A 72,089-nucleotide genomic window follows, 5' to 3' on the forward strand; every position below is an offset into this window, starting at 1 on the left:
GACAAGACTGACTCCGCACAGGCGACAAAAGAAGAAAAAAGCGTGTCAAAGGTGCTAGAACTTTGCAAGTGGTTCAAGCGCGTGACACTTGGTTGACATTACGCACAAGGGGAGCAGAAGAAGAGTACACGCGTAGCGCTGAGGCCATCCTTGTTAACGAAGCTTGTTAGCGCGACACTGGTGCTCCAATCTTCGTGAATACTGAAAACAAAAAGAAAGCTAACAAGCTTGAGAGGCGCAGTCAACGGCTAATGCTACACTTTATGCGTTGTTCCCATTTAATCTGTACACAGTCGTTCATTAGAATGTTCAGATTCTTTGAACTAGCAACGCTGTGATGCGGTCGTGTTGTTAACGTTAAATTTTCTTGTGCGTCGCTCTAAGGAAGCGGATGACATTCTGGCGGAACTGTTTGGGCCATTTTACTCTCGCCGGAGAGAAATCTTGGGTGCGTAGGCACCATCTTGGCTTTAAGAGATGACGTTGCTGGCGCTGGAAGAAGCTTCCACTTTTCTGGTTTTTTAAAGGGAAGGTTTATTTGCCTCTTCCTTCGACTTTTCCACTGCTGCTGCTGCTGCTGCTGCTGCTGCTGCTGTCTTGCACGCCGCGTCGGGGGGTGGTTCAGAGTGTGTATATACATGGAAGGAGCGTGGCAGAGATTAAAGGCGACGCGAGAAACGCGTTTAGACCTTTACATCGCTTCGCAGGTGCACAATGCCCTCTGGAACTGCCTAGACGTCGCCACATTAGGCAGCTGTAATTATCCGTCACCACCCGCAAAAGCATTGCAGAAAATGCTGCACACCTTTCCATGAACCACAGGGAAGGCAGTGTCCAGAGGGGAGGTAGGTACAATGGAAGAGAGGACGAGAGAGAGTAGGCAGAGAATGGGTAGAGCCGACTCAGCCTTGCCGCCCTCCGCTTGCAGTTCCCATACAGGGGGACAGGGCGGAGAAGGAAAATGTGACGTGAAATTTAGGTGCACGTTAAAGAACCCTGAAATGTTAAAATTAGACAGCTTTAGTCTAACGTTAGCGTAATCGTAAGATTAGGGGAAATAGCGTTAGCATTCCACAAACGATCTTTGCAGAAAGCGAGTTTTAGTATAGTGTGATAGCGTAGTTTACGTACCGGACGCTATTCCATCACTCTTTAATTTGACTACATAGTGCACCTAAGTGATTCTATTTATTCGCCAAGATTCGTGTGTGCGTCCGGAAAGTGCGAGAGGCAGCGCAATGGAAGCGGGAGCGCGTTGCATTTGTACTTTTCATCTCCACCGATCCGCGGCGAAATCGGTATAAGCAGTACAGGCTGTCGACAATAGCCTCCGAGATCTTCCGATCTGAGAGGCCATATGCCGTCGCGCCTATTTCCCGACCTCGCCGATAGGAGGCGCTGGCACCTTTGAGGTTTCTCTCATTAGGCCTCGACGCGTTCGAAACGAGGAGCGATCTCGAAAACTCCATAAGGTTATCCATAATACTCTGTCGTTGATGCAGCCTGAGGCTAAAGGCGCGCATATAGTCCCACGTAGCGTGAGCACGCGCACACACACACACGCTACGTCACGTTGGAGAGAAAAAACGCCTATAGACAAGAACGGCACCGAGAGCGGCGCTGCTGCGCCGGCGTTGAGAGCGCCGCATGCGAAGCAAAATTCTATTAGCGGGTGGTACCCCTCTCCCATCTCTCGTTCGTGCCGCCTTGATTGCATCCTGCACTGCGCGTGTTTTGGCACGTTTCGCGCCGCGCGCGGTGTGTGCCTACGTGTGTGCGCGTGGAGATTTCGTTCGAAGGGCGGTGTACAGTCTGTTTCACATTCAGGGGAAAACTTGCAGCGCATTGCATCGCGATGCGGCGAGCGCTTGAGTCAGGCGGCGGCAGCAGCTCGCGCAGGTGCTCGAGGGGCGGGATCTTGAACGGCGTCGTCTGCTACGGCGGCGCGCGCTGGCCGCATTGTCGGGAAACGTTCTACTATCAGTTGCAGGGCGCCGATCTCATCGCTACGGCTTGAAATGAGCCGGTATTCTTTACTATGCGTTGTGCGGCGCCAACTGATACGCCTCGAAGGTAAGTTCATCGCTGCAGGGCAGTCATAGACGACGTACTGATTCCATACATTCTTGACGGCCCGTTTCTGGAAGGCGACTATATATTCTAACGCGATAGGTCGCCGATCCACACTGCTCGTGTGGTGCAACAACTGCTAGAAGAGCGCGCAGTCACTCTCTTGGAGTGGCCGCCTCAATCCCCGGGCGCCAACATCATATAAAATGTCTGGGGCCCGTTGAAAGTATCGCTGGCGCACCGTCCCCTCTATCAGTCGCCCGAGGATAGGCTTCGATCCACCATCGTCAGTGACTGAGACGTGCTGCAAATGAACACATCCCTGATCAAGTCATTCTGCACTTCACTGCCTCCCAGGATGAGCGCTGTCATCGCTGCCGCTGGGGACATGACGAGATACTAACTGAAGCTCCGAGCGTGACGTGTCCAATTCCCCGCCGGCGGGCAGAGTCTGTCTGGTGTAGCGAATGATTGTCGAGAAAAACCATTTCCAGCTCATTGTCTGAACCTAAAACATTCATTTAATCGTATCCGTTTGTTTCATCGTGTTAGACTCCCATAGTTATCATTGTTGAGTGCTTTGTTTTCCTTTCGAGTCAAACAAAGACTGAACACGTTGCGCGCACATCTTGGTGCGTCTTGTCGCTGCTTATTACGGTAGCACACACAGTGAAGAAATATACGTACACTGCCCCTGACAGTAGCACGCTTCCCGACAATGCGGCCAGCGCGGGCCGCCGTAGCAGACCACGCAGATCACGACTCCGCCCCTCGAGCGTCTGCGCCTGCTCGAGCTGCTGCCACCGCACGACTGCATTGCTTGCCGCATCGCGATGCAATACGTTCCCAGTTTTCCCCTAAGTGTGAAACAGACTGTACACGCTTCTATTTTCCTTTAAGAAGATCGGTAGGCTTGACGATTATTTTTATGGCTGCAATGCGGCGAAAGGGCAGCGTCTGCTTAACCATGTAAGTGACGCTGAGCAGGTGATTGGAAACGACATCGTATGTACCGCCGGAAAAATCGTCAGCACATACGATGCGGCACATAAATGCGGCACATACGAGCTAAAGTCATTTTTGCAGTTTCTCACAATATGTTTGCTACAAATCCGTGTTGTCTCTGATGGCGACAACGGTCTTCCATCGACACTGTGCGGAAATAAACAAAATATATCGCTGCATAGCACAAGTACGACATGCGCACACAACTTTAACTAGTGCGTCCCCTACAATATGGAATAGAAGCAGCAATGTAGACAGCTTGGCCATTTTTTAACAGTGCTCAAGAGACGGAAGTTGAAAGTATTAGTAATCATTCCTGCTTCAGCAATGCCGGCGCGACCAAGACGCGGGCCACGTATCGTCCAGTAACTCGATCGATCGGTGCAGTGGTGAAGCGGGAATGAACTCCGGTCATGTTCAATGCATCGTGCACATATTAAATTTCTCGGCACGCGTGAACTTCGGCCACTGCTAGCGCATACAACAGAAGTGGTTTCCATTCTTGGGCAGCGCTACATAAACGAAACACGAGAAAGAAGACAGGACAAGCGCTCGTCGAACAAAAGTTTTTATATGAATAAAAGGATTATGTACCGAGTAATTAATAAATTCATGTGGGTTACATATAAAAACCGCCATACACTCAGGAGTGATCAATGAACGAGCTCGCTTCGTTTGCCAGTTGTTTACTTCGCTCGGCGCACCGCAGTAATCCATGTGTGTCGTCTGCTTCTTTCGTACCATTTTCTTGTGAATCGGCAGAATTTCACTGGTGGCATCAACCATTTCGTGTTTACATTGCTGTCGTGACAGTTAATAACACAATAATAATTTTCGGTCATCCGAAGAGGCGCCCTCGCAAACAAGAGACGTTTCGCGCGCAGCGCGAACTGAACGCGGGCGCGACCGCTAAGGGAAGCGGCGGCGGAAACCTACACCCGTTGGAGATGAAATCGTTCCGCCAGGGGAGAAACGAGCGCTGGCGTCTAGGATGAAACTTGGCGTGCGGTCGTCCATAGTTCGACGCACTGGCGCAGCCAACGTAACAGGACGCGACCAACGCGCTCCGACGTGCACGATGTCGAGATGGGTCTTGCTCCATCCGCGTGTTGTTTGCGCCGACTGCGCCGGCCCACAATGCATTGCGCGCAATTTGGGGATCGTTCTGCGCATGCTGAAAGAGAGCAGGCATTTCGGCTGGCGCAGCGCAGGCGGTGTAGCGTGACTGGCCGCAAGCGACGCTCGCCCGCGCGCCGACAACGCCGTTTACACACTTATTTCCTAGGAACGAAGTTGATTCCACAAAAGCAACGCCAAATTCAGTTCGAATCGGGCAGCGGGGAACGCCGCCATGTTTTACGTAAACTACGTAAAGCACGTAAATATGGTAACGTTAAATCTGAGGAATAGCATGCGTACGCTAAACGCTACATGGGTCGTTTAGTGTTCTGCGCATGCGCATTTCGATCCCGCCATTCCGCTAATCCCGTTATTATGCTAAACACGCTAAATTAAAAACTGTCTTAATCCGCCACTACTGTGTGCTTCATAATCCGATTGTGGTTTAGCACGTACAGCCCCATAATCCAATTAAAGTTTAATACCTCTGCCACGATGCGATGTACATGTGAGGCAATGATAATGTTTAACCCGCCCAGAGATTATCAATAATGGCGCACAACAACGCCTGAAGCAAACATCTGCTTTTGTGTTTCGTGTACTACCCAGGCAAACAGTGGTGCACGCAAGGTAACGTTTAACATCAACTCGGGACTCTCGTATTGGACTCGACGCTGACGAAATTAAAAATTCGCCGTCAGCACCGCTAATTATCGCCCATCAAAGCAAACAGCACAGAAAGCTTCGCGTAGATTGATTCCCACAGTGCGTGGAATCGGCATAACATGTATGAAGAAAAACAAGATAAATGTACCGCGTTGTGAATAGATATTTGCCATCTGTTATATGTTCGTTTCATCTTTTGTCTAGTCAGAATCAGTGAAGAATATACACAACAGAGGAAAGTTTTAGGTGCATTATACCCACGCACCACCGATTCTCTTCCAAGGTTGCTAGCCCGTGGGAGATACTTAGTGGAATTCGTGTTGCCAGTCTATATTTGTATACGAAGTACAATGATGCACGTGGAAAAGGACGCGACGCTCATCTCCTTGTGGAAAGTTGCGCGTTCGCTTGGAGTGAACCTCAGAGAGAGCGTGTATATGTGTTCCGCTTGTGAAGCTTACTTAGGGAGCCACACTTAGACCGATCTCCCTTCACTTTACCCGCTTCCCCAAAATAGGCCTCGAGCCGTCATTTAAATATTGTTTTTCTCTCTCTGTTCCTCTTTCCCCACATGCGTGAGACGCTGTTTGTCGCTGCTTTGTACTTTTTTGTTGCCATGGTTTCTCGCGACGACTGGCATTTTAATACGTGTGAAACAGTTTTATCGTCATCAATAATAAAAAAAACGCCACCGAAATGCGATGTTTAAAATACCACGAGATAGTGCAATCCAGCGTGCAGTTTAAACATAAACTGCTACACGACGTTATACCTCTATGTGTGTTCGGGTAAACAAAAAGCAGATTTTACATGAGTGAACTTAAGAATACGATCACATTGTATGATTACATGTTTATGCTACTGCAGGTGCTCATAAAGCCGCTGTATTGGAGGAAACAGTGAGCTTATCACGATCTCAACAAACTAACGTGCAGCGATATCTGAGTTTATAATGATTGCTTTTTTCAAGTGTCCGGATGTTATGTACTGTTTAAGGACAATTTATTCTGTATGCATGAACTGTGCATGAACTGCCTGTAGACTGCCTATACGACAAGACACTTTGAATGAACTATCGTGTCTACGATATGCAAAGTTTATTTTATGGATAAAACGAAAATCTGTACGCCGGCAAAGTAATCTTACGGTGTCTTCAAACTTTTCATTTCTAAGGAAGTACATAAGCGCCTTGGGCGAGGCCGTGATGGCGGTAAAACGGTTAACAAATTAGACTTAATTAGACCTTATTTGTGCCATGTCTATGCGACTCAGGTCTGTTTGAGTCATACAAGCATGGTGGCCTCCAGTCTGAGACAGAAGGCCGCACGAAATAAGCCCATTTACATCGTTCACGGAAGATGCCATTCTTTTTTCTCACACAAACTTAGAACACGCGCTGTTGCAGACATTTTAGTGTGACCCTTCCACAACTACCCACCAGTGATCGTTCATACATAAAGCTAGTAGAAAAATAGGACGGAAAACTCCCGGTTAACAGACACCGCTTGCGGCTTTCATTTCTCTGTGAACCAAGCTGACGTCCATCAGTGGCCGTCAGAGTTTTCGTTTGCGAGTTGCTTGATTTAACATAACGTCGATTGAAAACACAATAGAGCTCTTTATGAACGTAAACAGAAGGTAAACTTGCGGTGGTGACTCTGACGTTTGTCGGTATATATGTACTCTAACAAATTTTGCACGCTTAAGGGTGTTGCCTTGTTCCATGGGTAACACCCCTGCCTTTAAGGCTATATATATTTTTATTGAACACGACAACGAGTTCTGGCGACAGGTTCAAGAGAAAATATGCAGTTGAAAACTGTGTAATAATTCTGACCACCTTGGACACAGAGAAATATCTGACAATAGAATTTGATAGGGACAGTTTTGAAAGTTTATTTAATGCAGTTTTCCTGGCGCCTGTCGCTGCTGCCATAATTTTTACTTGCCACAAAATGTCTGCAAACAAGAAAGCTTAATTGGCCGTCACCGACGATTCGATCTTACTCCTTAAACGGGAGGGTGTTAGCGATGGGAGAACGAAACACTCCTTATACATTTGTAAAGGTATAAAAATGTTTAGTATGTATCCTCTGGTCAATAGTGCAGACAAAGTACACTGGTGCGGTCTACAGTCATTTATCCGTGTTTGCGCTGTTTACCGTATTATGTCCTCGTACCAATAAGCCCCGCTAGCAGCCATTCTGAAGTTTGCGTTGGTATTCATTAAATATTAAACCGAACTAATATAAAACAAATATACGAGTACTACAATGATATCTACTTTGGTAAACAAAAGAGGACGAGCACTATACGGTAAGTATATATTAGTCTCGTTTGGTTAATCGGAAGGCAGCTAAAGCAGCAGCAGTCTGGAAGGCTACTTTAAATAGCCTTCCAGACTGCTTAAAAAAAAATCAAGTGGGACAGGATAGAGCCATCATCAAAAGAGCCCTATATCCATTTTCACGCGTGCAATTGTTCTTTCCTTGCAGGGTTGTACACGAAAAGAAGAAGGACGACGACTGCTGGAAGAACTGCTGCCTCTGTACGCTTTGCATGGCGCTGTGCTGTTGGTGTTGCAGTGACTGAGGCCGGGGTGTGCGTGGAGCCGGCTGGCTCCACCGGGATCGAACGGGAGGGACGCAGGAAAAGCACACTGCGAGGGGCGCTCGCGTCACAGCGCGGATAGAGTTACTGTGTAGGCTGCCTTTAGGCTTCCTAAAGGGAGCCCGCACAGCAACTCTAAGCGCGAATGGCGGGAGGCTGGCATGGACTTCACTCGGGGTACGGTACCGCCGCCACGCTGGCGTCTGATCACCATTGCGTCGCGGAAGTCGGTGCATTGACGGTGGAACGACGGGCGAGGGCGGCTTCACTTCCCCGCGGCGCTCTTCCTCGTACACAGCGTGTCGAGCGAGTCAGTGCGTGCACGACCGTCCCCGCCTTTCCTCTGCGTTCTGCCCGAGAGCACCGAAGGTGACGCATCTGGCTATTATTCGCTCGCGTGACAGCAACTTGAATACGGGAAATAGCGTCCCGGCGCGGTCGCCATGCGCGGATGGATGCTCGAACTTCTGCATCTATCAGACGCCCGAGATATCCAGCGAGGTTCCCAGCCTGTGTGACCGTACAGTGGCATGCCAAAATAAGGGGATACTGATTAGGTCTACAGTTTTTCTACGCAAGATGTACTGCGGGGGTTTTTATATATCACGTCGCACGTAGCGTTGCTGCCTTATACATGTCGTACTTTTTTATCATGTACATACGGAATAATGTGCATAAACAGCGATAGATTTACGTCACTGGCTGGTTTGATGGTGTCATCTTTTTTGGGATGTGTTCGAAAAGAATGTTCTTCTGGAACAGTACACTGCGCTGTGTGCTTTAATGACATTGGAAACTTAACCCACGCACGTTATGCTTTGAAATTAACTCGTTGCTTATCGCGCTCGCATGTGCCCTGAATATTTAGTTGAGGCAGTGTCCAAGGCTGTTGAAAGCTATTTCTATTCTGTGTCATTAGTATATATGTTCATGCCACTGATATATCAAGAAGCTGTCTTCAGATCGAAACACCTATACTTTGACAGGTAGACATTATGGTCCACCTTAAAGAAAAAAGCATACGCGCTAGTAAAGCAGAGATATCGAAATATTTCTTCAACTCTATCCACATGTGGCTGATATGTGCTTACGACAGACATTTATGCATAAATAAATCGAAAAAAAAAAAATTCGGAGGACGCTTAAGCTTCGCCTTTAAGAGTGGAACGCGACAGCATTCAAAGATCTCTGACTGATTCTCACGCTTCCCCGCAACTGCAACGTATTTAACCGTTATGTTTACAGGGAAACGCTCGCGCCGAACGCTATGCACGAAGGCAGGCTTTCTGGTAGAAACGCGGCCTCTTGAATGGGCCGCGATGTGGCGGAGGCGAACGCCATCTGGAAGTGACTCAACGAAGCGGGCGCGCCGCTTTGTGGACTCCGAGATATTGACGCGCCGGCGTGCGCAAATGGCGGGCGCGATCTCCGATCTATTCATTGTAGAAACGCTGGAAAAGTGGTTTGAGTTTTCGCGTAACGGTATTATGTTTTCTCGTATATTCAAATTACACTCCGAGAACTGTGATGTCTGTAGGTTGTTTGCAAGTTGTAGTTCGATTTTCCCGCGCATTTTAGCTTGAGAAATTGAATTAGTTCAGTCACTTTCTTGCGCCACATGGAAGGTCTGGGTATACGTGGTTCGAAAATATTCTTGGCGGAAGACGTCCGACGCCCGACGTGGGGCGCCGACACCGGATTTTCTGCGACGCAGGCTCCTTAACGCTATCGCGTTAAAACTGCTAGATACGTTTACGTGCTCGGTTGTCCGACCTCTGGCAACCGAACACCGTAGCGGTGGTATAATCGCATGTTGCATGGTGTTTTTTTTTTTCTTTTAGAGCTGCTTGGCTATAACGGTAGCTGGGGAACCCTAGAACATAACGTACAGATACGTTGTGTGAGTAACGTCAGCGTGATGACGGCGCTGGTGTACCCCGCTTCTTTGCACACAAGTAGGCTTCCGACTTCGTGGGATTCCTTTTAGCAAAATGAAATCTTCGAATGTTTCTTGGTTTTTCTGCGTTTATATGCATAGAAAACAAATATCGACGTATCTTGTTGCTTCGCCCCATGAAGTCACCAAAAATGGGCGATCATCACTTAAACAAAACTAGAAGGCCGCGTCCGTGGTGTGTGTTTTTCTACGTCCTGTGTGTTTATAGCGCTCCAAGTTCTTATAATAATGCATTACCAGCTCTAAGTTCTTATAATAATGCATTACCAGCTAGCCTACCTATCCGTCCTCCTGCGGACTAATACATATTTAAACGTTTCACACGTTGCAACATATTCAGTTTACAGAATTGCGATGTCTGTTTGTTCGGTGCAGAGCCACGGAGTTGGAAACGTCATGGTTCAATTTTTTTTATTGTCGATTTTTGGCAATTCTCGTATAAAATTTGAGGCCCTAAATGAAAATTCTCCTTCCAGTAAAGCATCGGTGGAACTTTGCCTTCGGTTCATAAGTGCCGCAAATTTAATTCAAATTGGGTCAGTGTTTGTCTGATGGGAGGATTTCTTGATGTCAATGTATATGAATAGGGAAATAAGAGTTGGCTCCGAGCTAAAGCTTCCTCTTAATGCGCTGCTCCTGCAGCACAGAAATGCAGCAGTGTGCGATGTCCTTACCTGCGGTGATGCTGTGATCATTTTGGAAGTAACAACCGTCACGTTTGCCCCAAGTATGTTAGCCGCCATAAATTTAGGCACACTAAGGTTCGCAAACTGGCGAAAGAAAAGAGGGAAAGAGGTGCTGCTTGTTGTTTTACTGGATTGCAATGCTTGGTTACTTCAGTGGCGTGGCATTACATATCAATATATTAAAATAAAGAACAAGAAGAAAAATCCCTGCTTTTTGTTTTTACCGAATGGTGAATTTTTTACCTGCCAGACGTGTTTTGCCATTCTCTTTCAGCGTTCAAATCTAAAAGCCGGAATCCTGGCTATTATAGGAATGGATATGGCATATAACCGTAAACCGCATTTTAACGGGCTGCGCGATTTGCCGAAGACAGAGGGCGAGGACGTTGTGTTGTCTTTATCATAACTCGCCTTCGTGCTGGGTGGATGCGAAGTCTGACAAGAAACCGGGACGAGTTCATGCAGCAGGACGCATTGGTGGGCTAGTTGGTGCGTTTTCGCAATATATATTAATGATATTGTGTCTAACATTCCTGTGAAAATTAGGCTTTACGCTGATGATTGTCATTTATACAGAAGTAAGAAGTGTCTCAGATCAAATACTACTAAATAGCGTGTTGCAAAAAGTTTCTGCATGGTGTGAATCATGGCAAATGTCCATTAATTTTGAAAAAAACTGTATTGATGAGGATTACTCACAAAAATAATGCCTTACCGTTTGATTACAGTATTAATGATGTGACACTTGCAGAAGTAACAGAATATAAATATCTAGGGCTCTGGGTCACTAACAATCTCAGCTGGAACAAACATTGATTTCATAACGTGTAACGCTTTTCGTAAATTGTTTTTCTTAAGACAGGCATTGCGGTTATCCACCCTATTTGTCCGCCTCCTTGCTTACAAATGTATTGTCTTGCCTACCTTAGATTATGCTGCTTTCATTTGGGACCCGTTCACTAAGACTAACATAAACAAAGTAGAGAGGGTTCAAAGGAGGGCTGCTCGATACATATATAAGAATTACCGACGTACACCGATAACACATCTTTTAATCAAAGCTGGTCTGCCGACAATAAATGAGCGAAATCGTTCTGCAAGACTTAAATTCATGTGCCAATTAATTAAATGACACTACAGAACTGAACTCACCCATTTAGTTCATTCTTCGTCTGGGTATGCGACCCGACAACGACAGTAGCTAACTTTAACTCCTTTTCGCATCCGTAATAACTGTTTTAAATACTCATTTCTTCCACGAACTATTACCGATTAGAATAACCTCACTAACAATGAAGTGTTGCAACCGTCACTGATGTTATTCGCTCAACATATTACCTATAGTCTGTGTTACTGTATTTCATCACTTTGCTGTTCTATTGTGTATTTTATTTTTTTACTGTTTCATATCTTGTTCAAATGTATTCCTGATGCTGGCTGCAGAGCTTCAACCTGCACCCTTATTTCTTTTGTTTACATTTTGCCATTTTTGTGAAACTGCTTAATTCTTTTTCCCACCCTGTTATAATCCCGATACCGGGATTGCAGTATAAATAAATAAATAAATAAATAAATAAATAAATAAATAAATAAATAAATAAAACTTTTAGTGCAAACAGGGGGGACACAAGGAGTAGATAGTGACAGGGCTTTGAGTGTATGCAGCGCCTTGTCGCGTTCCCTTCTTGTGTGGTCCTGGTTGTGCTAGAAGCTTACTATGAATACGGGACTAGTTGTTGTTTTTAAAGAATGCCCCGCGGGACGCGGACAAAAAGAAAGCTTCAGTTCTTAGGTTGTGCACTCTTACTCTAGAAATGGGCTTCTCGTGTTAATACGTGAGCTCACACAGTCGAGCGCAGAAGTATGGGGACCAGAGGTGCCCCTAAAAAGGTTTTTTCCTTCGCAGCCTAGGCATAAAGGCTGAAATCAAGTGATATTGCCTACGTTCGCCTGTTTGACCAGCGTCATGTATTAAGACAATTTCGCGTTACACGGCTGTGCTAGAGGAAATTTATTATTATTATTATTATTATTATTATTTGCTGACGTCGTGGTGTGTATAGACTTTTGCTCTCGACTGTACGATGTGGCCGCGGCCGCTTTGGACCTCTAAGCGGCCCGGCCGTTTCCCACGGTGAGCAGCGTGCATCATGTATGGCGAGGTTGCGGGTACCTTGGAGGCACCATGCAGGAAAGGCAAGGACGCGGAGGCGGGGCGCCTTGACCTGGCTTCCCGTGCTGTCGGGAAAACATTCCGCGATCTTTCGCGCCGCCGGCACGAAGGCGTGTGTGCATGGAGAGCGCCCGAACTGCTCGTGTGGGAGAGCGGAGACTGCGATGCTCGAATGCAGCTGCTAAGCTTCAAAGACCATGATGCTTGTCTAAGCGGGAGCGCGCCCACTCGAGATAACAAGTTACCGGTACTGACGCGAGCAGCTTCATTTGAAGTCGGCGGCTGCTGTCGGAATTTTTCATCTTCCACGCCGAAGTGCTTTTCGTAGCTAAATGTGAATTGAAATAGTCGATTTGTTTCCTTTTGTTTTATAAGATGCTTTCCAATGTATCACAAGATGGCTTGGAAGGTCTCCTGAGCAGCATCTTAGGGTTCTTGTACTTCAATCCGGAACTGAAACGATGCAACGAGAATGTAAGAACGCAACCAAATTTCAGCACGGGATGCTTAAGCGACGCTCTTCTGCTGAGTTTTTCGCTTCAACACTTGTTCATGAACATCGCTACAAACTAAAAAAATGATCACCACTTGCGCACCGGATATGCGAAGAAAATCATCTCTCGTGTTCTTCTCATGGAACTTCTAAACTGCTCGTATGACGACCTTATACGTGCAGGCGACCGATTTTTTAACAGTACCGCTCGAGCGGCTAGCCGGCCGGTCAGCGCCTTCTAACGGCGCGAGGCGACGGGATCAGCAAGGACTTGCTGATCTCTAGCGGATCTCTCTTGCTCTAGCTGGTATCGTCACTTCGCGCCGTTAGAAGGCATTTATCGGCCGGCCAATCCAGGCTTGCACTTTACTGCGGAAGAATCTGTCGACTGCACATGCGTGAGAACTTAGTATATACATTGTACACGGATGGTCCTGTTAATTGTATGTATAGCAGCGTCCACTTGCTATATACCCGAAACGGACTACCACTCTATTTACTGCCTAAATATCGACGTCAACCACAGCACAGCTGTAATACAGCTAGCGCCAACACATCTCCTGTCCACGCAACCGAGACATTTGGGAACGTTCTGAAATTTGCTGCTGACCCTGACGAAGCTTAAATTTGAAGCTGTTGCAATGTCATATCCATTCATTATAAATATATTTGAATTTGGCTATCTGCCCGAGAATGCCGGTTGGACGCCGTTTATGGTGGATTTCGTCGTGTATAAACCTGCAAGTACGTACCGACATAGCGCTCCATCCATGCATTCACGGTGTTATACATGTTAACTTCAAGACTTCCCGTGACAACCAAAAAGGAAGGACAGGCAATAGCCTGTCTTCGACGGCGAGTTTCTGTGACTCGCAAGGAACAACACTCCTATATATCGCAGGAGCGTGGTCGCAGTGCTCCAACTACAAAAAGCTCAAGAACGGAATGGCATGCCCCCTTGAGAGGGAAAGGGCACCGAACACTATGCATTGCCATGTACTCTGGCACCAGCAACAGACGCTGACCGCCGTCAAAAAAATAAATTATCAGCTGATTTCCTTCTTTTATTAATTCTTCGTTTGCCTGTGAACGGCGTATGTTTTTATTTGTACGATGGTTAACCCCCGACCCAAAACTTCCCGCTGTCGCTTAACTTTGCCATGGTACCGGATACTGGAACTTAGCCTGCGTTGCTGGATAGTGGTTTCGGTGCTCAACTAAAGCTGGCACGTCCACCGTAGCCTTCCATATTCATTTTTTTTCACCTTCATTATTGTGCAGCTGCGCTCCTCCCCTTATCATGTAGATGTTGGAATTCTTGAGGATTGTTTCGGAGCACATTGCCAACATCCCCTATCCTCCCTTTTTTTGTAAGCACATCCTCGTGCGCACTGTAGAAACAGCACCAGGACACATTTGCAGCATCTGCAGCACTGAAATATCTACAGCCTGCGCGGCAGGTGTCATGCGCATCGGCAGCGTTGCGCATGCATGGGCACTGTTGCTTGCGGGCAATAGCGTAACACTGAAGACATCGTCACTCTACCGAGACTACCCGAGACTGTCGCTCCCAATGCTGCCACAGTGCTATTTGCATACGCATTCACGTCTTTCCTTGAACCACTAAAGCTCACGATATTGTTTTATTATGCGCTCGAGAGTGATAGGCGAACAGTAAAAAGCTTGCAAGTGTGTACGCATATCTGTGGTCTCCGAGGTTGTTGAAAAGTCTTGCATCTACCGTGTGTGCAATACTCACTGTCGTGGACAGTACGCGGCGTTGATAGCTGCGAGAGATACGTCGAATGATAAAGTTTGACTCACGCAGCCTGTGACGGGAGCAGAAGGGCGCCAAAATGTATTGTATAGTAGGAGCACTGAATGAGACACCGATCGTGAACGGCAAGAAATCATTTTAAGTGTTTTCTTTCCATTCCCTAATTTTGCTCTTCTTCCTGCTAATATTCCATAGTGCTTGCATGCGGGAATTCTGTCTCGATGGAACAAGACTAGAAAAACCTATTTAGGTTCAACTGGCATAGGTGAAAGGGATGGTGCCATATACCATTCATGCTGCATGTGCTTCATAGCAAGTCATCTAAAATAAACGCGGACATGGCTCTTGCGAGAGATTCTAAGAAATATCTTTAGACTGCGTCTCCAGGAACGGCACTGACGTTGCATTCGGTTCCGTCACATGTTGGTATCCTGCACCTAACGTTTTATAGCTAAACACGCAACTGTGGCCAAACGGAAAAAGCAGTGAGCGCGTTCAGAACGTTCTTAACGTTTTGCATCTGTCGCCAGTCGGTGTGTCCGACCCTGTAGACTTTCACGCCGCCCTGGTTTTCGTCGACGCTGGAGGGTTGTCCTGTTGAGATAACACGAGTGTTGGTTACGTTGATGCTACAGAACAGCTATGTAAACAAGGACGAGTGCCGAATCGATGAAGCACATGCCCGCAGACGCTGCATTGATGTTTCATGCAGTTTTTGGAATGGTACACATCACATCACGGGTAAGTTTAACTATAACATGTACGCTCAATTGCTTCTCTGCGGTCATACGTCACGCCGGCAAGAGGCCCACAGAACTATTACAAGAGACGCATTTGCCAACGAGTGGCAAGCTAGCTCAAGAGCAAATCTACGTGTAGAGGCAGCGGAACTAACAACACAGACCGCAATTAAGTGACGGGCGGCCAACGAATGTAATGTTCGCGAGAAGTGCGCGTGTCTAGACGCAGTAAGACTCTGACAAAATCGTGAAGGATTGCTGATGATTATTCAGCTAACGATGCTGAGGAAGTCGATATTGACGGGTTTTTTGTAAAGATCGGAAATCATTCAGGCACCCACATTTACTTAGAGCATGCATCGAGGAGACGGTCGCGACTCGTCAGTACTGGCCTTGCTTATACGTGGTTTACTGTAGTGTTTGTTTCAGGATGCACTGGCAATTTTCCACATTATAAACAAACAAATCCACAACCAAGCCGATACCACGTTCTTTCTACGACGTTGCTTGCAGGAAGATTTATATTTGAACGTCTTGCTGCAAGTCAAACAATACGGGGGGAAAAATGTTTGACACTTCGCGCGGTAAGAGTGCATCACCATTATAGTGAGAAATCAAGTGGCACACGCACGGGAACAGCGAATAAATGTTGAGCTGTACCCACGTAACTCCAAAAGTTTAAGGAAGCTGAAGTAAGTTTTCCCCCCGCTATGTTTCTTTATTACAGAATTTAACATTACATCACCGTCAAGAACAATCCATATGGAGCTTCATGCTTAGCTTTGAAGCCGTCGATGAAAGTGCGCAACCTCTAGTGTAAAGTTTAGAACGCTTGTAGTAGTAAAGGCAAGGCGCAGAAGACCAGGACTCAGGAAGAAGAACACAAACGACAGGACCAGCGCCACTCGAGACTGGCAAGCTGAGACGGCGATCAGGTTGACGCACAAAATGGCAGGATCCCAACTGCCGCAGATGCATGACATTGATAACCCTTGTTACGACTTTGCATCGGTGCCACCACTATTTCGACTTTGAGGTGGTCCCGTAGCGCTCGTCACCCGTTTCGTGACAGAGCGTTGGTAGCGAAGACTCCGAGTCAGGCGTCGGTGAGAATAACAAAAGGGACTTTATACATTATATACAGGTCATTATACAGGACAAGATCGGATCGGCACTGGGGCCGAGAGCTCACAGCAAACGCGACTGTTCCCGCACGGCGACGTCCGGCGAAAACGCGCGACACATCTCACTCCACTCGAGAGCAGCACTCAGCTCCCGGTGGGTCGGCGGATCCGGTTTTCCAGGCGGCCGCGTCGCAGCTTATAATGGCCCAAGAAACCATTGTCACTCAAACGGCCCAATACAAAGCCAGCACTCGACGGTCGTCCGAGAGGTCCAACCAGCGACCGCGCTGGCCACCCCGTTCAAAGTTGGCGGGCGCGGTGACCTCCCGGCAAAGGGAGGTACGGCGCCGGGCTGTCTGGCACTTGGTTGCACGTTTGGACATGTCGCTCGCCGACACTTCTCCACAGGACACCGCTGCCTGACGGCTCAGCATCTTGACTTGTCAAGGGAGAATTAGGGCGCTGTGCCTTTCGGCGCAGCCCCGGGTTTGTCCAAAGGGCGCTCGCAGGATAAATTCTGCATCTTGTAGATTCGGAATCCGGGCTGGTGGTAATGGCACAACACCCTGCAGTGGCGATGGTGGGCAAAGTTGTTTTCCTTAGTCATATGATGAGTGTGAGGCTGCCGTTGATAGGGTGGCGCGATGGCGGCATAATGAAGCAGACGCAACCGGATATTCAGCTGGAGCACCTATATAGTTTCTAACTCGTAAAGCTTTAAAACTTCAGTTAATGAGAATGTTCTCGATATTTTGAGCTTGGCTTTCTTTTCTTTTTGGCAGTTGTGATTCAGGACGGGTTTGTTTAGCTTTTACATGAACACAATGGGACTAGCAAATGTCCGCCGCGCATACGACAAAGGGCACGACGCCGAAACTTTGCACTTAAAGAACACGACGAGTGCGCGTTGCTTTTAAAAAGTCGGATAAGCCAGCGCTGCGGTGCTGCTACAAGGTCACCGGTGAAAACAACAAGGTATTCGGGGAAATAACAGGAAGTACACGCTGCGGTTATTCAGTGGCTATGGCGTTCTGCTGTCGAGCACGAGGTTGCGGGTTCGATTCTTGGCCCCGGAGGCCGCATTTCAATGGGGACGAAATGCAAGAACGCTATACTGCGCCTAGATCTAGGTGCTCATTTAAGAGCCACAAGTGGCCAAATTAATGCCGTGCCCTCCACTAAGGCCTGTCTCGTAGAGCCAGCGTTGCAATGAGACGTTAAGCCAATGAGGTCGTACGTGGCGGCGTATGTATTCAATGTAGCGTCCGGCAAGATAATTGATTGTTGCAAACGGACACGTCACGCCTGTCAGTCTGCGTTTAGACCGTCAAGAGCTCGTCGTAAGCCACCTGTTTTTTGCTCATGTGAAAAAGGCTGACTGCACTTCAGTTGCACTCTCGCAGTCGCCGTGATAAGACGGCAATAAAATAACAGCGTATACCACTGGTGGCTGTCGTGACAACGCTGATAGCGCGATACGACTAGTGTTGACTTTGGAAGCTCGACGTGGACTTTTTCGTATCACACTTTGTTCTCGCCGTGCTGTCAACGCATCCGCCTTTGCAAGGTATGTATATACAGTGGCCGTTAGTAATGCGCTCGAGCCGACAGAACGAACACCAAAGCGTATAGCATACTTCGAGCGTAGCATATTGCGATTTAGTGTATTTTTTCGCCTCAGCGGAACGTATATAGTAAGCCACTAGCACCGTTGGCACTGCCATCGAAACTTTTTCGCGTTGTGCGCTGTACTGTCGAGTCGTGAGGGACAGCGAATGTCGCCTTATTATTTGCTTCGGTCGCCGATTGGTCATTTTGTCTCGAATGACCGGTCGGGTATAGGAAGTTCAAAGAACGTTCTGTACCATGCGTTTCTAGTGTACATAAAAGAAGACGTCGACGTTTTATTGTGAAATCGGTGTACCGCCAAAGGTATGCACTTACGTTAACAAAAAAATTTCCTCTTTTTATCTTCGTAACATTTGTTTGGGGGTTTGGTAAAATAAAATCTGTAAAATGAAGAGGTGCTTCACACCTGTTTTGTATTCTATATACAAACTTCGAACTGGCTCTATATACCTCCATACGTATGTACATTTTCCAGTGTTATATAGAGGGCAGTCTCCATCAGTCATATGGAAATGTAAAAAGGAAGTGGGGCTTACATGCGCGAGCGCCTAACCTCCGCACGGCCACCACTGGAGTTGTTCGTATCATTATTATTGACTGTGTGCACACGATTGTTATTATCCGTGACCCTCCGCAAGAGTATTGCAGAAATTGCAGCGCTTACCTTCTGCTAACGTGCAATTCCAGAGGAAAGCTAGACGGAGTGGTAGAGAGGAGGGGAAGAAGAGGCAGAGGATGGGTAGAACCGACGCAGTCGCAAAACGAGTGAATAACTTGCCACTCTTCGCTCGCAGTTCGCATAGAGGGGAGGGGGGGGGGGCAGGTAGAAGGTGACGTGAGAAGGCAAGAAAACGCTACTACTATGGACATGACAGCGGTTGCGAGCAAACGCGATAAAACTTAAGTTCAAGGTAAAAGAGGGTACGTTTCTGCTATTTCTGAAAAATAAGCACCAGGTAAATGTTTCAAGCGGACAACTTACGCAGGGCGTGCAGAAACAGAGCCGCATTAAAGCGCACCGTAGGGTCTAGGCGACACTACGGAAGCGATGACACGTCAAATCGACACTTCTGTGCACTCCGCGGTAGCTTTGCGGCTATGGCATTGCTCGAGGTCGCGGGTTTGATCCAGACCGCGGCAGCCGCATTTAGACGGGGGCGAAATGCGGCTGCCGTGCTGGGACACGTTAAAGAACACCACGGTGTTAAAATTAATCCGGAGTCCACCACTACGGCGTTCCACACAATCCGATTGTGGTTTTGGCACGTGCAGTCTCAATTAAACTTTAATTCTTCTGCCGCGATGCGATGTGCCGTGTGAGACAATGAATATGCTCAACCCTGTAAGGGGTTATGAAGTAGGGCGCACAACAATACCTCAAGCAAATGCCTCCAGCTGTGTGTTCTGTGTACTACACAGACAGACAGCAGTCGTGAACGCAAGGCAACGTTCAACGTAATCAAAGCGCATGCACTCTCGTGTTGGACTAAACGTTGAAGAAATAAACATTCGCCGTCAACATCGCCGCTAATTATCGTCAATCAAAGCAAACAGCACAGAAAGCTTCGCTTACATCGATTGCCGCAGTGCGTGGAATCCGCATATATTTAATTTCGGTAAAGCTTACTTTCGTTTAATTTCGTTCAGTTTAATTTTTAAAGCTCGAGCAATCGTGAATGATTGCTCGAGCTTAAATTTGATGAGCACTTCGAGGATAGCTTTTATTTTGCTAGTACGCCGTAATTGGGATCTGGTTCGTCTGTTTTCACTGCCTGGAATAGAAGGTTGATTATATACTTGCTACATGGAGCTTGCGAACGAAGAAGTGAACGAAAAAGAAAAAAAAAGAATGGTAATTGACTCCCAATGAACAGAGCGAAGCGGTGGTGCGCCTGCTCTGAGATATTTGCACCAGATCTAGTCGCGACATTTTATTTTTGTTTTGTAAAACGAAGTATTAACATTTGAGGTATTGGGATTGTTATGTTCTCAACTAACATAGGGTGCTGTAAACCTGCGTCCTGCAAGAGATAAGCCTACGCATTCAAGCGGGAGTTGTTTCTATAAGCAGGTGCTGCTGTGGAACTGGAGTATATCGTGTTCGTGAAATGCGTGATTGTTTCGCAAAAAGGATTCTCTGCTGATATACTATAGGCGAGTGATCAGGTTGCGGTGTGCGCGAGTCGTCTACTCTTCCGCAGTGCTTGCACACCCATCAAATTTTGCACTTCACGCAATGCTGCTTTTACGCAACATATTACGCCATACACATGTTGGTTTATTTCAACGCCAAGTATAGCCAGTGTGCATTACTCGACAATAGTTTCACTGTAAACTGTCCAAATGGCTCGGAACATTACGTGGCAACTTTATAGCTGCAAATCAAATGTCGTCGCGACTCTTGTCGACTATAGCAGCATTCCATATATATATATATATATATATATATATATATATATATATATATATATATATATATATATATATATATAGTCGAAAAGCCGTGCGCTGAAGCTGCACGTGACTGCTGATGCTCACCTCACTCTTGCTCAGTTCGAAAGCTCTTGTCCAAGAAACCTTGCTGTATAAAGGGAGTTGCCAGCATTGCACGGCGCCCGAGGTTTGCGAAATTAAAGTGCCCGGCACGGGTGGCCGGCGCTCAGATGGCAATCGTCGGTCGGAATCACGGGCGCCTGCTTGCTCGCACACAAGTGTGCCGCTGCGAAGGCACCCGTATGGCAAGCACTGAGGCATAATCTCGCGCATGATCAAGGGTACACAGGCGGGAATGAATTCTGGTAGTGCCTGTATACGGGGGGTTTGACTGAAGGAATGCTGGAACTTCTTATATGTTCGTTTCTTTCTTTTTTCTCTGTCTGCCCTCTTTGTATAACCTTAACTCAGGATCGACGACTTCTTGAACCGCCGTGAAAACATAATTGGAAGACAGCAGCAGGGAAGCGGATGAGGTCGATAGGCAAAGAAATGCATGCGCGCGTTAAGCGTGAGAAAGTGCAAATTCGAGAAAGGCATTTCGTGCGATGGCGCACAAAACCTATCAGACTGCGAAGTTTCTCTGCCGCACCAAGGACTCGTTCGGCCGAGCGTGTTAATACGCGATGAGCGAGACGTGTTCATCAGGATCATCGCAGCAGAAGAGAGCCTCGCGGACGGAGGGCGGGCCATCGTTCGGAGACGTCGTTTGCGATTGCGGGCTTATAGGGGCGCCCGCTTATCGGGATCGATGTCACGCCTGCACGCCAACGGCCGTCTGCCATAGCCGTGCGGCCGGATGGGCGGCCGTGCCTTCCGGCACGTTTGCTGCATGCTCCATTCTCGGCCTCGTTGGTTCGGCTTCTGGACCGTGTGAAAAGTCAGACGGTGCGCATTCGCAGCCCGCTATTCGAGGCGCTCTATGCTGAAACGCAGTCGCGTTACGGCGCGTTGGTTTGATGATGCAATGTTAAATCGTATCGCGTGTGTGGATCTTTTATTATGAGCACAGTGCCAGCTGTGTCAGAGCTGAACTATTCGGTTGTATTCCATTGTATGTTGTCAGCGCTATGCGTATTTAATTATTTTCTGTTCCGTATACTAGGGTCGCGATTTTGTAGTGATGCGTTCCGCTAGATTCTTCTGGCACTCTTATATACAGGGTGTCCCAGCTAACTTTAGCCAGAGTTTACAAATATGCGAATGCCACGTAGACATAACGTGGACAGAACCAAGGTAATGCTGCTTGCCGTCGCTTGGCGATACTCCAAAAATTTTTCATTCCGCCTAATTAGATAATTAATCTTAAGTAATAAACTTCACAAATAATTAGTAATAAACTCCTCAACAAACTTCTGACAGGAAACAACTCGATAGGTGGTGTCTGAAAGTGCTCTACAAACCTGCGTATCATATATGGGGTCCTCAGCCAATTATCTAAGATTTGGTTAATTACACATAATGAGTGAGTAAAAAATGAGTCATAAATGAGTCATTAATGAGTCATAAAAATGCCTTAGTTAATATAGGCCAGTGCGAATAGTATGCGTTCGGTTCAATTCGCTTCCGACGCGCCTTTCATTTTTAAACTTTTGGCTCAAGTTACGTGGGACACCCTGTATACAGGCAACACCAGATCAAGATAATTTACATGTGCGCAAGCCATGACACGTGTTACTACCTGGTATCCTCCTCACAACGAGCTATACAGGAATGCCAGTTGATTTTGCGAGATTAGGGATACCTGCAAATTTTTATGCTTGTCTTTAGTTTAACTGGCGCGCTTATGCTCGTTTTTTGGTGTTGGAATTGCATCTGTTAGGAAAATGTATGTGACAGTTACTTTGTGGTGCGCGTGGGTTAATGTTTAATGGGAATAGATTACGTAGGGACAAAGAGAAAGGGCACTATAGGCGCGCACAAAACGCGGGACAGACGAAGAAATAAAGGTGGGGAGGGATACTTACAAAGTGTTACACAATCCCGTTTCCTTAAGATACCGAAAATGCCGAAACCGGTAGGCTAGCCAGGACGTCATTTTCTGGTGTAAGACTTGCCAACAGGCTTAGGGTAATTAAGGGGCTGGGTGCTTACACCCTGCTAGTAACACCTGCCTCAATTTTAGATCTTATTATAGGCATCAGCAAAATTTTGGGAGTTATTCCCAAACCGACCCCCCCCCCCCCCCGTGGCTGCGACATAGTGAAATGCAGGAAAGGGAAGCAAAGGGTAAGAACGCGCTGCTTGGGGCATTGAGCGAGCGCACGCGCGCAGCACGTAAGGACGACGCGGACGAAACGTGGTGCACGGGAGTAATGCCGCCGTTACCAAACATCGCCGTCTGTAGCATTGCTAGCGAGAGCAAGTGTGTTGCAGTGCCCCCTTTTCGTACACTTGCCTCTATACTTGGTCGTTGGCGGTTTGCATGTCTCGTGGCCTCGCGACCGCATCCACAATCCACTTATTCCAGGATAGATTTTGGTCGTTTCCCAAAACAGCTTAACATGACCAGGCCAAGAGGATTTGTGAGCTTCCCGAATCCTTCACGTTGATATTGATCTGCTGGGCATACGCGGTTCTGACAGTGCACCATGCAGCGCACTGCTTACGTAGTCAGATGCAGTGGTAGTGGGACGTGATGTGCTTTGTTGGCGTGTGATATAATCTGCGTGCACATACGGACAGAGAAGCGAAAATTCGCGTTAAAAAGAAGTCATCTACTGAATTAGCGGTGTATATCTGCGGGACATGCACCTGCGCTAAAACGCCGCCCGAAAATGTATTCATAAACCGAGCTCAGGTTTTATTCAGACCAACGGGGTCCATATCGAAAGAGACAGAAAAATAAGCACATGAGCTCTTACAATGGTTGTGCACTCCTCCTTGTCTATTGTCAAAACAAGGAGTTGCCATATCAACGAGGCATAAATACACTGAACGTGTTTTGATCTCGCATGAGTTGTCCATATTCGAGCCTCCATGATAAGAGACTAATAAAAACGAAGTGCTTCTGTTTGTGCTAATGAACGCAAACAAAAGTAATGAAATTCTAAATCCTTGCTGATACTGCTATTCGATGGTGTGTAGAGTGACGCTGTCAAGAGGGAGCATTTGTACACTTTGGTCAGAGTAATGCAGTAATGCAGATGACTCATATCAGCACATCACACGCTTGACACTGCATTAGGGGCCTTATAACGTAAAGCTATTCCAATCTGTATTTGTTCCAATCTCTTGACGTAATATTTACGTAACTGCCGACGCAAGCATCGGGTGGTGACCCGCAGCGTTGATTCAACAGACTAGTGAAACGCTCTCCTCATTCGTAGGAGGTCACTTCTGTTTGCTTTCAAAGTGAAAAGCATTGCATACCTTGACAGGTTTTTCATACGTAATTGGCTGACAAGAAACAAGGAGCACGCAGATGTTGAGAGGGTTTCAGTCGCGTCGGGCTAGCGCAGTGAAAGTAGACACAGATGAAGAGGTGTAGTGCTGGTGTCGGCGATTGGCCCGCTTCTTGCTTAGCTTTCGGTGGCTGTTAGAAAAATCGGTAGTGTGCAACGTAATGATAAAAATACCGCTAAAACGGATCCTCAGCGAAGAAAGTTGGCAAAATGATATCGCGTACGTGCCAAGAGGGCTCGAGAACGTTATGCTGCTACGCATAAATTTTTATTATACGCAAATAATTCCATCCTTCCAGGCAGCTACGAGTAGCAAGGGCCAGAGCGATCGGCGGGCAGCCATATTCTATTCATTTCGGAACGGGACAGTTTCTGGCTATTCCGAAAAAAAAACAGTTTTGTTCTGCATGTTAATGCATCTTTAATGCGTAGACGTCACTTTGACGTGGTGAGTTTTCGCGGTTTTGTGACGTCGCGTGACAGGCAGGCGAAGCGGGCGCAGCCCGAAAACTTTTGACCAACAGCGGAGGGCTGATGGCGAAAAGGGCGTAGAATCGAAAATAATTATTTTTCTTTTTGTATAATCATGCATAATCAGTACGTACACTTCATATCAGATGAGTTATCGCGGTTTTCCTGACGTCGCGTGACAGACAAGCGAAGTGGGGGTGGCCCGAAGGAGTTTTGACCAATCGTGGAGGGCTGATTGCAGAAATGAAATAGAAAAGTTTGGAATAGCTTTACATTAGAGGCGCCTTGGTATATGACGCCCATCACTGAAGATGAGCAGATGAGTATGTTTAATAAATGCACAGAGTTCCAGGACTAAAACCATAAACTTCTGTTGAAACAGAGCCCCAGGACTGAAACCAGAAACCTCTGTTGAAGCTTCTAACCGATAATAAGCTGCAGGGGCGCTATCACCAGGCAGTAATACCGCATGTGATACTGTGCAGTGGAGTACCACATGCTGTAAAAACATGTGGGCCGGACTTATATAGCATTTAATTCATGATAGCTGCATATGGTTACCCACTATCTTCGCTATCGTTCGCTCACTAACACCGTCAGCCGGCACCCGTTCTTACGAATTTTTCTCGCATGCGAACACCGTTGTGAATCCGCATCATATGTAGTTGAGGAACTTGCTGTCAGAGCACAGTACTAAGCTGCAGTTCCGCAGCCTCAAATCTGAGATGCTACTACTACATGCACATTTTTATTCACTATGCGTCATCTGCCAACCTTCGCTTTCAGTCGCTATCAGACATACGGGGTTTTCTCCGCGTGATGAAATACATATTGTGTTGGGCAGATGGGTTGCGACAGAGTATAGCGACAACCCCGCTAGGCAGGACGTGACGCCCTTTGTTTTTTGTTTTTCATCGATAGGAAGGCTGACAAAGCTGCATACTCTGAGAATAAGCCTCTTCAGCGCTGGGTAAAACCTATGGCAGAAGCAAATACTATTGTTCTCATAGCCGGAACATATACCCGTGGTTCTTGTCACTGATGTCCCGTGCAGAAATTTCTTTCTTTTTGTGGGGCATACGGGAAAAAATAATTTGAGCGTATGAGAAAGAAGAGAATCATTGCGTAATTGTAGGGAATATTTAGGATTGTATAGGGAATGAGGGGAAATCGTTCTAGCGAATAAATCGCACATCATCGTCTGTTTTCTGCTTGCTACGACATTTAGGAAGAGAAAACATCGTGCCGCTTCGGCGGCACTTTAGTATAATCATCCGAGTAACCATAGCATCAATTGGACTGGTGATCGAAACATGCTGACGTGTGTTAAACAAAGTAAGTAACACGCATAGCAGCGGCAGGGTGCGCTGCTGGAAAGTGACAAAGCCAGCCCAGCTGTAGTGACAAAGCCTATTGGCGTTGTCCGTGTGCGCACAATAGTACAATTATTCATTTATGCAGGACTAACCTTGAAAGCATTTGTGTCAAGAGCAGTATTTTGCCAAATAAAGAACATGAGAAGCTGCCTGCCCGAGATGTGGTACACACTAACAAACTAGGGGCCGTATTCACAAAGCCTTTCATTCGAAAGCGCTCTTTGCCATTGTCCGACTGCCTTCGCTAATAATATGTCTAGCATCAGGATCGGCAGAATTTTTCTCTTACGAACAATTCTAGCGAAATAACCTTTTTTGAATACAGGCCCAGTAGTATACGCAAACCATATTAAAACAAAAAAAGAAATGGAACTCTTGCATGCACACATATTCGTGCGCAATGTGGCTCCCTTTGGCACTTACGAAGCATGCGTTAGATAATGCTGGAATTCTCTGGAATCCTGCAAGGAAAAGGTGTCGGAAATTGGGAATCCTTACATGTTACCTAAAAAATGTTACCTAAAAATCAGTGCTGTGATGCCCCACATTCAGCTCGCGCCCATTATTAGCAATGACCACGCAAAGGAATCGTGATGTCTTTATGGCGCTTAGGCGCGAAGGCAACTTTATGCACGTGCAGATAAAATAGGTCCCTCGTTTTCCATTTGTTGTTTGGCGAACCGGCTGTCGAAGTTGCCGGGCTTAGTTCTTTGTTCAGAAAATACACCGACCAGGTGCTATCAGTTCTCGGAAGAAGGGGTGACTGTATACGCGCACCCGATTCCGTGGGCGATCATGGCGATAATGATGTCGTTTCGAAATGAAACGCTTCCGAATGACTATTTTGCGTGGCACGTAAGCGCACGAAGGCGAAGACACGCAGAGAACCACATACGCAAATTAAAGAGAGATTGTTTTCGCGTCCTGACCTTGCACTCGCGCAAGGCTGGTATTAGCCGGGCAAGGCACAACCATTGTTTCGAGACCTGCAGTGCAGAATAAAGGTCATGGCTGTTGATTTGGAACACGAACTACAGTATATATCATGCGCGTAGTTGAAGTCGATGTGGTGTCCGAAAGATGGCGCGGCTATCGGGATGCACGCATCTATAAAGCGAGATATAAGAAGGAAGAAGAAGCATATGTGCTTGGCTGCGGTAAAGCTAGGGAAACGATGGGGCATGTTTTATTAGAATGTGCAGATATCTGCCTAGCGGTCGATTTAGGCACCACTGGACTCCTTGAAGCCCTTGGGTTCAGCGAGAGCAGGGGGAAAGTAAACACGCCCGCAGTAGAGGTTAGTAAGAGGCGATAGCAAGATTGATGGAACTAGGGAAACGACAAACAACGGCGTACAAAAACAAAGTTCGCAATAGGGATTCAGAAACTTCGGTCATGGGAATTCATCTTGGCCTTTTTGTCTTCCTTTTCCTTTTTCTTCTCTTTTTTTAACATAGGTAGGACATTAGGCAATAAAATAACAAGCCACCCACAGACAAACAACCCACCACCCCGTTCCAAAGGGGACGCTCATAACATCCATCCCTCCATTCATCCGTCCATCGTTGGTGTGCTTTTTCTGCGTTTCTTTTTCTCCTATAGATATTCCCTCCTATTCTTAATGTGTGAAGGAGTATTTAGTGAGTTTTTTTTTTATTCGTTACTTGTTAAGGACTAATGCCATTCTTTGAGGACAATTCCCTACGTAGGGTCTTTGTCACGCATTGGAGCCGCGACTAATTAGGCGTTCCCCGGGCGCAGCCATGTCCTGTTCTCGTAGTTTTCTCGGGTCGCGCTGGTACGCGTGCTGCGGTGAATGTTTCGTGGCGACGGCGAGTTCTAGCGGGCGCAGCTGCTGGACTGATCTGCGAGGCACCAAAACATATGAGTGGCCTGAACCTCAACGCTCTGGCGCATACGGGTGGTGTCTCATGTGCACCAAGTACCCGTCCAGTTTTTCACAGCTCTCCCGGTGTTTTAATGCGTAAGCATTATTTGGCGACTATACCGCAGGAAAAATCTGTCCGTCCCGTGACGCCTTATATCTGCAAAATAAATGCATAATCGGTCAAGTTAACACGTGAAATTGTTATAGTACTATAATGGTAGATTATTGGTAGCGTTACAAAAAAAGAGAATACTTCTAAACGAGCTTCAAACCAAGGACCATAGCGTGGCAGGCAGATAGATGTTTGTGTGAGCCACATTACATTTGTGGGAGTGAAAGTTGCTTTGGCCTCAGTTTACACCACACGCGGTTTCAAGTTAAAAGGACATTTAGGGGTTTCTCTCCGTTTCCTTAGTTTCCTGCAGTCCTACAGTAATGCGTAAGCATTCTTTGGCGAGTGTCCCAGCAAAATCTGTCTTTCCCGTGACGCCTTATATCTGCAAAATGAATGCATAACTGGTCAGGTTAACACATATAATCGTTATACTAGTGAAATAGTGTAATAGCATTCAAAAATAAAAACTGGTTACGTCTTCATCGCCACGTCAAGGCCGTAACAAACAAAAAAGGAAAATAAAGCAGTTCACACTTGTGATCGTTGTAATAGTGTTGTTCCACTACTGGTAGCGTTAGAAAATAAAATAAAATAAGAACTTTGTTACGTCGCCGTCTCCTCGGCAGGGTAGTAACAAAAAAGAAAAAAAAAAAGCTGTGATGTTGAAAAAAAAAAACACGGTTGTGGCGGCGTTTCGGCTCAGTTGATACATCTGCAAAATAAATGCATAATTAGCCAAGTTAACACATCTAATCTTCATAATGGTGTAATACTAGATGATTGGTAGCGGTGGGTAGACATGCATGAAGCTAAATAAGCAAGCAATAGCGAAGTAGCAGCCGTGCCAAAGACTGCTTACGCATTAGTAGACAATTCGCAGAATTGCTGTAGCATTTTTTCTTCGAAGGCGAAAACATTGGGCCGACTTCACCAAGTTGGTCGAAAATAATAACGAGAAAAAACTTACTCTTTGAAAAGACTGAGCGTAGTGTTTGTTGGGGGCTTCAATCATGGGGCCTGCTGCTTGTTGACAGCATGATTGAGAGCCTGCGCAACTAATTTTGCAGTTGCACATGACCGAGAAAGCTGCGATAGTCAGCCACTCGGGAGAAAGCAAGAGGGTTAGTTGATAATTTCGGAGGTTAGCGAGCCGAGAAGCTTCGTCTCAGGACTCTTGTTTTTGTTTTTCTCTTGCGACGATGTACCTTTATTCCCTGGGGTCAATGATTTCATCTTCATCTTGATGAGACTTGTGTACATTACATAAAAAAAGTAATTGATTAAAATTACTATTATTTCATTCAGAAATGTAATTGCTTACGGCGAACAATTACTGCTCCACAATATTAACTGAGCAATTACTAAAGGTTCATCGATTACATTTACGTTACTTTATTCCCAACCTTTACTAACATTGTACAAACACAAATAGAATGGGCTGGCCTGGCTCATTCAGTGCGTCCTCTGCAGCCCTTCAGAAATTTTTTATCCTCACTAACAATTACTTTTCGAAATTTTCGTCGATCATCTTTTCTCGTTTTCTTGTGAATACAGCAGACAGATCGAAAACTCGCTGGATGGGCGCGCTTGATGGGCGCGCTTGATCGAGATGTGTTGTTGTTATAAGGTATGAACACTTTGCGGACAAGATTGTGGTGACTCAATGCCGTGTAGCTCCCACCTGGCTGATCTATAAAGCGCAGCGCTCCATTGTTGTTGGGGCGCTGTGGCAGAAGGTGCTTCTGGCAGCGTTAACGAAAAGCTTAAAGCATCGTCCATAAGTGATTTCCTGGCATCGACATCAGAAGCTATCGAGCTGTATAGAAGCGCCGGTTCAAATTGTCGGCCAACATCTGGCGGAGCGTTAAGATGAGAAAACAAATAATGTGTGCCCTGGTTTGTCTGTCTGAACATGCGCATCCGCGAGGCTGCTATGTGGCACGAACACGGGTGTCCTATTGTAGTTCCCGCCAAATTCAAATGCTTAAAGCTGTCCTCACTTGTTCAGCTTGTCTCTTCAATAAAAGAACCAGCTGGTTACATGTAATTGGCTGCCAAAAAACGTAATTGAATTATGGGGAGCGTTACCAAGCAAAAAAAAGGGACCAATCAATTAGAAAATTACCCAAAAATGTAAATGATTACAAGTATTAATTATTGGTAATTCGTTACGCACAAGTCTGATTTTGACGCTTTCTAATGTAACTCTTCTGTGACATGCGCTCTTAATGATGGAATTAAGGAGAAAAGGTTCGTGTTTATAGTACTCAGGTTTCGAATGCGCCCCTTAGCATTGCCTCTCTCAATCTCGTGGTCCAGCGGCAGTGTCCGAGAGAGCCTCTTACTGCTGCTTCTACTGTGAATTCTGGTCAGTGACAACCAGACTCACTTGTAGTGGCGCGCTTCTTAACCTAAACGTCCATAATCACTTGGAACAAATGTGTAAAACATCCCCTGTGGAATCCCCTTTTGCTCATCCAGTAGCTAAACCGTTCATGCTGTCAACATCAAGACGTACCTGTCCGGTAACAGTGCTGGCTGCACGATAGGCTTGCGATTTGACTGGCTGATTTCCGCTTGATACACATACATGAGTCTCGACGACAAGCCGATCTGTTTCTGCTGCGGCCGGATCGGTTACGTTTCCCGTCACTGTCGCAGTCGTTGGACGCCCCGGCCCGAAACACCTTTTGGAGACCCTCCACTTCACCCCGAAGCGCTTCACGCCGCCGCTTCCACGACGCTTCCGGCGCCTGTACTACTGATAGCCGTTACACTCGCTCGCCCTCATCACAACCTCGTCAGCCAGGTCCACCCCAACTTCGCCGCTCTATTTGGCCAACCTGCCCAGGACCCACCCAGTCGGAAAACTATAGACGATGCGGCAGCTAAATGTGGAGCTGCAATGTCCGATTTGTCGCAAAATCCTCCACTGACACTATCCGCAAGGCACAACCTTCTAGATGTTCAATTCGATGGCACACCTCTCACAGCCCTCATAGATACCGGCGCGCACATCTCCATTATGAACGCTCACTTCAGCCGTCATCTAAAGAAAATTCTCACACCTGACATCACTCGGGTCGTGCGCATCGCCGACGGCAGAAGGGTTGGCGTGGTAGGAGTGTGTACTGACCACTTAAGCATTGCTGGTCGCCATACTATCGTCTTTTTCACCGTACTTGCCCACAGTCCACATGACAGGATACTCGACATAGACTTTCTCTCTGATCATTCTGCGCTCATCGATTGTTCCGCAAGTACTGTCCGCCTTGGCCTGCCTCTCCTCTCCGATCCCCCTGTTCCACCCGAGATTCGCCTAAGTACGACTGATTTTGTTCATGTGCCAGCGCAAGTCCTGACGTAAATCGAACTGCCACCTTCGCCGCCACTTCTAGATGGTGATTACATCGCTACCTCAATCACTGCCGTTTTTCTCACGCACAGCGTCACCGTCCCTCATACTGTACTGACAGTTACCGACACTGTACGTGCCTCACGTGGCTAATTTTGGCCTCACAAAGCAAGTACTATCACGGCAAATATCCCTGACCACGATCAGTGCATTAACAGATCGCTGCTTCGAGACTTTTGCCGTCGACCACTCCTGTGAGCCTTGCAAGTCCGCCAGTTATTCTGACGATGACATTGCAAAAATGATTGCCGCGGCCCTCTTGCCTGGAGTAGCTGAATCTCTCCGTAACTTATTGTTTGTATAGTGATATTTTAACCTAAATGACCGTCCCTTGGGCCAGACATCCCTTGTCAAACACCGTATCCACACATGAGATGCTCAGCCAATTCATCGACGACCCTACAGTGTTTCATCGTCGGAACGCCAAGTAATAAAGGCAGAAGTGGACAAGATGCTGGCAAAAGACATCACTGAGCCATCATCAAGTCCCTGGGCGTCACATGTCGTGTTAGTGAAAAATAAAGACGGCACGTGGATATTCTGCTTTTGCTATCGCCCCTCAATTGCATCACAAATAAGAATATCTACCCACTACCCCGTATAGATGACGCCCTTGACTGTCTATGTGGTGCCCAGTACTTTTCCTCCATCGACCTTCGGTCCGCGTATTGGCAAATTGCTGTGGATGATCTTCATCGTGAAAATACAGCCTTTATAACGCCGGACGGACTTTAATAATTTATGGTTACGACCTTTGGCATATGTAACGCTCCGGCGACCTTTGAGCACGTGTTGCACTTTTTGCTTCAAGGGTTAAAATGATCGACTTGTCTGCGCTACCTGGAGGACGTTATAGTGCTCTCGCTTATACGTTGGGCAAACACCTTGAGCGACTCTCAGTCATTCTCAGTATTTTTCGCAAGGCTGGACTGCAGCTCAACTCCAAAAAATGCCATTTTGGCCACCGTCAGATAACTGTGCTTGGACATCTGGTTGATGCTTCTGGAATCCGATATGGCGCAGGAAGAATTTGCGCCGTCGAAGACTTTTCTGTGCCGCACTCAGCAAAACATGTCCGCAGCTTCGTAGGACTTTGCTCTTCCGCCGCTTTGTTCAAGAACTTGTAATCAGAGCGCGGCTACTAGCAGACTTCCTAAAAAAAGGTGTGCCTTTTTCATGGGGCTCCTGCGAAGCTGCCGCCTTCTCTCGTTTCACGACCTTATTTACTCACCACTTAACTTATCCTCGGCCACTTCGATACTTCAGCCCCTACATAGGTGCGCACCGATGCAAGTGGCCACGGAATCGGTGCTGTCTTGGCGCAAGTTCAGTGTCACCATGACTGTGTTATTGCGTACGCAAGCCGCCTTTTGTCACCTTGAGAGCGAAACTACTTCATTAACAAGAGAGAGAGCGCGTCTGGCTCTTGCCTGGCCGGATGCGAAATTCCGTCCCTGTATTGTCACCGACCATCACGCTCTCTGTCGGATTTCGTCCATAAAGGACCTCTCACAGGGAGGCTTGGATCATGGAATTTGCGGCTGCAGGAGTATTCCCATTCAGTGTGGTCTACAAATCTGGGCGCCAGCACGCCGACGGCGACTACTTGTCCCGTTACCCTGTAGGCACGCCCAACATCGATGACAGGGGCGTTTCCGCCTGCCTTCTCTCCATCTCAAAACTTTTAGACATGGCGAATGAGCAACGCCGTGAGGCCACCTTGCGGACCCTCACTGAGGGAGTTGAATCTGTGCCTACTGAAGCATCAGTGTGGTGGCTCGTAACCGAGGGCGGTGTTTTGTACCGCCGTAATTTTCACGTTGACGGTCCTTCCCTTCTCTGTGCCGTCCTTCGAAACCTTCACTCAGACGTCCTCTATGAGCTTCATGACGCACTAATTGCAGGCCATTTTGGTGTCACTCGCACGTATGATCGTGTCACCGTCGCTTCTATTGGTCCGGCCTTGCTCGCTCTGTACGGCGATACGTTGCTGCGTGCAAGCCCTGTCAGCATAGGAAAAACGTATCTTGAACCCCTCAACATCCCAATTGAGCCATTCTTTCGAGTAGGTTTAGATCTTCTCGGCGGTTTTCCCCGAGTCCAGGTCCGGCAATAGGTGTATCACTGCGGCTACAGATTACGCGACGCGCTACGCCATTACCCGAGCGCTTCAGACCAGCCGTGCAACTGACGTCGCGGATTTCCTCCTCCACGACATCATTTTATAGCGATAGCAATTAAATGTTATTAAAAATAAAATACCAGCAATGTCCTCGCTCTCGACGTGCTCTGCTTCCGACGATTTTGTGGCTTCGCACTTTCCATGCTCTCCATAATCTGACGCGTCCCCAACATGGTGTTGCTCAGTCTCTTCAAAAGAACAGACTTTGTACTCGTCACTCTGATCTTGTCTCTCGCTCTCCACAGAAATATCGAAATGGCGCAACGATGCCTGTTTAGCCAGATTGGACCTCTTGAAGTCGAAATCAGAAAGGCGAGTTAAGCAACAGGACACGTCACAGGAAGGTACCCCCAGCAGCCCAACAGACCAAAAGTCACGGTCCAGCTGTACCTCCGTGCAAACCTTCTCGAAAAAAGCAAGAAAACTTTCGATGTTGTCGTTGTCCTTGAATACGTACGTGCAGCCTATAGACCGTGCTTGGTGCCCCCTGAGATGCTGGATTACCATATGAATTTCTTCTATTCGAATTTAGTGCTCTTCCTTTTGGTGCTTTCTCTGATCTTTTTGCCTTTCGCGTTTCCTTTAATATCCTTCCCTCTTTCGCTTCCTCCGACTCTGTTCCTGCTCTTGCTTTCGCTCATACACTATCTTTTCACCTTCTCGTTCGCTTTTTCCTGAATATCCTTCCAAGCCTCCGCGACTTCCTCGTCATCTCTACCGCTTGCCTCCAACACATGGATGACCTCCGCTTTCCTTGGGTGCTTCCGACAATCAATCCTGAATTCCCCGCCTATCGCGTTTAGGTCTGTTCTGCGCAGTGTTTTCCAGTCTATGGCTGCCTCATTTTTGCCGACAAGTTTCTCAGAGATTTTAGCGTAGAAGCAAGGTATCTTTCAACAAGGCTTCTAACACCCTTATTACCAGGAAGAAGCACGTTAAGGGCCTGTTTACGCTCGAGCCGCCCATCGCCGCAAGCCACACCGCACGCTTGCGGTTGCGCGAAAGATTGCCCGTATCAAACACTTGTGCACAAATTTCGGTTCACAGTGTGTAAGGTATACACTGTGTACACAATGTAAATGGTAATTTTTGCACAAGTGCTGGATACGTGCAATTTTTCGCGCAACCGCAAGCGTGCGGTGCGACTTGCGGCGATGGGCGGCTCGAGCGTAAACAGGCCCTAAGCCTCGCAACTCTCAAGGAGATATCCAAGACGTTAGAAAACACACGTTTATATTACATTATTTAAAAGAGTTTTGCAAGAATTAAAGAAGATGAGAACTTTATGATCAAGTTCCAGCTGCCGATCTCTCTCACCAAGCGTCCCGTACATACCCCCCTTTTAACCTCTCCGTGGTCATTGCCCAGTCGTCTTCCCCCAATCCGGCGTCGTTAGGATAAGGATGACATGAGAGCCTACCAATCTGGAGGCTGGTAGCCCTTTCCCTCTGAAGAGAGCTTTATCCCAAATGCACGCACATCACTAGGCACGGACAAGGGATTGGGGAAGCACACTGACCCCGTCTCCGGCGCGGACACACCAGTTTGGGCGGATGACATGCGATGGGAAGGAATGTCTTCTTCTGGCAGAGCCACTCCTAGTTGAACTCCTCCCGGCAGAGTCCAATTGAAGGTTATGCGCCGTTACGGTCAGGGATGGCTCAGACGGGGCCGTCGGCTCGTTCACCACTGTCACGTTCTCCGTCAGCGACTGTTTTTCGCAGAGTAAACAGCCGATCACAACAGTGCACTGCATGCATGGCCCATGTTCACACATGACAAGACTAAAGCCCGGAGTAGTTTTCTTACGCGCAACTCCAGGCTGTCGCGATTCCATCTTGACTAAACAGCGCGAGCGTCAACAAATGGAGGCCTATCAGCTGTCAGCCTTTTTGACATTACGGCGACCCGACTTCCATAGACACATTAGGTTAGTTTTCGTTAACTTTTACTGATTTCATTTTCTCACTGATACGATGAAGATACAGCACTTCCTTTTGAGGCAAACGGTAATAAACAAAACAAACGGCCGAGTAGATCGATATTGACAGGAAAGACAGAGAGGTCGGCATGAGCTAGTGTGCTCTAGTCGGCTACTCAACCGCTGAGTAATATATTTTAGCGAATGTTTAGCGCGTGCGATCCGATTGTTTAGCCAGGCAGAACCGTTCAATGCCAGGTCCAAAAAGTGAAATGTAGCCAGGAAATCTAAAAAGAAAAGTGGCTAAAAAAGTAGTCGGCTCATTCCAGGTGCTTAAAAAGGAGCGAAAAAAGTCGCCAGGCTGCCGCCATGGTCAATCAATTAAGAAGAAAACGTTGCTGTAGCGGATTATGAATTGCTCCTTTTGGAGCTCGTCCGTTTAGTGTCCTTCGATGTATTAACAAACTGGTCTTTATCCTGGATATCAAATTTGAACTGGTGGCTCGGTATTCGCCTCCGGAACTTGTTATCCCTGTATGAATGATTAAAAGAACGCAAGTAGTTATCAGTGAACTATAGTACCAGCGAATATGTCGAGTGCACCATTCTCACCCTTTAGTCATTCATCAATGTATCCCTATGCCATATCTCAACTTTGTAAGCGAGTCAGGATTTCTTATTCCTTAAGAAAAGTGTTTTTCTAGTAATTCATATAGCCATGTATTGGCGTGTTCTCAGATGCCTTTACTCAATTTCATCATGGGACCGTAATGAAACTTCTGTCTCCCCCTTATAATTTTCTGAGCATTCAACTATAAAAGGATACGTTCCATGAAATGAACCAGAAGGTGTTCCTGTTGAATGAATTTTGGCGGCTGGCAAGGCGTAGGTTGCGTCCTCCCTTCCGAATGCACATTGTGATGATCATCGTTGCACATTGTGTGTAGTTAGAGGCGTAGTACAGCGAATGATGCCGTTTTATGGTAACATTTTGTCTGGTTTATCCGTAGTTCTTATAGGAAAACGTTGCTTTTAAAAGTAGCCAGAAAATAGCCAAGTAGCCAATTCGAAATGTTTTGCTCCACGAGCCTTCAAAAGTGGCCAATTTAGCTCAAGGTAGCCAAACCTAGCAACCCTGGAACCGTTTACGGTTGTCGATAAAAGACGCAGCATTCAGACGGCTTCCATTTGAGTAAGCCAACCTTAGCGGCCGGTTTTCTGCTAAATCGTTTCTTCCGTCATAAGAATAAGTCGCACGGAGAGCACGCGGAACCAGACAAATTTGTTTGTTTCTACAAACGCAGCAAACCACTGGCAGACATGAGTTACGGATACCCTCAGGCGCATCACCAGTACCAACCACCGCCGCCACCCGGATTTGCGCCTCCACAGCAGGCGCCGCCCCCCGCCTACCCCGGTTACCCGCAACCGTCGCCGGCACCCGTAGCGGAGCCCTACTTCGCAGCGTCGGCGCCAGTGGGCGACACGTACCAACCACCGCCGCCTCCCGGCCCCCAGCACTTGTACCCAACGCAGCAGCAGGCTGGCGGTTACTACGTGCCGCCTGCGCAGCCAACGACGGTGTACGTGTTTTCCAAATAGGGGAGGGTATGCCGCGACGAAATGTCAACTCTAGGGCGTGGGTGACGAGAGCATACGCACGGCGATGACTGTGCGCCGCTTTTCTGAACGCTTTTCGTAATCTTTGATAGAAATACCTTCACAATTTATCTCAAGCGTTCATCTTGCCTTCCGACCAATTGGCGCCGGCGATGTTTGTTGCGTTGCGTTAATCTAGCTCCAAAGCTCATTCGCACAACTGACGCACCATTGGATGGCCATTTCGTCCGGCTACTCAAGGGAGTACTACTGACATGCAATTTCCGATTTCTCTCTTTTTTTTTTTTACGTTAAATGAGGGGCCGAACTCTCAAAACCTTAAAGGGACACTAAAGTGAAAAATGATTTCTTCTGGATCAGTAAATTACCGTTCTACAACACCAAAAACACCACTCTTACAACGGTAAGACGTTTGGTAAGCCAGAAAAAGCGCAAGAACGAAATACGGGTGGCGACGCCTACTTAAGTTCCCGCACCTGGGGGCTGTGACATCTTGGATTTTGATGGCAGATGGCATCTTCTAGAGCGGCATCTTCTAGAGAGGCATCTTCTATGCAGCGGTACAGATTGACTACATTGTGTTCTGAAGGAACCAAATATTAAACATGGCAAGTTTCGGGAACCTTTATTCAGCCAACGCGGCCCAAATGCGAAAACATACTTTGGAATCCCTGACGTCACGCTTACGTACCGGTACTGGGGTTTCGGCGCGAAATTCAAGTTCTGATACTTTGGACCTTCATCTTCTCATCTAATAATTAAACTATCTTTTTTAAAATGACTGCCTGCAGGGTTCTCAAACAAGGCTTCATTAGTCTAAACTGATTTATTGTTTCGCTTTAGTGTCCCTTTAAAGAAACACTGGCAAGCACCAGAGCGTCCTAAATAATTTACTATGATACTAATTGTTTCACTAACCAGTTGCGGAGGTGGATGCGTCATGACGTCACGATTCTCGCTCCATTCCTGCGGTCGCTGCTGCTGTTACAAGCGAGCGCCGCCTGAAGAAACCTGCGCTGCACTCAAGTTTTTACGAGCTCCGCCATAATACCTAGGCTTATTGCTACACGACGTGAGCAAGTATTGCTCTCTGTCATAACGTCACGACAATGTGTCGATGACCCAGGTTTTGCATCGTTGCTTGAAGTTTGACGTCTATTGTAGAACTAATTTTTTAAATTTTATTATGGGGTTTTACGTGCCAAAACCACTTTCTGATTATGAGGCACGCCGTAGAGGAGGACTCCGGAAATTTTGACCACCTGGAGTTCTTTAACGTGCACCTAAATCTAAGTACACGGGTGTTTTCGCATTTCGCTCCCATCGAAATGCGGTCGCTGTGGCCGGGATTCGATCCCGCGACCTCGTGCTCAGCAGCCCAACACCATAGCCACTGAGCAACCACGGCGTGTGTAGAAGTCATTGAACAGTACAATGCACCTGAGACACTCTCCGGAGCCCATAAAAATTGTTAAACGGTCCGGAACAATTCTAACGCCACGAAAAAAAAGAAAAAGGAAACATGTCAGTGGCAAGTATGTGAAAAAAGCATACTTGCGATACAACTTCTGCAGCGCCGCAGCGGCTGCATTGTTGTGACGTCATGTTTTACAGCTTCTCTGCACTGCGTCACTAATGACCAGGCGCAAGGGCACAGAGTTGGACTGGCGAGAAGCCAGCCTGTAGCCGAATCACACCCCTACTCATATTTAAAAATGTAGCCGACTCTACACAAAATTTCCAGCTTTTAATTCCCCCCCCCCCCTTTTTTTTTTGCCATCAACATCCTGAGAGACATTGCGCGTCTGCTATGACGCTAGTAAGTTTTCTTGTTTTTCGGTTGTATTGCTAAAGCAGGCTGGGCTTAGCGTGCTCTACTCGATACTGAAAGAATAATAAGATAAAGCAACATGAAAAAATAAGGCGTGATATAGTTGAACCCTGGAAGCAAGCACTAATATGCGGGTGCACTGCTATCCACTATATGTAGGGTCCTTCGTTTTCGAGAAAAACTCGATAATTTCCTATTTTTGCTCACCGAACAATATCTATGAAATTCGAGTTTCCCGATTTTTTCTCACTGAACAAAATTGTTCGGTGAGCAATTGTTGTTCCGTGAACCTATGTTGTTCGGTTTAAACCCAATTCTTCCCGAAGTTTGCCCTTTAGTAAATGATAATACTAAATGCAGGTGTTGCAAAACTACTGAACGCTGCCCACCGTTTGTGAGTAAATAGTAAAGACATATATTATTTTTGTAACTACTACATGAATACGGTGTGTGTCTAGATGTCGCTTAACACCTAAGCAAAAACAGGCATATATAAATATATAATACATTCAGCGCCTGCCGGTGTGAACGAAAGCTCGTTGCTTCTTTAGAAGCCACGTTTACACGAATACGACAGTATAGTTCTTTTCATCGCATTTCCAGCGCATCGCATTCTTGTAAACGGCAACAATGCGCTAGGCAGTCAATTAACGCATCGCTTACGCTGTTTACTCAATTATATATAGATGTATACGCTACGTTCAAAGAATGGCTGATTCGTCTAGTTTGTAATTCATAAATTTTGTTGGAAGAGCGTATACTCGGAACCAGTAAAACAGGACGACAACAGAGAAGAGATAAATCCCCGACAGGTCCCAGAAATGCTGACAATGCATACGATAAGGTACGACAATAAAGGCTTGTAGGATAAGGCGAAGAGCCCCACCTCTTGCGAATCATGACCGTGTGCATTTTGCGTACTTTTTTTCTTTGTTAGTAAGTGCAGAGAACAAAGACGAGATTGCGAATCCCGTCTATATTTGTTGTTTTTGTTAACATGGGTTGTTTCAAGTGTATTAATGCCTGACAACGAGTATTTGTATGCATGAGATCATCAGATGATTTGCGAGCAGCTTTTATTGCCCCTACATATTCCTGTGTGAGAGACTCAGAGAGAGAGAGAGAGAGATAGCGAGAGAGATACAACCTTTTATGATATGCTATAGATGTTAACCTGCCTGTTTGCCTGACATGCTACTCGAAGTGCTGGGTGATGATTATGGTGTATAAACAGTGATTTTGCTTGTTTATATGGAAGAACGTTTTGTGTTAATCGATGCTGCTAGTAGTGTTAAATTTACCAGGAAAATTCCGAACTTTGAGATGCCTGAGAACAAAACTCCCAATTTACCCCGGTTTTCCTCTTTAAAAATAACACAGTTTTTACCACCAGAATTTCAATATATATATATATATATATATATATATCGGATCTGGCAGCCTTGATGTCATTATGTAGCATACGAGGGTATGTTAGCCACGTGCCCACTCTCCTAAGGTCACGTGTTGCTGCGTGACGCCATCGGGCAAAAGAAGGATGTTCTACATCCGGCCGAGTGGCGCTGACTGACACTCTTAGGGCTCGATCTAGTAAAACACAGATACCCAAGTTAATGGACAGTTCGATAGCCCTCGCCATAGCACAACTGGTAGTGCAACGCGTGCGTAATTCCGAAGTTACGGATTCGGCTCCCACCGGCGACATGTTATCTTTTCGTCCACTTTCATTTCCCTTTCTTTAATATATATACATATGAACGAGAGAAGAAAGCGAACCGAGGGGCTCGATTTTTGTTACCCGCCATGGTTGCTCAGTGGCTATGGTGTTGGGCTGCTGAGCACGAGGTCGCGGGATCGAATACCGGCCACGGCGGCCGCATTTCAATGGGGGCGAAATGCGAAAACACCCGTGTACTTAGATTTAGGTGCACGTTAAAGAACCCCAAGTGATCGAAATTTCCGGAGTCCTCCACTACGGCGTGCCTCATGATCAGAAAGTGGTTTTGGCACGTAAAACCCCATAATTTTTTTTTTCGATTTTTGTTAATCATGACCATATAAGGCCAACAGACAATGAACGCGCGGAAAGCATCGGGGCAAATTAGCTGTGGTTGAAATTAAAATGTACAAATTAAAGAAAGGGAAACGAAAGTGGACGAAAAGGATAACGTGTCGCCAGTGGGAGCCGAACCCACACTTCCGAATATATATATATATATATATATATATATATATATATATATATAGTCATATCATCAGAAGCCCACAAACACTGACACCAAGGACAACATAGGGGAAATTACTTGTGCGTAATAAATGAAATAAAGAAACCATAAATTAATGGAAATGAAAGTGGGTGAAAAAAATTTGTTGAAGAAAGTTGTTTTTTCATGCACTTTCATTTCCATTAATTTATCGTTTCTTTATTTCATTTATTACGCACAACTAATTTCCCCTATGTTGTCCTTGGTGTCAGTGTTTGTTCGCTTCCTATGATATGACTAATAAAAATCGGGCCCCTCGGTTAAGCCCCTTTCTTCTCGTTTATTACATAACGAGGGTCTCGAATCCAGCAAAATTGATGCCTTCAGGCAGCATGTGTGGGTTTATTGACCGGTTGCCTTCACCCAAAAAGATCGCGTTCTCGTGACGCCTGCGGCGCGAAAATAATAATATGCTGCGCGAAAATGAAGGATCTTAACTATATGTCAACCCCTAGGGTAATTTATTACGAAGTGTGATATTCGTATGCCAAGAGGGACACAGGAGTGCATTTGTTATTATAAGGGTATGAGCGGGATACCTGCTAAACTATTCAGATATTTCATCAAATGATGCCAAATGATCAATGACAATATTTACAGAAAGAACGACCACGGCGTAATAGCTTCCGCTTGGCTTTTAATGATCTAATTGAATTGAAACACTCTCGTGGTTTTCCAATAAAGCAGAGCAAACAAGTAAAGAAAGCAGAAGAAGAAAGCAAGGCAGAAAGAAGGGAAATAAGAAATAATAAGCTCGTTTGGGCGGACAAGGCAGTGACAGTTATGAAAATGCTGCTGCCAAATTGCATTCTAGCGCGAGCCACGCATTGGGAGCGCACTGCAATTTCATGAAGCTTAATGAGCCATTATCTGCGGCAAACAGCGTTCTCGAATAATAGCATTCGTCCTCGCGCGAGAAATAGCTTTCTTCTTTGTCGTTACTGTGTGGGAAGTCCAGAGGAGGGCTTTACAAGTACTTGAGTGATACTTTATGCGATGCCATAATGGTATCGCGGGAACACTTACTTTCTTTTTCTCCCGCACAATGAATTGATGCAATATATTGGCTTACAAAACTTACTAGATGCCTTAGAAGAGGCGAAAGAGGCGAACCGCCACAAGGGAGAAAAGAAGGAAAGAAAACCATGGTCGTGCTTCTCGTGCGCGTAAGCGCTATTGGAACACTCCAATTAAATAGTCGGTTATTATGGCAATAGAGAGATTCGTATTGGAACGAAACAACAGATGTCTATTTATATGAATTGCCGTAACAGATTACCTGCTTTCTGGCGTTTGTGAGAGGGCGAAGCATTTATATAGTGCGCCTTAGAACGGAGTGCACCTTAGAACGGAGGTGTGAACGGAGGTGAACAAAAAGTGCACCTTAGAACGGAGGTGTCTCACTCGCCAAATGCGAGAGCTGGCACGTATAGTGTTTGTCCGTGGAATAAAGCTTTTCTTGAGAAGCGCTGGCCTGGCTGTTAGGGTACGGTGTATTTTTTCCTTCTTCTAAAAGCGTTAAGACGACGAGTCGTGTACACAGAGCTGCACAGAAAAGAAACTTTGCCATGGCATGTTACGCCATACAGCCACAAAGCTCGTTGAAGTTTGTCATGCTTTCGTGTGTGGCACTAGCCAAAATCTGCGAACTGTTGCAAATGCTTAGTATAAAATGCCCTAGAGGTATTCTGTAGGACACTCGACCTAGGCAAGAGCAACAGTGGCTATACAGCACGAGACGGCTTTGCTTTTCCCGACACCAGGCGAGCCCATCAGTAGACAGAGGCGTCTCGGCGTCTGTACACTCAAAACGCCTGCTATGATCAACGCCAGCGAGAACACTGTAGCCTCTACGACCACTCCGGCTGCGAGCGCTTTAACTTGGCATGGTGGACTACTGCGCTTCGAGGCGAGACTAAAGACAAGGCGTGCACTAAGACGATGGACACACAAGAAATAAATATTTCAATTAATCACGTTAGCCGGTCTTGCGTAGCAACGCAATTCTGAGCCATGTTTCAGAATTAAAATCACCGCCCCTTCCAGTCCGGGAAGATGGTCGAACGGCGTAGCTGTGCTAGTTACACCGAGTGTTACACCATGCAAGTCAAGCTTCGCAAGCAGTCTATATTGTTAATTTTTGTTTCACAATTCTTTCACCGCATTTTCGCTTTTGCGTGGTTCGCTTGGTGAGCGTGCTTTAGGAGTGCTTTTTTTTGTGGTTCTCCCAGTGTTTTTTTTAAGCGTGAGGTTTCTGTCTGTGTTTTGCCGTGCTTTTTTTTTTTTTCGTGAGCAAGTTGCTCCGCTCCTTTTTTGCGCTGACGCTCGCGCTAGGCAGCTTCTTGCTCAGGAGTACGCGCTACTTGTGGTCTTCCCACAGTGGTAGCTGTGATGGAATGTGCGGAACCACTAATCCAAAGCTCCGTATTTGGGGCGCAAGGTCCACCACTGGAGATGCTGGCACTGCAATTGTTTTTGATGATTGTTTGGATTAGTTTGACGATTGACGTGGCTGCCAGTACTTCTTCGTGGCGAAAGAAGTGCCGGCAGCCACGCGCTCCTAGTATCGCGTTTCAATCGCTGTGCACTGTTCGTTGGCCGCAAACCGCCAGCATAACATTTGTTTCTTTCGCGGCAGGGTGGAATCAGTCGTCGATAAATTCGATGCCGATCTGGCTCGATCGCCGAAAATGCACCGCGTGACAACCGTATAAGATTCGCGTATAAGATAGCATTCTCACAGGGAGAAAGGGGTCACTCGAACGCCTTTCCCCCTGTTGAGCTCTTCTTTTCCTCTCCCGCTAGGCCACGTGGCCCCTTTTTTTAGCGAAGTCCGACAACGACAACACAGGGTCCGCATAAACAGCTTCGCTGTAATATTCCACGACACAACACCTTATCTGCTTTAGCCTGGACACATTTCCGACAGGTGATGCGTCGGCGAATAGCGCACAGGTGAACCCTGACGTGGAAAGAGCTTTGCCAGCTGCGCCGCCAGCAGAAGCCTCCTATTCATATTGACAAGTGGACTTGTTTATCCTTTTCGGGTGAGCGCTTTTCACCGTATAACAAATGTTATCGCTCAGCGTGGGACGCGCCTGCATGTATCGGAAGTTTCTGGAATGTTATCGATGGTTCTATCCGCTGTCTGTTGTCACCGAACCTTGTGTAATCTGATTGCATGCATGCACGACGCGAATGGTGTAGAACTTTCTGTGAGACACACGCTGGCACCGGATATTACTCTGGAACGTTCGATGGCTCGTGTATAAAAGCCGACGCGCTCGACCGGTAAATCAGATTTCGACGACCGCCGACTGTGTTCCCCGCTATCGTTGTGCTATAAGTGTAGCCTGTTTTTGTGGGCACAGGTTCGCCTAATAAAAGTTAGTTTCGTCTTTCACAGTATTGCTACTGTAGTCTTTACCGTCACTACCACGTGACAATATGCACGACTCACTCAGCTGCGCTGTGGAAGGAATGGTGCTAAATGAGAATTATTTTCCCTCATATGAGTTAACTTGGGTTATATACCTAAGGACTATCTATTATGCAGGTATTAATACCTTCGTAGCATTTTACTTTTATCCATGTATGACTGTCGTTCTCTTTTACAATAGTGTAGCACTTAAAGCTACAACCACCATTATAACCAATCAGATCTCGCAGATATGCTTCGACGCCGTGTTCTACGCACTCTGAAGAGCGTCGTCTGCCGAGTCTCGAGCGCCGTCTCGAATGCGCGCCTCGAACCTTTCATGTTGCTAAGCTCTGCATAAAGGTACGTCCTCACTTGCGGAAATAAGCGCGTGTAAGGCGGCGCACTTAAAAACGCGCGCCGCGGAAGGCACCTTCGCGGCAAGAATTCTCTAGAATATCGGCTTGGACTTGTTGGTTTTCCATTCTGGTGTAAACAGCACCAAACGTATAGACGGGACAGGAGACGAGAAGGCGACACCACAAGCGCTGCCGAAATAAGCGCGCCGCCTTGCACGCGCTTACTTCCGCAAGTGGAGGACGTACCTTAACACTACGAAACGGAAACTTCCTTAGTATAGCAGCTGTAGAAGGAGGCATGCGATAACAGGAACAGTTATTTAATGTACCCATTGCCCGCCGATGATGCCTATCCTAACGGACCGGATTGTGGTTTGCAGCTAATCTCTACAAGTCGCACTTTCATTTTCTTCGCAGGATTGTGAAGGAGAAAGAGGACAGTTATGCCAAGGACTGCTGCTTGTGTGCCCTGTGCATGGGTTTGTGCTGCCTGTGCTGCCAGGACTGAGGCTGGAAGCACTCCGTGCACACACGCGTTTTACCACTGCGCGGTTTACAGGAAATTGCGACCCGGTCTTCAATTTTTCAAGATGACGGCGGCGTTCGCAAAGTAATCGTATCTTTAACGTACGGCACTTGCGAAGGGCAAGATGCTCAGAGAGCGCACTTGACACCTGACACTTCCAAAAAGAAAGAAAGAAAGAAAGAAAGAAAGAAAGAAAGGAAGAAAGGAAGAAAGAAAGGAAGTAATTATACACCGTGCGCTGGCTTCAAAGCGAATCAACAAAAAACAGGCCACAGATACACAAAGCTTTTCAGGAGCGCGTTCGTAAGAAATGAGGATAGGCATCTGTGATAGCAAAGGAAATGATAATTATAAGGCGTTGGTAAAGAACAAAGAGTTATTATCAAATCTGCAACCCCCTTGTGTATACTCTCTAACACTGTCTTTGGACTATAGTATAGCGCTTCTTCAATCACCTAATTTTTGCGTGCTTACAGACACCTTTGTAATCGTGTTGTCCACTAATGAAGAGGCGCTGACAATTGCCGCTGCGTTGTCATCTGTCTTCGTCCCTCTGGAATGTAGTAAGAGATTGCCCCAGAGGGAAATGCGCTTTCTTCCTAGTGCGCTTGCCGCCCTCAATTCCTGACCCCGGAAGGCACGTAGCCAGGATTCCTGACCGGAGGCTGTGGGAGACGGCCAGGCAACAGTCAGAGGCGTGTGGGTATGTTGCGTTCCTCGATAATTTATTGCACCAGAGGCAGTGGCGTAACTAGGGGGAAGAGGGGGTGCAAGGTCTGATCGGGCTTCATCACCCCTCCCCCGAATTTTTCCAGGTCGCTGGCCTGCTTCCTTTTATGTCTGGCATGTCGCCTATAAACAAAGGCTTCTTCGAACGCCCGCCCCAGACAAGTACAGAATGGTACACGCCTTCAGGCAGACCAAGGGCTTGCTCAAGGTAATAGTTGTATTATTATGCACCAAGCATGGGAAACTTATCTCTGCGCCCCCCCCCCCCATAAATGCAACTTTATACCCCCCCCCCTCCCCGCCAAAAAAAAAAAAAAAAAAAAGATCCTGGCTACGCGCCTGATCCGAGGGTCCTGTTATCAGTTCGCTGACTGAGAAAAATTGAGACCGAGTGTGAAGAATCGTTTTGGTTTAGTCTATTTCAAGGCAATTCCGGGTGATTCGCTGTCGGCAATCTTGATTTTCGGCGAAATGCATAAAGCCGTGGATCCTCCATGAAGTTACGCTGAAAGATGCAAGAAAAAGTCGTGATTAGTTCCATTTAAAGAGAATGAATCATGGCGTCTGCAAATTGAACAGTCGAAGAGATGGAAACGCAAGAAGTATGATAAGAAAGATGCAAATTTATAGGTCGGAATTGATGCGGAAAAGCAGAACCTCAGGCGAACGTCACTTCTGCTCAATACCGTAGTCGAGGCATCAAACGAAAGGAGAACCTGAACTGTCAAGTCCATGACCAAATCTGCGAAGTTGTATTCAATATATTCTTCCTAAAGGAGTGTTGGTACGACCATTCCGACTTGTATTTTTTTTTTCTTTGCGTCGAATAAAGGTTTCAACTAGAGTGTGCTAGAATAAGGTCGAATGAGCCGTACGGCGCTCTCCCGCTGTGCCACCGCGTGTGGAAAGATGGTGCGAGGGTGCTTCGAGCCAGCTGCATTGGGGCGGAGACGCGCTTCGCGGCATATGCAACGTACTTTCACTGGGGGCGCTGACACCGATTGCGCATATATAGATTATACAGCACGACGTTTTCAATATTGCTGGCATTGTGAAGTGCGTCGTCCGCTAGCGAGCTCGCGTTCATTGTACGGACGCCCTGTTTTTTTTTTTGTTGCAGAAAGTTAATACAGTAAATGTTTTTAACGTCTTTATTTGCTTTGGTGGGCCCATCACATTTTGTGGGTGCTTACCAATGGTAATTTTAGCCCGGTGAACTACTGTCTTCAACACTAAAAGTAAAAACACTAAAAGTTTTCTAAAAATAAAACGTAAGTTTGGCACAGCAGCCACCGATTTGCAATGGTGAAGGCATACTTAAGAAGATTTTATTCGTTGCGTGTTGTTTCACGCCTGCTTCTTGTTGGTGGAATAAAAAGGGCGAGGCCAATGATTGAAGAAAACAATATTATAGCGAAATAAACCAGGCTAATATTTATTAACTGCTTGGTGTTAGGAGGAGGAGCGGTTGACTGAACTTCTCGGTAAATCGGAGGGCACATAGGCATATTCACGACATATAAATGATGAACAATTGTCAGATACTTTAACTGCACTCGCTGCCTTTCGAGAATGAGACCGGCGGCCTCACGTGCGGCCACTTCAGGCGAACGCGCCTCCACGTTGACGACGGCCCGGCCGCGGGGGTATTCGTGGTTCGTGCTGTGGCGGGACTCTATCACTGGTGGCTCCAGAGTGCTCATACATAAACCAAATGCCACCTGCCTCGGAGCGTGCATACAGCGGCTTTAATGGTGTGCCACCAACAATTCTACAGAGAAGAGGCCACTCATTCTACAGAGAAGATGCCACGAGACCCCAGAATAATTTTATTTTGTGTACACCCCTAGAAGCTACTCACACAGCTACCTTCTTTTTTTAAATAATGAAATTCTTGGGTTTTACGTGGAAAAATCATGATATGATACCACATATGGCACCTGGTTTAGTTTTGATCACCTGGGGTGCGATCGGAGATCGTTGTTCGACGCGTTCGTTCGGTTACCGGCGCGCGCCATTGGCCTACTCCGCGCCGACGTCGGTAGCCGCGGGGCGTGGCCACGTTTTTGGTGACGTCAAAATGACGATACGCTTCTGCCAATCATCTTGCAATCGAGCACGTCGTCTACTAGGTGCCGAACGCGACGGGAGTTGGGAAGTTTGGAGCGATCATACGCTCGTACGAGACCAGCTTCGCATGGCGCGTCTGGTGGATTCGATTGGATACAAACGGCGGCTTTGGCAGCGGAATGGCACGTTCGGATCTAATCCATAGTTTAATTCGAGAAAATGGCGCTTGCGATGGAAACTTCGCTTGTTTTATTGGCGTTGCTATGAGAGCAGTGGAGGTGCGAAACGCGTTTAAAGAAATGGGAGAAAGCGAATTCCGGCGTCGCTTTCGTTTCTCGAAACAAATAGCGCGTTGTTTGTGGGGCGAACTCGACCCCATCATCGGGTGCCAGCGAGCCACTAGAATGTTGTTGTTGCCTCTTGAAAACTGCACCACAGTTCCCGTCGTTTCTTTATTCTTTTTCTTTTCCCTCGCTGTACGCGACAACAACTAGGGACGAAGCAGAGAAACTAATAGTTAGAAATTGTAGTAGTCACACGTATTACTATTTGAAAACGTGTTTAAGCTTGAGAAGAAATAAATAAATTTTTTAGATAAAGATTTCTTTTATGGGAAGGCGAGAAACATTTCGTTTTGTAGTATACTGTCTGCAAGCAGACGACAAACGAGGGAAGTAAACTTCTGGGGAGTTCACCGCTTGCAGATTGGCTGCTCTCTGAGTCCCGTTCTCATAAATTTTGCATGCTGCTACATTGTGACGTTGCAGCAACCTAGCAGAACGCGTATCGAACAACGATCTCCGATCGCGCCCCTGGGGTACTTTAACGTGCACCTAAACATAAGTACCACAGGTGTTTTTGTATTTCGCCTCCATTGACTTCCGTGGCCTGGATTGAACCCACGAGCTCGAGTTTAGCAGAGCGACGTCATAACCACTAATTAAGGTACAGGGTGATCATTTTTAAATTTTATAGAAATTTTAAAGATCGCCTGTTGCCGATAACATAATTCAAGTCCTTGACCTGGGTTATTCAGAGAGGTGGATATTACTTGCACGAGAAATCAAACACATATTCGGCTAATTAACAAAAATCCGCTAATAATATTTTGAATTAATTACCTTACGGCACATATTGTAACCTAAGCATTGTAGTCGGTGAGCTTGCAAGGCGTACGCACTTGGAATGAATTTGCAGAGTGACACCAGTTTGGAGATATGCGCCATCAAACTTGCCGTAAGGATGCGCTGTTGTTTTACTTACTCTTTTAACACAGCTCTCTTTTTGCATTCAAGCACAAAAGTAACTGGAACGCCCATCTATTTCGTTATACACTTTGGGAAATAATATGTCGAAACTGGTGTCATCCTGGAAATTCATTTCAAGTGTATACATCTTGCAAGCTCACCGGAAACGATTCGTAAATTGCAGTATGTGCTGTAAAATAAGGAATTCTGAAGTTAATTATTGAGTTTTTGTTAATTAGCTTAATGTGTTTCAATTTCTCGTGCAGGTAATGTCCGCCTCTTCCGCTCAAGGTCAAGAATTGTGTTATCTGCCACGGACGATTTTTAAAAATTTCATAAAACGTAAAAATGATCACCCTGTATATATAAAATAAGCATGGACCAAAAAAAGAAAATGAACACGGCTTACGGGCCAATGTTTAACATACAGAATAGTGATATAAATCTATTTACGGCGCCGGAGGTCCGATGGCAATACAGGACCCCGTACTAATTGTTCCGAATTTTGTGATGCGAGGAAGACGCAAACATACACGGAGGTTACGTTGCGTATTTTTTTTGGTAAATACTGTATACTACACATAAATCTGAGATCAGGGCACCGGATGGGGCAGATATGTTGTATTTGATTAAAGCGCCAAGGGAGCAAGTATACAATTATTTTTTCCGTCTGCGTCTCGCAAGATGTGCGCAAAAATACATACGAGAGACACTTATGCTGCTTGAAGAACAGGCAAGACATTTGTTCCCGAAGGGAACTACAATAACATAGTATAATGAAAGCCGACACAGCGGCCGCAATGCACGCGCTATCTCCTCGCGACAAAAAAAAAAAAAAAAAAGAAAAGCATTTATTCTCAAGACAAATACACGTCACATGTATTCAGGAGTACTATTTGAGCGGTCCGATCGCACATACCAGCGCGAGAAGTAGTACAAACGACCGCGCCGAGCAGCATCGCCGGCAGTATTTAATGGCGCGGCCTCGATGCGGCGCAATCCACTTAGGGTGCCTCGATGCCACGGGAGGCGGCGCTGACACTGAGACACCCTAAATCCCCTTCGAACACAGCGCCGCCACGGTGTTCGAGAACGCAGCTCTTAGGCGCGCGTTCCTGCGGCGAGCGGCGACGTTGGCGTCCCTCGTAACCGAGCGAACACAGCGAAGGATGAAAGAGAGGAGGAAAGCGGAGGAGGAGGGTATGAAGAAAGTATGGGAAGAAAAGCGTAGTTCCACACAAGACGGGCTCTGCGGCGACGATCGCTACGAGATGGCGCCAGAGTATAGTGCGTGTCGTCTGTTCACCGATGACGCTACCGAAACCATATATGGAAACAAAGCATTGCATGAGCGGAAGTCTGTCTGCCGCGGTCGCTGTGAATCGCGTCCACGCGTCACCGACGCGCTCCCTTTCGCGATCTTCCGATTAGCGAGGCAGTCGCGCCACACTTCGCGGCGTTTGCAACGTGCCGCACGAGACAGATTGTCCGCGCTAGTGAACACATGAGGAAATGAAAACACATATAGAGCTGCGGTCAAACTTCGCATTTGGGAGTATCGTAATGGTCGATGAATTTTCTTCGTCATCGGGCGCCACACTGCAAAGCATGCGCCGCCCCGGTCGCTCGTTGCGCGCGCGCGCGCGCACGCACGCACGCACGCACGCACGCACGCACGCACGCACGCACGCACGCACGCACACACACACACACACACACACACACACACACACACACGCATATATATGTATATATATATATATATATATATATATATATATATATATATATATATATATATATATATATATATATGTATATATATCGGCGCAGCCCACCTCCCAATGATTGTCGAGGCTAATGCGATTAGCATTGAATCAATATAGCGACACAACGTACTGCAACCGTCGAAACGAGTTATATGTATGAAGCGAGTGCTGCAGCCAGGCTCGGCTTTCGCGTTTTCCTAAGAGCAACCGACGCCATCCAGCGGCGCCGTCGCGAAGCCTGCGCGTGGCGTCCAAAATGCACAGCGCGCCGGTGCGTGCGAACGCTGAGAAACGCGCAATGCTGCCACCGGGCTCCTCTCTCGCGCTTTTTGGACATACTGCGCCATCTTGTGGCGCTGTCGAAAAGTCCGCGCGTGGCCTCCGAGACGAGCGTGGCGCGCCATTGCCTGCGAACGCTGAGAATTGTTCCCTTGCTTGCCGCACATCGAGAGGCACATACTCCGTGACCCAAGTTGGCGAGAGGTTCATTGCAGTGCGGCATATACCAAGTGCTTTTGTGGTGCAGCCTGATAATGCATCGGGCTGCTGTCCTTGAGGAACCCTTGGGACGTGGGTTGGATTCCGCTCAACACCGGATAAATTTAAGGATATTTTTCGTCATTGTAGAACGGCACATTTCAAGTGGCACATGCTTAGCTTTCCCACATTGCCGTCAAAGACGTTCAGTGAAGAACGGCACACGCCTATTGTCACATACCCAGCATACTTGTACGTAATAAATTACATGTAATTGATTAATTCTAATCTATGCAATTTCCTGGTAATTCCTTAATTTATCTTACATTATTTACTTGGTAACGCTCACTGCTATTCAATTTTCTTTTCAGTAACCAATTGCACATGTAATTACAGTACTGAGGACAGAAGCTGTAAGAGGTGACGCAGATTTACGAACATGAATTTGGCATAAAGTACAGTATAGAACGCCCAATATCGGGCCACGAAGCAGCCTCGCCGATGAGCATGTTCGGACAGGCAAACGTGGGAGCTCAAATGTGTTTCCTCATGTTAGCGCTCCACCAGATATTAACCGACGACCATGCACTTATAATGTTACTGCCAAGAAATCGCCTATGGACAATTTGTACAGCTTTTCATTGACCCAACTGGGAGCGTCTTCAAGTCCCAGCAACAGCGAAACAATGAAGCGCTGCGCTTCACAGAGGACCCAGATGGTGAGTAACGACGATCTTGTGCGCAAGATGTCCGTACGTTACAGCACCGCTTTGGTCCCTAGCGCGCACATCGAGCGAATTTTCATTGTCGCAGCTGACAAATTCACGAAAAAAAACGAGGGAAGATGAATGACAATTTTTAAAATGCATTGTTAGCAAAAATAAGCAATGTTGGAAGAGCTGCAGAGGACGCCCTGAATGTGCCAGGCAAGCTCGTTCTGATTACGCTACCTAGCTGTGCAATTAAGTACAAAACTTACTGTACTGTGAGTACAAAACTTACTTTTTGGTCAGACATGTACTTACGGCCAGTATTTATTTCATCACGAAGTATTACTTAATTACTTTTAGTTAGTGACCTTTTTAATTATTGCTTGAATCGCAAACATATCAATTACAAAGTTGTAGGGCACCTCAAATAACTTCCGAATCAAGCATTTGTTTAGTGCTCAGCTTTGTCTCGTTGGTTTTTCCGAGATAAAACAAAAGCGCGCGAAACATCCAAAATAGGAAATAAATACGCGCTCGCGCGCCCCTACTCAAGCGCTCCCAAGTGATTAGCCACGGATACACGGCTTTACTAGCGGCGGCAGCTCGATACAGCTCGATACACTGGTGCAGACTTCTCGATTATGCGGCAAGAGCTGGCCGACCGAATTAAGAAAGTGAAGACGCCGTGGACAGGGCCCCGCATAAGTGCCGGGGGTCAGCTAATGACACCAACGGGAACCTGCACCGCCCGAATCCACATCGGTAATTCCAGCTTCGTTGCCACTTTCGTAATTCTCCCCGACTGCTGCAAAGACCTCATCTTGGGGATGGATTTTCTGCGAGATCACGGCGCAGTCACAAACATTCCGAAACGTGTGGTGAGATTTTCTGCCTGCCCATACTCCGACACGATGAATGACGGGCAACATGAGCGTTTGCGAATCGCCGACGATGTGACCGTTCAGCCGCGATCCTGCCGCCTAGTATCTGTATCACGCAAGAAGCCCTACCACGGGGATGTGATCGCGGAGCAAATCGTTGCACTATTGCTCACGCAAGGCATTTCAATTGCTATGGAGGCGTACTCGACATGACTCATGGGCATGCGGAAGTCCTTCTCACGAACTTCAGCAACGAACGGCGTCACATCTAGAAGGGTACCGCAATTGCGTACTGCGACGACATCACCCAGGTAAAAGATTGTTTCGCTCTACAAGCAACGACCGTCCCACCCTCGACGCCTTTGTCTGTCGACGTTAGCTCCACCCTGTCGCCTTCCGAGCGGCGGCGCCTCTTGGAGCTGATACATCAGTTCGAAGATTGCTTTTCGACTATGTCGAAGGTCAACAAACACCACTGACCAAGCACCGTATCATCACGGATGATACTACGTGGCCGATTCGACAAAATTCCTACCGTGTAGCTCCAAAGGAACACGAGGAGATTCAAAAGTAAGTGGAGAAGATGCTCGAGGATGATGTGATACAGCCTTCGAAAAGTTTCTGAGCGTCACCCGTGGTCTTGGTCAAAAAGAAAGACGGCAGTTTGCGATTCTGCATCGATTAACGCAAATTAAACCAGGTCTCGAAGAAAGACATCTGCCCGCTGCCACGCATCGACGATTCGCGGGACCGGCCGCGGCATGCACGTTATTTTTCATCAATGGACCTACGAAGAGGGTATTGGCAGATTGAGGTCGATGAGAGAGATCGTGAGAAAACTGCCTTCGTGACCCCCGACGGTCTTTACGAATTTAAGGTCCTTCCTTTCGGTTTGGGCTCAGCGCCTGCCACCTTTCAGCGTCTAATGGACACCGTACTTTCAGGCCTGAAGTGGCAAACATGCTTGGTCTATCTAGACGACGTCATAGTGTTCTCAGCTACATTTGAGGAGCACCTAAGCTGGTTACTCACTTTTCTCCAAACTATACGCTCGGCTGGTCTGACGTTGAAGCCCGAGAAATGTCATTTTGGTTTCAGTGAACTGTGCTTCCTCGGCCACGTCGTCAGTCACGAGAGTGTACGACCTGATACAGCCAAAATAGACGCTGTGGCAAAGTTTTCCACACCATCCGACAAGAAGGCAGTGAGGTGCTTCTTGAGGCTGTGCGCCTATTGCCGACGCTTTATTGCGAATTTTTCATGTATTGCTGCACCGTTAACACGCCTGACACAAGACGATGTTCTCTCTCTGTGGGGGGAAAATGAGCAAGTAGAGTTTCGCGAACTACGCCAACGCCTGTAAACGCCTCGTGTTCTTGCACACTTCGACCAAGAGGTCGCTACAGCACTTCACACTGATGCGAGCAATGTTGGCCTGGGTACCGTACTGCTGCAATGGCAAGACGTCGGAGAAAGTAATCGCCTACGCTAGCAGAACTCTCTCTTGTACGGAGGAAAACTACTCAACTACCGAGAAGGAAGGCCTCGCCGTGGTGTGGGCGGTTATCAAATTTCGCTCGTATTTGCACGGCCGTTCATTCAAGGCTGTCAGCGATCATCATTCTCTTTGTTGGCTGACTAACTTGAATCTGGCCGTCTGGCTCGCTGGTGTCTTAGGCTTCAAGAGTCATTTACGATCAGGAAAGTCATTTACAATTCAGGAGTCTTAGGCAGACAATCATTTACAAATCAGGAAAGAGGCACACCGACGCCGACTGCCTCTTGCGGTCACCCGTCGAGTCCGCAGGTAACTATGACGTGGACGTGGACGCTGCATTTTTGGGCGTCGTCGACCCGTCCCCATTTCACAGGAGCATCGCCACGACCCAGAGCTGCTCCCACTCATTAATTTCTTGGAAGGCCAAAATAAAGACGTAAAGCGACTCTATGCCAGGGGACTGCCGTAGTTTTGTCTCCGGAACGATGCTCTATATAAGAAGAACTTTTAGGCCAGTGGCAGCACGTACCTGCTTGTCGTACCGGCATCACTTCGAAAAGAACTACGAAAAGCATGCCACGATGAAACAAGCGCAGGTCATCTAGGCTACACGAGAACATTGTCCCGACTAAGACGGAAGTACTACTGGCCGAGGCTACCCGCTACTGTAAAACGTCACGCACAAACATGTGCCGACTGTCAAAGACGCAAAGCACCTCCCGGTAAGCCTGCAGGTGTCTTACATCCGGTCGAGGTACGAGGCCAGCCATTCGCCCAAGTTGGAATGAATTTCCTGGGCTCATTTCCAACTTCTACAGCTGGCAACAGATTGATCATTGTTGTGACATATTACCTGACGCGTTACGGGGACACGAAAGTTACCCAGTTGGGCACAGCAGCCGAAGCAGCTCATTTTTTATTGAAAACGTCGTCCTTAGGCACGGCACCCAAAAAGTAGTCATCACAGACAGGGGAAATGCCTTCACTGCCGAACTTCTTGACTCGCTTCTCAGACATAGTGGTACGAGCCACCTGAAAACAACCGCGTATCAATCCCAGACGAACGGACTAACCGAGCGTCTTAATAAGGCCCTCGCAGACATGCTATGCATGTATGTCGACGTAGAACATAAGAACTGGGATCAGATTTTGCCTTACGTAACATTCGCCTACAATACCGCTCGACAAGAAACTACTGGAATGACACCATTCAGCTTGGTCCATGGTCACGAAGCCACTAAAACGCTGGATGCCATGCTGCTGCACGAGTTTGACGACCTACCTACCGACGTTGACAAATTTGCTCAGCGCGCCGAAGAAGCCCGCCGAAGAAGCCCGGTCTGGAAACCCATACGCCGACGTAGACTCTCTGAAAAATTCCTAAGATGGTACTTGGGGCCCTATAACAGAGTGATCCGCCGCCTGAGCGACGTGAATTACGAGGTCGTTCCTGACAGTACGGATGAAACCGTATCTGTGGGACTAACTTTTGCTTTTTTTTTCTTCTTTTTTGTGTGTGACTCTGTCTTGTTGTACTCCGTCCCATTGTCCCGCTTAGATTGCGCATCGGGACGATGCTTTCTTCGGAGGGGCGCAAATGCGCGCCTGTAATCCGATGAAGAAGGGGACAACGCGAGTGTGCATGAGCGTTTTTGTAATGGCGCAGTGGAGAAGTCGCAGTGCGCTCGGTATTAAAAGGCGACCTGCCGTTGTGCCTATTGAATAGCGCTCTACGACCTCTGCTTTTGACGATGCGACAATATATATATATATTGTGAGCATTATTCATACGCTTCATATTCTCACCTGTACATACTCATCATCACCGTTTTGGGGCCTGGTGGTGGGGCACTCTCTCAAGAGAATAAAGAAGAGACTGGCTGCCTAAACCTCGTCTCACAAGTGGTGGAGTGTGCTGTCCGGTTCCTTCGCCCTCTCGCTCCCGGTCTCTCTCCAGCTTCACCTACGCTACATCCCTGGAGCTCCGCTCGGGTCGCCGCCTCTACCAACTGCACTCAACCATGTCGCAAGACCAGCAGACCAGTACCACGACATCCACCTTGCCTACTCCTGCGGGAACCCCTTCTTGGACAGTCACCACCCCTCAGAAGGATCCACCGGTATTTGCTGGGCTTCCAGGTGACGACGTTGAAGACTGGTTGGAGCTATACGAGCGCGTGAGTGACTTTAACCACTGGAACGAATCAGCAAAACTTGCTCACGTCGCCTTCTACCTAACCGGAGTTGCGAAAACTTGGTTTTACAATCATGAGCTCGATTTGGCCAACTGGAGCATCTTTAAACACCATCTACGCCAGATTTTCGCGAACTCCTCTGTCCGCTCCGATATCGCTAAGAAGAAGCTTGCAGAGCGTGTTCAGCACTCAGGCGAGTCCTACACTTCGTACATAGAGGACGTCCTCGCCCTCTGCCGCCGCGTGAACACCTCGATGGCAGAGAGTGACCGTGTACGCCACCTGCTCAAGGGTATTGGGACTGCGGCATTCAATGCTCTTGTAGTGCTGAATCCCACTACCGTCGCCGACATCATCAGTACGTGTCAGCGTCTCGATGAGCTTCATATGCTCCGCTTACACCTTGACACTTCTGATTTCAAGGCGTCCAACGACAGCGAGCTACGTGCCTTGATTCGCTCCATCATCCGTGAGGAACTGCACGCCCAAGCTTCGTCAAACCCTCCTGAGGTCCATCTGACGCCTCCTGGTGGCGGCCTACGCCATATCGTGAGGGAAGAGATAGCTGCCGTGACATGCCCGCAAATCACGAGTCCGCACCCTATCCATACGCCAACGTACGCTCAGGTTGCCTCAATAGTGCCACCCTCCCAGCAGCCACCACAACAGGCACCTGTACCGCACATGTCCCTGAATCCTATCACTGCAAGACCATCGCCTGTTCCGTCTTATAACGCATGGAGCCCACCTCGACCGGTTTGTTACTACTGCGGCATCCGTGGCCACATTTCCAGGTTTTGCCGACGCCGTCAACAAGATGAAAGACGTGGCTATGACGGCTTTGAAAGGGATCAGTTTCCTGGCCCTGTACCACGACGTCGGCATTCTGACTACGATTATTATCCACGACGTTCCCCATCTCCACAGGACTTCAACACTGCCGGTTCATTGCGTTTCCCGCGTCGTTGCTCTCCATCACCGATGCGGCGCTCTTCTTCCCCTCTACGACCGGCTACTTCGTCCTCCGATCACCGCCCGGAAAACTAAATGGTGCAGCTTCAGGAGGGAAAGCTGCATCTGTTGGACAACGTGAAACTCCTCCGGAGCGCCCGTCAAATGTACTTTTGGTGTCTGTTGAAGGTGTCCGAATCGAAGCCTTGGTTGACACAGGTGCATCGCTTTCCGTTATTAGTGCTGACTTGTGTTGTCGATTGCGAAAAGTGAAGACACCGTACAATGGCCCTCCCCTTCGTTGCGCTAATGCAGTTCTTGTTCAGCCCTCCGGTGTTTGCACTGCGCGCGTTTTCATTGATGGCATCCTCCACCACATTCAGTTCGTCGTGCTGTCTTCGTGCACTTACGCGATGATTTTGGGATGGGACTTCCTGTCCTCCGCCTCAGCTTTTATCTCTTGCCGTCAGCGAACTATTCATATGACGGACACTGAATCTTCGTCCGCTGTCAATGCTCATAGCCTGCGTTTTCTCACGTGTACCGACTGTTTCATTCCCGCGGGCAATGAGCATATTCTGACTCTGACTTCCGACACTATTATTAATGGCGATGTGTTCCTTGCACCGAGCGGTTACTGCATTCCTGGTGGGCTTAGCCTTACTCCTAGCCTAGTACGGTTTCAGGACGGTAGAGCGTTAGTCGCTGTTCATAACCCTACTTCTTCGCCAGTTGTGCTCTCCCAGGGCTCTACTGTGACATGCTTTACTGACACCGAACCTCTTTCGCTGGTACCGCTTCACACCGAATCACCACCTTTGTCTACCACAACTGATTATCACACTGCTGCCGCTGCTTTAACGGCCGCGATAAATCCCGATTTCACCACTGCGCAGAAAGAAGACCTTCTGGCACTCCTGCACAAACACAGAGCCTTATTTGACTTCCACTCTAAGCTTCTGGGGCGCACTTCCGTCGCAGTACATCGCATCGAAACTGAAGGCAGTTCGGTTGTACGCCGCCGCCCGTATCGCGTGTCTTCCGCAGAACGGAAAATCATTGCGGATAACGTTGATGACATGCTCAAAAGAGACATCATTCGGCCATCCTCTAGTTCTTGGTCGTCTCCTGTGGTGCTGGTTCGCAAGAAAGACGGCTCTGTACGATTCTGCGTCGATTATCGAGCCCTTAATAAGATCACGCGCAAAGACGTATATCCGATGCCAAGAATTGACGATGCCATTGACTCCCTCCAGGGTGCAGAATATTTCTCTAGTCTAGACCTCCGATCCGGATACTGGCAAATTCCCATGCACGAAGCGGACAAGGACAAGACAGCGTTTGCAACACCAGATGGACTTTACGAGTTCAACGTCATGCCATTCGGTTTATGTAATGCCCCTGCAACATTTGAACGCATGATCGACACAGTTTTACGTGGCCTTAAGTGGAAGACCTGTCTGTGCTATTTAGACGACATTGTTATTTTTTCTACAACTTTTCGTCAGCACCTTGAGCGCTTGGACGAAGTTTTCACGTGCATTTCCAACGCTGGACTCCAACTCAACACAAAGAAATGCCATTTTGCCAGAAAGAACATCAAAGTGTTGGGCCATCTTATCAGCAAAGATGGCGTTCGACCAGATCCCGAAAAGGTTGCTGCCGTGCTTCGCTTCCCTCGCCCTGAAAATCAAAAGCAATTAAGAAGTTTCTTGGGCCTGGCATCCTACTTCCGCCGCTTCATCAATCATTTTGCGGCCGTGGCGTCGCCGCTACACAAGTTGCTCACGTCGGGTACTGCTTTCCCTTGGACAGATGACTGCGAACTTTCTTTTCAAGCCCTCAAGCAGGCATTAACCACCGACCCTGTCCTCTGTCACTTCAATGAGAATGCACCAACTTGCTTGCACACCGACGCTAGTGGCCATGGGATCGGCGCTGTACTATTACAGCGTGATACCACCTCACGAGAGAGAGTTGTTGCCTATGCCAGTCGCGCACTAACGCCTGCCGAAAAGAACTACTCGATCACAGAACAGGAATGTCTCGCAGTAGTTTGGGCGATCCAGAAATTTCGACCATATCTTTACGGACGCCATTTCACGGTCGTAACCGACCACCACGCCTTATGCTGGTTGTCGTCAATCAAAAATTTGTCCGGACGACTTGGTCGCTGGGTGGTACGCTTACAAGAGTACGATTTTGACGTTGTCTATAAGTCTGGGAAAAAGCATCAAGATGCCGACGCTCTCTCTCGCTGCCCGCTGCCACTATTAGCTTCGAGTACATCTAGCCATTGCTCGCCACTTGATGATGACACTAAGTCGTCACTCCCGTTATTACCGTTATTACCTCTACCTGTTACTGACACGTTATCTTCCAATCGCGTCACTCACCTCGCCTCGTGTCAACGTTCTGACCCCTACTGCAACAGCATTATCCAACGCCTGTGCGGAACTACATCTGCACCAAATGCCAGATTACGTCGACAACTGCGACTATTTAAGCTTGACAACAATGTGCTGTACCGCTACATATACAACTCCGACGGACACCGCTGGGTACCTATTCTTCCACGTTCGATGCGCACACAAGTCCTGGAAGCCTTGCACGACGACCCATCTGCTGGCCATTTGGGATTCCACAAAACATACCACCGCGTTAGGAGCCGTTTCTTTTGGCCAGGCATGTCTACCTTTGTGGCCAAGTACGTCGCTTCTTGCGTTCAGTGTCAACGGCAGAAACGACCGACTTCGCCTCCTGCTGGGCTTTTACAGCCCATCCCATGTCCCGAGACACCGTTTGCCATCGTTGGGATAGACCTAGTCGGCCCTCTGCCCATTACGCCAGCGGGTCATCGATGGGTCGTGACAGCTGTTGACCAGCTCACACGTTACGCAGAGACCGCTCCTCTACGCTCTAGTTCGGCCTCCGACGTTGCCACCTTCTTTCTAGATGCCATTGTGCTGCGCCATGGTGCACCTCTTGTACTGTTAAGCGACCGCGGCAAGACTTTCATGTCAACAATGCTCACAGAAGTACTCGGAGCTTGTGGCACAGTTCATAAGACGACATCCGCATATCACCCACAAACAAATGGCTTAACCGAGCGATTTCATCGCACACTAATAGAAATGATCTCAATGTATATCGGGCCAAACCACGACAATTGGGACAAACTTTTACCTTTCGTGACTTTTGCTCACAACACCGCTATCCAACGAACTACGGGATACTCACCTTTCTACCTAGTGTACGGCCGTTCACCGACATTCACCATCGACGCCGCTTTCTTCAATGCCCCAACTAACACCTCGGCCAGTATACCCGAACAGTTCGTCTCGAGACTTGAGGAATGCCGTCAACGTGCTCGCTTCAACACAGAAATCAGTCAGCTAGATCGCAAACAACGTTACGACATCTCTCGTCGCGACGTCTCCTTTCGTCCTGGAGAGGAAGTGCTCCTTTGGACGCCTATTCGTACACCCGGTTTGTGCGAGAAGTTTGAATCCCGCTTCCTTGGACCCTATATTATTAACGAACAAACATCCCCCGTGAACTATCGCGTTACTCCCGTAGACGTTTCTTCCGACCATCGTTGTCGTGGTTCGGAGATCGTTCACGTTTCGCGCCTAAAACGATTCGTTCGGCGTTCCCCTCCTGGCTAAGTCGCGGCCTGGCTGGCCGCTTGCGCGTGCGGGGAAGTTAGTGTGAGCATTATTCATACGCTTCATATTCTCACCTGTACATACTCATCATCACCGTTTTGGGGCCTGGTGGTGGGGCACTCTCTCAAGAGAATAAAGAAGAGACTGGCTGCCTAAACCTCGTCTCACAATATATATATATATATATATATATATATATATATATATATATATATATATATATATATATATATATATATATATATATATATATATATATATTGTTACGCGAAGGACGAGTCAGTAAGACGAGCAACTATTTCCACGTTATGTTTACAACAGCGGTTGCAGCGCTGACCGGTTAGATTCACAGCGCGAGCCCAGTTCGTTCTTCCTCCTCTTTTCTCGAGTAATGGCGCCAACGTGCCTTGTTCAAACAATCAAATACCACACGCGTAAGGGTTGTAACAGCGCACCCAAGACGAGGACAACAGAAGGAATAAAACGACGACACAGCGCTGAAGCTAGATTATGCTGCATTATGCTACATTATGCTACATTATGCTACATTATGCTACATTATGCTACATTATGCTACATTATGCTACATTATGCTACACGCGTGTAGCATAATCCCCCGGCGGCAGAAGCAACGTCCCGAAGCGTCTAAATGTCATCACGGGGAGGATGACACTGCTTCAGTCTTGTAACGCGTGCACGATATCACTGGACTGGAAAGCAGATGGGGCGTCAGGGGTGATCTCGTAGATGACGGGAGTCACGGCACGAAGCACTCGGTATGGGCCTGTGTGACGAGAGAGCAGTTTTTCTGGCACGCCGACCTGACGCGACGGAGACCATAGAAGCACCAAAGAACCAGGCGGGAAGTGCATGTCTCGGTGTCGCCGGTCGTACAAACGCCTTTGACTCCCTTGGGATTTCAGAAGGCGGTCACGGGCAATTTCCCTTGCGTGGGCACAGCGGGCGATGGCGTCAAGTGCATATTCACTGGTTGGTGCCGCGTGAACAAAGAAGGTTATGTCGAGGGGCAGTGCTGGTTCTCGACCGAACAGAAGGAAAAATGGGGAATAACCAGCTGCGTCGTGGCGCGAGGAATTATAAGCAAATGTGACAAACGGTAGAGCGCGGTGTCAGTCAGTGGGGTCTGAAGAGACATATTTCTCGAGCATGTCTGTGAGAGTGCGATTGAGAAGCTCCGTGAGGCCATTTGTTTGCGGGTGGTATGACGTGGATAGCTTGGGCCTCGTGGCACAGGACTGCAGGATGTCCGCGATAACTTTTGATAGGAATGTCCGGCCACAGTCTGTGAGAAGTTGTCGTGGAGCTCCATGTAATAAAATCACGTCGTGTAGAAGAAAATCGGTGACATCTGTGGTGCAGCTTGTAGGGAGCGCTCGGGTGATGGCGTAGCGCGTGGCGTAATCCGTGGCCACAGCGATCCACCTGTTCCCAGAGGTAGAAAGAGGAAAAAGGCCAAGTAAGTCCAAACCAACCAGAAAGAATGGTTCCGCGGGAATGTCGAGTGGTTGCAGGTACTCAGCAGGGAGCGTCGATGGTGTCTTGCGTCGCTGGCATTTCTCACACGCAGCTACGTATCTTCGAACGGAGCGAGCAAGCCCTGGCAAAAAGAAGCATCGGCGGATCCGGTCGTAGGTACGTGACACACCCAGGTGACCGGCAGTGGGGAGGTCGTGAAGTTGGCGGAGAACAGCCGAGTGAAGGTGTTTAGGGATCACAAGGAGTAATGCAGGGCCATCGGGGTGAACGTTGTGGCGGTAGAGTACGCCATCTTGAAGTGTGGATAAGCGAAGGGAACTGTCGGCAAGTGACGATTCCAGGCGGTCAATGATGATACGCAAGGACGGGTCACGGCGCTGGTCGTCGATGACATGGAGCAGTGGAAAAACAGAGAACACAGGCGTCAGTGTCAGTATCGTAGAGGTCGCGTCTTCGACTGGGTAGCGAGAGAGGCAATCTGCGTCCTGGTGTTGGCGTCCCGACTTGTAAGTCACTGTGTAGGGATATTCTTGTAGTCGGAGGGCACAACGACCGAGCCGGTCAGTAGGATCCTTGAGCGATGAAAGCCAACAGAGCGCATGATGGTCTGTGATTACTGAGAAGGGCTTGCCATATAAATATGGGCGGGACTTTGAAACAGCCCAGACGAGAGCAAGACATTCGCGCTCGATAATCGAATAGTTGCGCTCTGCAGTTGTCAGGAGCCGGCTAGCGTAGGCTATAACACGGTTGTGTCCGTGTTGGCGTTGCGATAAGACGGCGCCGGTCCCATAACCACTGGCATCGGTTCGGACCTCTGTAGGTGCGGACGGGTCAAAGTGGGCCAAGACCGGTGGAGTGGCGAGAATCGTGATAAGGCATGAAAATGCAGCAGCTTGAGGGGACTTGGCAGCGGCGGCAGCAGCGGGACAGCACGGCTTACGCTGTGTCTCCTCTTCTATGCCTCGCAGATTGCCTATCGTCCGCCGGCCCCATCGATGTATCGGCCGCCCATGATCATCCCGTGACAAGCCACGAGCCCGCATTTACGTCACGGCTACGTCATCACCATACCACTGTGCCAGCTCTACATAAACCCGACGCAAGCACTGGGACGCTTCACTTGGCAGCGGCGGCAGCAGCGGGACAGCACGGCTTACGTTGTGTCTCCTCTTCTATGCCTCGCAGGTTAGGCACTATGTGCGACTGAATTATTGACGTTGCTTTTTTACTGCTGTTGCTACTGCCAAAGTCATTTTTTTTCTGTGTCTGTTTTTGCTGCAATGTCCCCTGAAGAGCAAAAAATGCTGAAAGATTTGAAACAAGAAATTCGTGATATGCGCGCATCTCTGGAGAGAGAATTTAGGAAGGAAAATAGAGAGATTAAGAATAGCCTGGATCACATAAACAAATGTTTTGAGGAAATGTGTACCACCATGAAAGATATTCAGGAAGAAAACGCTGAAATCAAGGCTGAGAACGCTTGCCTCACTTCAGAGTGCGCACTACTGAAGAAGCGTGTACTGGAAGCTGAGCTCAGAATTGTACAACTAGACCAATATTCCAGAAATAAGAATCTGGAAATCAAAGGTGTTCCAACTTCACAGGGCGAGAACCTTTCTACCATTCTGAAAAAAAGTCGAGGCTGTAGGTGAGCCTATTAGTGCAGATGATGTTGAGATCTGTCACAGAGATCCAACGAGGGATTCTGGGCAGTCCAACATTGTGGTACAGTTCCGCAGCCGATCAAAACGCGACGCAGTCCTAAAAAAATCTCGAAAGAAGCGACTATCAGCCACTGATCTTGGCTACACACAGTCTTGTGCTGTGTTTGTCAATGAACACCTGTGCTCTGAATTGGAAAAAACTTTTGGGCATGACGATCGCACGAAAAAGGGAAAAGAATTGGCGTTTCACTTGGACGCGGGACGGCAAGATTTTCGCTAGGAAAAGTGAATCCTCCCGGTCGCTGCAAATAATGCATGTCTCTGATCTAGAAAAAAATTGACTAACCGAGGTTTCATGGCTACTAATGATGACGTTATATCTGGAAGCGCTACGCACGCATCATATTTTGCGCCGCAAGAAGTTCGCAGCCTGTATGCCGAAAATAAGAACTACCTATCTTTTATCCATCTTAACGCGCAGTCTGCCCGAAATAAAGAGGAACAGATTCTTGCACTTATCGCTACGTTTGGCTTTGCTCCTGACATAGTAATGGTGACAGAAACATGGTATCAATGTGAATCGGAAGTTCTTGAGTTGCCCAGCTACACAACATTTTTTATGAATCGATCATGTCGAGGAGGAGGTGGCGTTCTGTTAATGGAAAAAAGCACACTCCGTTGCAACATTGTTGCATTTTTTTCTCTTGTTACCTTGCATTATGAAGTGCTTACCGTTCAGTCCAATGATAATGTTTTCTGCGTCCAATATCGACCAGCAGGATCGAGCACGCAGAACTTTCTGTCTTTTATGGAAAAATGCTTGTGCTGGGTGACTGATAATGGTTACAAGTTAATTCTGGCAGGCGACCTAAACATTGATTTCTTAAAGGCTTCTACTTCTCGAGAAGAACTTAGCAAGACAATCGAATCAAATGGTTTTGAAAATGTCATAGATAGTCCGACTCTTATTTCAACAGATACATCGACATTAATTGACGTCTACCAGCATCCACCATTCTAACACTTTATCTGGTGTTGTGAGTGCTCATATAAGTGATCACCTTCCAATATTTCTTTTCATTACCCAGTGTTCACCTTCAACATGCAAACACCGTTTACCACAAATGGTTCGTGATGTCAATATGCAAAGCCTGAAGTATTTTCGTGAGGCAACATCGCTAATAGATTGGTCAGAACTGATGCGTGCCAGTGATCCAGAAACTGCTTATGAATACTTTTGGGCTAGGTTTAAGGATACCTATGATAACTGCTTCAAATACAAAGTAGTTAAACCAGCACGTAAAGCCAAAAAACCATGGATAAATAAGAACTGTATCCGTGAAATTCGGGCCAAACACCGCCTCTACAAAACTTTTATTGACACCAGGACTGAACAAGCTTTGCATGAATTTAAAGTACAAAGGAACAAAGCAAATAGTTTTTTGCGAAGAGAGAAGACACAGTATTTGAATAATTTGTTCAATAATGACGTAATGAAGAAATCTGATGTTGGGTCTGGAAGCGTATTAATGTTTTTCTGGGGCGAGGAGATAAGAGCACGACTATAACAGAAATCACACAAGGTGATAAAGTTTTACCAAATGAGACACTTGCAAATACGTTTAATACCTATTTTACAACCTTAGTAAACAGTACTCATGATCATAATTCTTTGAATTATCTTGGCGGCAGGACTAAACAATCTGCATTTTTAGCGCCTACTACGGAAAATGAGGTATTTACTACTTTTACGTGTATCAAAAACAGCAGATGTTGTGATGTCGAAGGATTCGAGATCATGCCACTTAAGCATGTCCTGGACTTGATTCTGCCTGCATTAGTACACATATTCAACTTGATATTTTCCAGGGGTTCGTTCCCGAAAAGACTTCAGGTTGCGAAGGTAGTAGTTTTGTACAGAGGTGGTGATAAAAACGAGCTGACAAACTACCGTCCAATATCTCTGTTGCCCATTTTTTCTAAAGGTATAGAAAAACTAGTACATGCCCGCATGACATCGTTTCTAATCAAACACGGCCTGATCACTAGTATGCAGTATGGCTTTGTGAAAGGGCAGTCGACAGAAACTGCCTTACTTACTCAAAATAAAATTATATTGCATTCGTTTGAACAGCAACTATGTACTCTGGGTATCTTTGTTGATTATTCGAAGGCGTTTCATTGTATAAATAATTTTACACTACTCAACAAACTTGAACATTATGGATTTCGTGGTGTATTTCTTGAATTAATACAGTCGTATCTTCAACACCGCATGCAACAAGTGATCATAGAACGATATGTGTCGAATTTAAAGCCAGTTCACGCGGGAGTGCCGCAAGGAAGTATTCTGGGGCCCCTGCTTTTTTGTATTTATATCAATGACTTAGTTACTATAGATAATAATGTGAAATTTATTATGTACGCGGACGACACAACTATTCTGGTTACCGCACCGAATTCCACAGAGGCTATCGGTATCGCAAATGAAGCACTAACAAAACTGTCCCCTTGGTCTACCGCAAATTCATTTAGTATAAATACTAAGAAAACAACAGCTAATCTGTTCAGACCGAGAAATCGTAATGTCGCTACAGACTTAACATTAAAACTTAATAATTCTATTATTCCGATTGTGCCTACTGTTAAATGTCTTGGGGTTGTATTCGAACAACATATGTCGTGGAACTTTCATGTGGATTTAGTCGCTGCGAAAATATCCCGTGTGAGTGGAACTTTATGCAGGTTAAGATATTTTCTCCCTAAAAGTATCAAGCTTCTCCTATACAAGTCCTTGCTTCTCAGCCAAATTCACTATTGCCATCTTGTTTGGGGTACTACGACACTTTCTAATATCACCACATTACACAGAATACAAAAAAAGGCCGTCCGTTGTATTCTGGATGTACCCCACGACACACATACGCGCCCACTTTTCAAAAAACTGAATTTACTTCCTATGGCTGATATTTATGAGCAAACACTAATTAACCGGTATACGATAGGTATTAACAGAAACAATAACACGTTAAATACTATATCGAACTTAACTCAGAGGTGGGAAGCTAAATACGCGCAGTTGCGAACTCTCGGAGATACCAAGGGCAAGGACTAATTACACATACCAAATGTTGCGCTTTCCATTACCGTCTTGTCTAAACAAAATCTACGCGGTATAACTTTTATTACTGTGCTATTTCCTTGTCTTTTCTTTGTTTCCGCAAAAAAGAAAAGGAAGACATTGTGTTTTTTGTAACAGTGTATTTGCCGAATTGTGCATTGCAGTATGTTTTGTGTGACACATTTGTCGATTTCATATATGTATGATGTGCAGTTGTAATTAGCGTTAATTCTTTCGGTTTCAATTGTACGTGAGTGCTATATGTACTACATATAGATTTTGTTTCATTTGAATTCATTTTACACATATATGTAAGTGTAATGTAGGTGTAAGTGTATATTATATATATGCGTTATGTCTGTCACTCGTGTTATTGGGACTTAGGTAACTCTAGCTTAATATGTAACCCCTAACCCTATGATCTGTCACTGCTTGTTAAAAGGGGCTGCGGACCTTGTCAAGCCATAAAAAGGCTTTTTGTTCGCGGTCCTCAATATTGTGGTGTTGAAATACAGTGAATCGAATTGAATTGAACCCCCACGTAAAAGGCACGTCTTTCTTCAGAGGTTCAGTGAGTGGTCGAGCGATTGCTGCGAAATATTTCACGAACCGTCGCAAATAAGAACAGAGCCCCACAAAACTCCCGACGTCTTTGACAGACTGAGGTACAGGAAAAGCCGTTACTGCTCGATCCTTCTCCGGGTCGGGTTGTACTCCGGAAGCATTGACGAGATGGCCGAGCATTGTAATCTGTCGCCGCCCGAAGTGGCACTTCGATTATTTTAATTGGAGCCCAGCCTTGCGGAAGACGTCAAGGATAGCTGCGACGTGCTCAAGGTACGTCTCAAATGTAGGAGAGAACACAAGGACGTCGTCGAGGTAACAAAGGCAAGTTGACCATTTGAAACCTTGAAGCAGAGAGTCGAGCATCCGTTCGTACGTGGTGGGGTCATTGTATAAACCGAACGGCATAACCTTGAATTGGTAGAGGCCATCTGGAGTGACGAAAGCGGTCTTTTCTTGGGCTTGCTCATCGACGGAAATCTGCTAATAACCAGATCGAAGTTCGATGGACGAATAGTATTTGGCACCGTGAAGACAATAAAGAGCGTCGTCGATTCGGGGCAAAGGGTGAACGTCCCTTTTAGTAATTCGGTTTAGGTGGCGGTAACCAACGCAGAAACGCCACGTGCCATCTTTATTTTTTACGAACATGACCGGCGACGCCCAAGGACTCGACGAGGGTTCAACAATGCCTCTGGCGAGCATCTTGTTTACTTCCTGCTGAATAACTGTCCGCTCTGCCGTGGACACGCGATACGGTCGGCGGTGAATGGGAACAGCATCACTAGTGTTTATCCGATGCTTAACAAGGGACGTCTGACCAAATGGTCGATTGTCAGTGTCCAATATGTCGCGGTAGGAAAGCAAAAGACAATATAAGGCGGCTGCTTGGTCAGGTGCGAGGTCCGGAGCGACGATGGGACGTATTGGGCCGTCGAGGTTCAAGGCATCCTGCGGGTAATCAGGAGGATCTGGAGACGCGTCGGCTTAGGGTTCGCCATTCAGCAGGATTGCGTGGTCTGGGAGTGAAATACTGGTCATTACAGGTTGTGGACATGAGAATGAGTGCCAAATCAGGTCGGGAGACAGAGCAGGCGGTAGGGATGCCAAGGTTTGCAATTTCTTGCCGCACAACTGCTTTAATAACGGAAATAGTGGGGGCCGCTTGGTCAAAGGTTCCGTCAGGGGGTCGTAGATGAAGGGGGCCCGGACTCGCCGCTTCAATCTGACGGCGAACGATACATGTGACGTTCTCTTGAAATGGCCGTGTGGCGGTAAGAGCGGAGCAAGAGGACGTGGCAGGGGTGTTTGGGAGCCGGGAAAACTGTGGGACGACGCGGCGGCTTTTAGCTACCTCGAAGCGGCGGCATTCTTTGACGATGGCGTTGACGGTAGAAACGTCGTTATAGACGAGCAAATTGAAGCCGTCGTCCGGGATGCCTTTTAGGATGTGGCCCACCTTGTCAACCTCGGTCATGTGCTCGTCGACTTTCCGTCAAAGCGGGAGCACTTCCTGTATGTAGGAGACGTACGATTCGGTCGACGACTGGACACGGGTGGCAAGCTCTTTTGCGCAGTCTGTTGGCGACCTGACGGGTTGCCAAATAAATCGCGAAGCCGCTCTTTGAAAATGTCCCAGCTGGAGAGCTCGATCTCACGGGTGCGAAACCAGACACGCGGTGTCCCGTCCAGGTAAAATATCACATTGGCAAGCATAAGGGTAGGGTCCCACTGGTTGCTTTGGCTAACACGCTCATACATGCTGAGCCAGTCGTCGACGTCAACGTCATTTTGGGCGGAAAATGTCCCAGGATTACGGAGACTTGGAACCGTAACGTACGTTGTGGTTGGCACCGCAGCTGTCGCAGCTGTAGGTGGCGACGGGATGGTTCCATCGGAAGCCATGGCTGAGAAGACGATGGTGCGGCCGCTTCGGAGCTCCGTGGCGAGGACGGGGAACGTTCGACCTCCACCACAATGTTACGCGAAGGACGAGTCAGTAAGACGAGCAGCTATTTACAGGTTATATTTACAACAGCGGTTGCAGCGCTGACCGGTTAGATTCACAGCGCCAGCCCAGTTCGTTCTTCCTCCTCTTTTCTCGAGTGAAGGCGCCCACGTGCCTCGTTCAAACAATCAAATTCCACACGCGTGTAGCAATATAACGAGAAGAAAGGGGTTAACCGATGGACCCGATAGTTTGTGAGTGGTGCTGGTGCTCTTAGGGTACTTCGCGCACTTTCTGGGGCTACCTGTGTTTGTTATTATATACATACTATATAGCGAATGACTATTACAATAAGTGAAAGAGCCTGCAAATGAGTCTGTCAGTTACAGTTATTTTTAACAGACATAGGCGTACTTATCGATCACCCGCGGTGAACCATGGGGCCCCGAAAAATTGTTTGAGTTTGCATTTATTTCTTGCAACGATGTAAAATGTGAAGATGATACATACATAAAAGGCAATGAATGCTTCACAGAGGTCCCGGATCCCGCCGAGTAGCAGCAGTACAGCGCACATAAAAAAATGCACATTTGCTACAAACAATTTTAATAAACAAACAATTGTACTTGATGTTTAAGTCTACAGCATAAATTTACCGCTAGTTTACGTAATAGTATTGTCGAGATTATGCAGAATGATGTACAATCAACATTAATTACTTGCAATATTCACAAGAAAGAAAGGCATCAGATGTGTGCGACCTTGGGAGAATTACAACCCGATTTCCAGAGAAGCTGTTTCTTTCGAACAGTTGCAATAAAAGTTTCAGTTTCTTGCGACTATATTGCATACTTTCATAAGTTGTCTGTATATATATGAATGTTCCGTTTGAAACCTTGCCCACAAGTAATGCTTTGGCGCACTTGTCGGGAATAGTTAAAGACAGTAACCCACCAAAACAAGTGTTACTTCGCCATAACATTTACCATATTGTCCTCCCTCCCTCCCTCCCTCCTTCCCTGCCCCCTCTTCCCCCTATTTCCGCTAGATATTATATCGGTTGAGTTCACAGTTCTCCCAGGGCAGCGGGATAAATCCTCTGCTCACAAAACACATTCATGGAACTGTGGATCGGTTGCATGAGTAATTTACTGCAAATGCCATAATTAGTCCCCTGTCCTTCAAGTTTACCTACATATTGGCCATAATGCGTCCTTTATTTTTGCCAATTATCAACAAAATGTCTTGCTTAGTTAACCGAGGACATCGCTGAAGCCCAGTCGGAACATGTTATGACGCCTGAAAATAGGGAAAGAAAAACGACGGCTCCATAATTATTTGTGACGATTCTAACTGGACCAGGAACGTAAAAATTTTGTCGCACATTGCAGTTATCATGTCCCCCATCCATTTTCCACAGAATATAATCCTGTTGTAAAGCTCAGCTATGTCGGAACACTGGGAAGCTTAGCTGTTAGGGGCCATATTACACACACTAACACTTGAATAAGAATTTTTTTTACAAAGGCTGTGTTTGATCCAACCATACTTAACTTCGCTCAGAGAGTTTCCATAGCGTACCAGCAATTTTCGCTAAATTTGTTCTTGGTGGTTTTTATAGTTCTCCCAGGGCAACGGGCTGAATTCTATCCCGCTCCTTAAGCACGCTCATAACACTCTAGAGTGCTTACATACGTAATTTATTGCGAAAGCCTCAATTACCCAAGTATTTTGAGCTTCACCTACGCTTCACCCATTGTCTTGT

At 47.2% G+C, this 72,089-nt stretch overlaps 1 protein-coding gene across 1 annotated transcript; it reads left to right on the plus strand.

The window, feature by feature from the left end:
* The first annotated feature begins 17,824 nt into the window (after positions 1–17,824).
* Positions 17,825–46,905, plus strand: LOC126548483 (uncharacterized). Its single transcript, XM_050196684.2, has 3 exons — positions 17,825–17,987; positions 36,619–36,897; positions 45,224–46,905. Exons 2-3 carry the CDS (start codon positions 36,635–36,637, stop codon positions 45,312–45,314), a joined length of 354 nt encoding a protein of 117 aa, XP_050052641.1. The 5' UTR covers positions 17,825–17,987; positions 36,619–36,634; the 3' UTR covers positions 45,315–46,905.
* The last annotated feature ends 25,184 nt before the right edge of the window (positions 46,906–72,089 follow it).

The sequence above is a fragment of the Dermacentor andersoni genome, chromosome 1 (assembly GCF_023375885.2).
Source record: "Dermacentor andersoni chromosome 1, qqDerAnde1_hic_scaffold, whole genome shotgun sequence".
NCBI lineage: Eukaryota > Metazoa > Arthropoda > Arachnida > Ixodida > Ixodidae > Dermacentor > Dermacentor andersoni.

Coding starts and splice junctions, on each gene's coding strand:
- LOC126548483 (XM_050196684.2), top strand. CDS start 36,635: ATGAGTTACGGATACCCTCAGGCGCATCACCAGTACCAACCACCGCCG. Junction 36,898..45,223: donor CCTGCGCAGCCAACGACGGT/GTACGTGTTTTC, acceptor TTTTCTTCGCAG/GATTGTGAAGGAGAAAGAGG.